The sequence below is a fragment of the Triticum aestivum genome, chromosome 6D (genome assembly GCF_018294505.1).
Source record: "Triticum aestivum cultivar Chinese Spring chromosome 6D, IWGSC CS RefSeq v2.1, whole genome shotgun sequence".
Taxonomy (NCBI): Eukaryota; Viridiplantae; Streptophyta; class Magnoliopsida; order Poales; family Poaceae; genus Triticum; species Triticum aestivum.
The window spans coordinates 442,234,775-442,306,863 of NC_057811.1; the positions used below are offsets into that span (position 1 = coordinate 442,234,775).

Below are 72,089 nucleotides of genomic sequence, written 5' to 3' on the forward strand. Positions count from 1 at the left end.
CACTTACTCAGGATGGTGTTGACAATTTACATTCACGGTAAATTATGTTGTCTTATACTAGCATTTTTGAATGACATACCAGCGGTTTTGGCCAATATGAATATGAGCCATCATTGCCTTCATGGTTACAGGTGGGGGTAGCTTGGGCTTCGAGCCTAGGATCAAGCATGCAAACCTGTCGATGATATTCTAGGGGAATGAAGCAAGAGCTGCAGCTGCATATGCTTATTCTCTTATGCCCCCTTTTTTTTTGCCAAATAGCATAAGTAACCACTCGCTCAGTCACTACAATATTCATTGGCATTTAACATCGATCCTTCTTTCACTCCCTTTAAATTTTTGGCATAATATATGTTTTATTTAAGACATTAATACGTGTGTTGTACATGCATAATTACTAGTATAAACAAGAGCAGAACATATGGTTTTACATTCATCAAAAGAGTCCGAACCTGGACAAAACATCGTCTTCCTTGTTTGTGTTACCATCTGTCCGAGATCGTCAGCTCGGGATCCCCTACCCGGAGGTCTGCCGGTTTTTACACCGACACGACACATATGGTATGCTATGTAGGTTTGATGAACATGTTTTTAGCGTGAAGTAGTTTGTTTAAATTTGTGTGCTATGTAGGATCTGTTATTGCAGCGCGCCCGGCGTCCTGCCAGAAACGTTTATGGGATATCGTAAATGATTTTTCCGGGACAGCGGCTTGCTCAGGTTGGACTCGATTAAGTTTGAGATGGGTGGTCTCGCGGAGTGAATTGACCTGCAGAGTATCAAAACGGAAGGAAAAGAGGAAGAAAAATGCTCAGCGCGATTGGTCTCCAGGCGTGTGTCATAGTCATCACGTCGTAAGTGGGTGTGGTCAGACGAGTCCGCATTTGGCATAGCATGGACGTGGTATTGTTTCCTCCGTGCGCTCGGGCCAGTTTTCTTGCACGCCAACCTTCCACATCCACGTAGGAGCGGCGGCAAGTCGTGACCACCTGCGTCCCCGTTTTAACCCACGCATGCCTGATGCTTCCGTGAACACGGCTCTGCATCTGCAGTTCGATCGGGGGCATAAAATAGTTTTTGCGAAAATATGGCAAATTGTGCCGCCGTGGTGACCACGTCCCGGACATAGAATTCTCTGCACGTACGTCGTACTAGTACCCAACCGTTGGCCTCAAACCAAATCAAAGATATAGTTCCTTCATTGTCTTACTCCCTCACTTGCCCAAGTCAAATCATATGAACATTTCAACTCGTCAAAAAACAAATAAATCGTATGAACGTTGTACGCAAGTATCTGTCTCTAATTCGCCTCAACCCCATCAACTATTTATCTATTTATTTTAGTGAAAAAAAAGAGCATCTGTTGGTGAGTTGTGGCGTCCGTGGCTGTGCTTTCACGTTGGCACGTAATTTGTGGATGAGAGGAAAGAGAGGGGCGGCGGCTACAGAAATCGGCTTCCATTGCTCCCTGCGTTCCCGTTGGAACAGCGGAAGATCGACCCGGGCCGGGCGGGCCGACGGAGCAATTGATGCTGATGCGGTCGCAGTCCGTCGTTTGCTTGCACGGCAACGTCAGTAAGCTGGCGGCCGGGCCACCACCCGTCCACACCGCCGCCGTCTTGGACGCTCCTCCCCTTCTCATAACCACGCCATCCGCTTGCCTCCGTTTCGATTGGTATGTGTCCCTTTTTTACGACATTCACTCGCGTACACCGATTCTCCGGCATTCACCCGGGTTTTATCTACGAACACAACAAGAAGTTTCCCATTTACCTTCCTCTCTCAACATCGTTCTTCTTGTTCCTATGGATGCATACAAGTCAAGAGATATTGTTGTTTCTTGCACCAACCACAAATGTTGGTGGAATGGAATAATACGTCCTCGCCACGTCCGGACACCCAATCATGGGCCACTTTGAGCCTTCTGCTTCCACGTCCTCATCTACTCCTTCTACTTGTAGTAGCCTTCATCTCTTCATGAGCTGACCGTTGACGCAGCCAAACTGTTCCACGTACGTACGTCGACCTGTGGAAGTAGAAACCTTCTCCAGCTCGTGCTTGCAAGCATTCGCTTCAAATCCAACGTCATCTCCTGGCCTGGCTTCCCATCCGTGAAGCTCCTCAACCAAGCTAAGACGACGGCGGCACCATGAAGAAGAACCCGCCGAGCATCGAGATCGTCCAGCACCGGGTCGGCGGCGGCCTGGGCAGCGGCGGCGGCGGCTCCATATCCTTCTCCGAGCCGTGGCGGGAGATGACGCCGGGGAGCGGCAGCGGCCACGGCAGCAGCTCGGGCCGGGGCGGCAGCCGGGAGCCTCCCGAGAAGCGCCTCACGCTGTTCGCGCTCCGGCTCGCCGTCCTCGAGAAGGCGGCCAGCGGGCTCGGGAAGCTCGACTTCGCGTGGGCCACCGTGGTGCTCCTCGGCGGCTTCGCCAGCGACCTCAAAACCATCGACTTCTGGTGCATCACCGTCATCCTCGTCAGCGAGGCGGCGCGCGTCTTCAGCCGCAGCCACGAGCTGGAGTGGCAGCACCACGCCACCCTCACCTCCACGGCCGGCAGCGCGCTGCGCTCCAGCTCGCGCTTCTTCCGCCGCCTCGCGCACGCCATCGCCGAGCCGCAGACGGCCGCGGCGCTCGGGGACGGCGGCGACGCGCGCGCCAGGGCGGCGCTGTTCCAGCGGCAGATCGTGGCCCTGATGAAGCAGCGCACCTGGCACGCCCCCGACGTGCCGCTGCTCCCCTACACCGGCTGGGTGTTCGTGTCCAAGAAGATCGGCAGGCTGCTCAACTGGCTGCAGGTGCTGTCGGCGCTGGCCTGCGTCGCGCTCTCGGTGACGCGGCTCTGGAGCAGCGGCGGCGATTTCGACGGGGCCAAGAACATGCGGCCGGCGCTGGTGCTCTTCTACGCGCTGGCGCTGCTGGAGGCGTCGCTCTTCCTGCTGGAGAAGGCGTACTGGACGTGGAAGATGTCCGTCTGCAAGCTGCTGGAGCAGGTGAGCGCCGAGTGCGAGCTGGGCCCCTACGGCCTCGTCTCCCTCAAGCGCTTCTTCTACGACGCCTACTCGCAGTGCATCGAGGGGAGCATCTTCGACGGCATCAAGATGGACCTCGTCACCTTCGCCGAGGACCTCATCCTCTCCGACTTCCTCGACGAGCAGCTCATCGGCGTGCGCATCCTGCAGCAGCTGGCCACCAGCAAGGGCTCCGCGCGCGACACGCTGCGCAAGCTCGGCACCAACCCGCGCTCCATCGAGCGCGCCGTCGAGATGCTCAACTGGAAGCGCCACGAGGAGGAGGAGGTGCGCAAGTGCGCCGCCGAGGTCGTGTCCAAGCTCGCCGGCAAGCGCCAGAACGCGCTCCGCGTGTCGGGCATCCCCGGCGCCATCGAGTCCGTCATGTCCCTGCTCTACACCGGCAGCGGCCCGCCGACGTCCCTGGACCACCCGCTGGGGGCCGTCGCCGCGGCCGCCGTGCCAGACCGGATCTACGACTACCTGCAGTTCAACCTTCTGGGCCTGCACATACTCAAGAAGCTGGCAAGGGACCATGACAACTGCGGCAAGATCGGCAATGCCCGTGGCCTGCTCGCCAAGATTGTGGAGTTCACGCACGTGTCCCCCACTCTGCTCCTCAACCCGAGCGCCTCGGACTCCCAGGTGCGCTCCGTGAAGCGCGCGCTCCAGGTGATCAAGATGCTCGTGTACACGACGGGGGCGACGGGCAAGGCGCTCCGGCGGGACGTCGCCGAGAACGTGTTCACCGTGAGCAACCTCCGTGGGGTCCTGCAGCACGGCCACCAGCGCATGGAGCTGCAGAAGCTGGCCATGGACGTCCTCACCGGGATGGCCATGGACGAGAGGGCCAAGGAGACGATCGTCGGCACCGGGGGCGTGGTCAAGCTGCTGCTCTCGATATTCTTCAACGCCGGCGAGTGCGAGCTCGGGAACGAGGCCGGCGAGGCGCTGGCGATGCTTGCCTTGGAGAGCGAGGCGAGCTGCGCCGCCATCCTGAAGAGGGCCGACGTGCTCGATCAGCTGGCGTCCGCGTTGGACGCCCACGACGCTCGGTGTCTCAACGCCATGAGGGTGCTGCGCAACCTCTGCGCCTACTCGGGAGAGGAGCATCGAACGCGCCTGAGCACGGTGACCAAGGCCATGCCCACGGTACGACATGTCTTACTTGCTTGGTCATGTTATACTAGTATTTCTGCGTGATCCTACCTAACCTAACCATGGCTGGCACAATCTTAAACCGTACTTACTTATTGGAAATGACATGTGGATGACAGACACAATTATCTATCTTTGGCATTCAGGTGCTGGGAGCCACCATGACAGGACGAGACAAGATCCTGGAAGTGTCCGTCGGACTCACGACACAGATCTGCAGGTTCGTCGACATCGAACAGTTCACCGCCGAGCTGCGCCGGGCCGGCTTGAACGAGCGCGCCTACGTGGAGCGGCTGGTCGGCATCCTGCGGCAATACAGGTACCCGGAGATCAGAGTGCCACGGATGCGGCGGTTCGTGGTGCAGCAGATTGCCTGGCTCATGACGAGCTCAACTCGCCGCGATGGCGGTGGCTTTGTGGACTTGCTCCGGGAGCTCGGGATGAGGCAGCTGCTCGAGGCCATCGCCGAGACGACGTCAGAGGTGGAGTGCTACCACGTCTTCTCTGGCAGCGTCCCTATCGGCAAGCACCGCGAGAGCTTCTCTGCCATCGTGGACACCGCGCTCCAGCTGCTCGCCGCCGGCCAAGACGCTGCTGGTGCTGGTGCTGGAGGAGAAAGCGTCTCCTGAATCAAACCAAAGACTGCAGTGACGCTCCGAAGTGGGAGGAGTGAATCATGAAATGCGATTAGTTAATGGAGTTGAGCATTCTTTTCCTGGTATATACTGCAAGACACAAAACTATTTTTTGTATTGTAGAGAGTTGTATAGATCACTGGTCAATGTGATTAGAGAGTTCACTGTGCATAGTTCCAAAAATAGGATGGTGTATATAATACGTATATATAGTTCCAAAACATGACGCAGAAAACTTTCAGACCGAACAGATTAGGAGTACAGGATTACAGCCTGGTTAACAGCAGAAACTTGCAAGATCCTATCCATGTTTTATTTACCGACTTTCCGCAACTTCGGATCGGGGAAATTCATCCACATAACTTCGAGAAAACGGGCTCTGGGACCTAATCATTATTGTTTTCACGGTTTTACGACCTGAGAAGTTCATCCAAATGACTCAAGAACTGGATTCAGGAGGAGGCAGGAGTAAACTTGATGGAAACGCTGTTGACGCAGTGGCGCTCATCGGTAGGCGTCTTGAAGCCTTCTCCCTTGAAGACATGGCCCAAATGCCCGCCGCAAGATGCACATGTGATCTCTACCCTCCTACCATCAGGGTCAGGCTGAACACAAGGGAACATGGTACCATTCAGTATGTTACCCAAACAAACAAAATAAAGGACCTGATGATAGAATCAAGTAAGTGAACGGCTGTTGAAGCATACCGTCCTGTGTATGGCTCCAGGAAGTCCTTCAAAGAAGGCCGGCCAGCCACAGCCAGAGTCAAATTTGGTGGTGGATTTGTACAGGGGCGTTCCGCAGCCAGCGCACTTGTACGCCCCATCACCGTAGAACTTGTTGTACTCGCCTGTTCCCGGCAACCTGGAATGCAATGTGAGATTAGTTTGAAGGCATCATTTTCAGAAATTATTTTTCACGTCAGGTACAAACAAAGGTTGTCATGATGAAACTTCAGAGTTTAGCTCCCTTTGGGCTAACTTAGTTCAGTATCTATGCAAATATGTGCAAATCCAATTCCTGATGCATAAACATGGTGCTGCTAGGTACATAGGCCAAATTTCCTCATATGGTTTCATCTGTAAGAGTTATCCCAATTAACAATGGCAGATTGATGTGAGTGTTAACTGGTTCACATCACACCAGAACTAATGTCCTTGTATGGTTTCAGCACCGATTTGTAACACGGGAATTTCACATGAATCAGTTCGTTCCCCCAAGGAAGAAGAAAGGAAAAGTAGTTTGCAAATGTAGTTAACTTCCTATCCTACCCCAACTAATGTTCATTGAAAAGGCAGCCATCTTTTTTAGTGTCACATGCTTGGCATGGTAATTATAATCAACTATACCAGTGAAGAGTATATTCCGCCTCAATAGAGGGGAAGCGAAAAAACTATGGCCTAAACTCTAGTGCCACAGTCGATATATTTCTGGGATAAAAACATAACATTTACCTTCTTTTAGACTTCACTCTCCAATTTTAAATCTTTCAGTCCATAGTCCATACAACTAGTTCTTGAAGAATTTTCCTTTTTTAATTTTTTTTCTAACTCTAAAGCAAAGTAGGAGTAGTAACTAAATCGTAACTCAGTTTCAATTATGAAGTTGCTAAACAGACATACCGTGTGGTGGTTTTTGAACAACTTGACACTACAGGGAACTGTCTACAAGAGTAGAGGGCATCAGGGCATGTCTGCAGATTTATTTATTTTTGCAAATTTAGATGCATATCCTGAATAGGATTATTATACTACATCTTTTTTTACTCTAATAATTCTATATTCCTTCTTACATAAGAAGTCAACTTAGACAGTGCTGAGTGGGGATAGTGCTGAGTGGGGATCCAATTGTTCAATTAGGGTTGGCATGATCCACCAATAAAAACATAGGAACGGTGAGCAGCAAGCAGAGTCAACATCCAGGCAGAATCGACAGGACGAGGGGTTCGAAACTACAAGAATCCTCCTACCAATCGATGGCCATGGCGCCAGCATCAAAATCGGCCAGAGGAGCACCCGCACGGCTCCAAGAAATAGAAAGGAGACAACTAAAGAACATCACGCGCAGGCAGTGCACAGCGGCACAGCAGGAACGGATTAACTCACAAGACTCTGCTCCTAAACATCGTGATCGCAAACACGCATGGCATACACTTCATGAAGAACTGGCGGATCGAGAGATGGCAGAAAGTGTATACTGACTCGGTGCCCTTGAGGCGGAGGATGCGGAACTGCTCGGGGTTGAGGACGGCGCGCCACTCCTCCTCGCTCCTCGGCTTGCTGTCGCCGGACGCCATCGGTCGCGCTAGCGCGCGCGGCGAACGCGGGGGAGCAAGAAGCCGGCGGAGCGCCGAGGAGGGAGACAGGGAGGGGAAGATCGAGAGAGAGCAGAGGAGGGGAAGAGGATAGCGGAGACTTTTTGTTGCGCGGTGGGGGCGACTGGCCACCTTTTTGAAGCCGAAGCACGGCGTCCATTTGGCACCCAATTCAATTCATGCATTATCCGGATCCGGTGCAGGTGCGTTGAACTTGGACGGGCTCTCGGCTCACCCACGCATCCTCCTCGATCGTGCACCCCTCCCTTCTTAAATATTTGTCTTTTTTAAAGATTTTAAATAGACTACCCCATACATATAGACATATTTTAAAGTGTAGATTTACTCATTTTGCTTCGTATGTAGTCACTTGTTGAAATCTCTAAAAACACAAATGTTTAAGAACGGAGGAAGTACTTTGTTACTCTGAGCAACTCTAGCAGACCCCGCAAAATCCCAACCCGCAAAACGCATTTGCAGTTTGACGAAGATCTCGTTTGCGGGTCAAGAACGAGCGCGGCCGATCAGAAACCGTAGATGAAACTGCATAATTTGAAAAAACAGTTTCGCGGGAGAAATTGCACCATAGTAGTTCATCACATACTACATATATTAAATGATCCGACAATACAAACACTAGTTCATACTACATATTACTCCCTCCGTCCGGAAATACTTGTCATTGAAATGGACGTATCTAGATGTATTTTAGTTCTAGATACATCCATTTTCATCCATTTTGATGACAAGTAATTCCGGACGGAGGGAGTACATCAGTACTAGTACTAGAGGGGGTGGGGATCTCACGGCGGCGAGCTCGCGGCCATGGACGACGCCGTGGAGGAGCTCAATCCTCCTCGCCGGAGCTGCCGAGGTCGATGTACTTCTTCCTCTGCTCCTCGCGGATGCGCCGCCACTCGTCGTCCTTCTCATTGGAGGCGAAGTTGGCCGCGACCGCCTGCTGGAACACGAGGTCTTCGAGCTCCTAGTCGTGGCGCCGGCGCTCCGCCTCCTCGCGCAAGCTCCGCTCGGCAATGGCGGCCGCGACCGCGTCGACATCAGCGACGAAGTCCTCCGGCCCGATGACTCCGTGGCTCCTGAGCTCCTCGGGCTCCTACTTGACGGGGACAAACTCGATCTCCTCCGGCTCCCCCGACCACTCCCTCTTCACGGGGAGAAGGCCCGCGCCGGAAGAGGAGGAGCTCGCGGAGGACGAGCCCGCGGCCGAGGACGGCGTACGGCCGTGCCGACGTGAAGGAAATATGCCCTAGAGGCAATAATAAAGTTGTTATTTATATTTTCTTATATCATGATAAATGTTTATTATTCATGCTAGAATTGTATTAACCGGAAACTTAGTACATGTGTGAATACATAGACAAACAGAGTGTCCCTAGTATGCCTCTACTTGACTAGCTCGTTAATCAAAGATGGTTAAGTTTCCTAACCATAGACATGTGTTGTCATTTGATGAACGAGATCACATCATTAGAGAATGATGTGATAGACAAGACCCATCCGTTAGCTTAGCATAATGATCATTTAGTTTATTGCTATTGCTTTCTTCATGACTTATACATGTTCCTCTAACTATGAGATTATGCAACTCCCGAATACCAGAGGAACACTTAGTGTGCTATCAAATGCCACAACGTAACTGGGTGATTGTAAAGATGCTCTACAGGTGTCTCCAAAGGTGTTTGTTGGGTTGGCATAGATCGAGATTAGGATTTGTCACTCCAAGTATCGGAGAGGTATCTCTGGGCCCTCTCGGTAATGCACATCACTATAAGCCTTGCAATCAATGTGACTAATGAGTTAGTTGCGGGATGATGCATTACAGAACGAGTAAAGAGACTTGCTGGTAACAAGATTAAACTAGGTATGATGATACCGACAAACAATCTCGGGCAAGTAACACACCGATGACAAAGGGAACAACGTATGTTGTTATGCGGTTTGACCGATAAAGATCTTTGTAGAATATGTAGGAGCTAATATGAGCATCCAGGTTCCTCTATTGGTTATTGACCGGAGATGTGTCTCGTTCAGGTCTACATAGTTCTCGAACCCGTAGGGTCCGCACGCTTAATGTTCGATGACGATTTGTATTATAAGTTATGTGATTTGATGACCGAAGTTTGTTCGGAGTCCCGGATGAGATCACGGACATGACGAGGACTCTCGAAATGGTCGAGACATAAAGATCGATATATTGGAAGGCTATATTCGGACATCGGAAAGGTTCTGTGTGGTTCGGGTATTTTTCGGAGTACCAGAGAGTTACGGGAATTCGCCGGTGGAAGTATTGGGCCTTCATGGGCCTTAGTGGAAAGGAGAGAAGGGCCACAAGGGGAGGCCGCGCGCCCCCCATGGGCTGGTCCGAATTGGACTAGGGAGGGGGCGGCGCCCCCCTCTTTCCTTCTCCCTCTCATACTCCTTCCCTCGCTCCCCTCTTGGAAAAGGAAGGGGACTCCAACTAGGATTGGGAATCCTAGTTGGACTCCCCCTATAGGCGCGCCCCTCCTAGGCCGGCCTCCTCTTCCCCCTCCTTTATATATGTGGGCAGGGGGCACCCAAAGACACAAAAGTTGATCTTTTAGCCGTGCGCAGTGCCCCCCTCCACAGTTACACACCTCGGTCATATCGTCGTAGTGCTTAGGCGAAGCCCTGCGCCGGTAACTTCATCATCACCGTCACCACGCCGTCGTGCTGATGGAACTCTCCCTCGGCCTCAACTGGATCAAGAGTTCGAGGGACGTCACCGAGCTGAACGTGTGCAGATCGCGGAGGTGCCGTGCATTCGGTACTTGGATCGGTTGGATCGCGCATACGTTCGACTACATCAACCGTGTTACTAAACGCTTCCGCTTTCGGTCTACGAGGGTACGTGGACACACTCTCTCCGCTCGTTGCTATGCTTCTCCTAGATAGATCTTGCGTGATCGTAGGCAATTTTTTTGAAATACTACGTTCCCCAACAGTGGCATCCGAGCCAGGTCTATGCGTAGATGTTATATGCACGAGTAGAACACAAAGAGTTGTGGGTGATAATAGTCATACTGCTTACCAGCATGTCATACTTTGATTCGACGGTATTGTTGAATGAAGCGGCCCAGACCGACATTACATGACCGCGTTCATGAGACTGGTTCTACCGACGTGCTTCGCCCACAGGTGGCTAGTGGGTGTCTGTTTCTCCAACTTTAGTTGAATCGAGTTTGACTACGCCTGGTCCTTGTTGAAGGTTAAAACAACACACTTGACAAAAAATCGTTGTGGTTTTGATGCGTAGGTAAGAACGGTTCTTGCTAGAAGCCCGTAGCAGCCACGTAAAACTTGCAACAACAAAGTAGAGGACGTCTAAATTGTTTTTGCAGGGCTTGCTGTGATGTGATATGGTCAAGACGTGATGATATTTAAATTGTTGTATGAGATGATCATGTTTTATAACAGTTATCGGCAACTGGCTGGAGCCATATGGTTGTCGCTTTATTGTATGAAATGTAATCGCCATGTAATTGCTTTACTTTATCACTAAGCGGTAGCGATAGTCGTAGAAGCAATAGTTGGCGAGACGACAACGGTGCTTCGATGGAGATCAAGGTGTCAAGCCGGTGACGATGGTGATCATGACGGTGCTTTGGAGATGGAGATCAAAGGCACAAGATGATGATGGCCATATCATATCACTTATTTGATTGCATGTGATGTTTATCTTTTATGCATCTTATTTTGCTTAGTACGGCGGTAGCATTATAAGATGATCTCTCATTAAATTTCAAGGTATAAGTGTTCTCCCTGAGTATGCACCGTTGTGACAGTTCGTCGTGCCAAGACACCATGTGATGATCAGGTGTGATAAGCTCTACGTTCACATACAACGGGTGCAAGCCAGTTTTGCACATGCAGAATACTCGGGGTAAACTTGACGAGCCTAGCATATGCAGATATGGCCTCGGAACGCTGAGACCGAAAGGTCCAGAGTGAATCATATAGTAGATATGATCAATATAGTGATGTTCACCATTGAAAACTTCTCCATCTCACGTGATGATCGGACATGGTTTAGTTGATATGGATCACGTGATCATTTAGATGACTAGAGGGATGTCTATCTAAGTGGGAGTTCTTAAGTAATATGATTAATTGAACTTTAATTTATCATGAACTTAGTCCTGATAGTATTTGCATAACTATGTTGTAGATCAATAGCTCGCGATGTAGCTCCCCGTTTATTTTTGATATGTTCCTAGAGAAAAATTATGTTGAAAGTTGTTAGTAGCAATGATGCAGACTAGGTCCGTGATCTAAAGATTATCCTCATTGCTGCACAAAAGAATTATATCCTTGATGCACCGCTAGGTGACGGACCTATTGCGGGAGCAAATGCAGACGTTATGAACGTTTAGCAAGCTCGGTATGATAACTACTTGATAGTTTAGTGCACCACGCTTTACGGCTTAGAACCGGGACTTCAAAAATGTTTTGAACGCCACAGAGCATATAAGATGTTCCAAGAGCTGAAATTGGTATTTCAGACTCATGCCCGAGTCGAGAGGTATGAGACCTCTGACAAGTACTTTGCCTACAAGATGGAGGAGAATAGCTCAACCAGTGAGCATGTGCTCAGATTGTCTGAGTACTACAATCGCTTGAATCAAGTGGGAGTTAATCTTGCAGATAAAATAGTGATTGACAGAGTTCTCTAGTCACTATCACCAAGTTACTAGAACTTCGTGATGAACTATAATATGCAAGGGATGACGAAAACGATTCCCGAGCTCTTTGTGATGCTGAAATCGTCGAAGGTATAAATCAAGAAAAGCATCAAATGTTGATGGTTGACAAGACCACTAGTTTCAAGTAAAAGGGCAAGGGAAAGAAAGGGAACTTCAAGAAGAATGGCAAGCAAGTTGCCACTCCCATGAAAAAGCCCAAAGCTAGACCCAAGCCTGAAACTGATCGAGTGCTTCTACTGCGAAGGAAATGGTCACTGGAAGCGGAACTGCCCCAAATACTTGGCGGATAAGAAGGATGGTGTCATGGAATTGTCACGGCAGATGTCCTAGCAGAAGGACTTAGTCATGGAGCCATTGCGATGAGGTTAGCTTAAAGGGGTTAAACGGGACAAAGGGCACAGGGAGTTTATACTGGTTCGGCCCCTTGCGGTGAAGTTAAAGGCCTAATCCAATTTGAGGTGGTATTGCTTATGTCTCGATTACAGGGAGCGAATACGCTTGACCTAGCTTTCGATCTGTTGTTTCTTGCCCTAAGCCGCCGTCGGGTCGTCCCTTTATATACACAGGTTGACGCCCCGCGGCTCACGGAGTCCCGGCCGGCTCATACACAACGTGTCTGGCTCGGTGACTAACTACACTTTCCTTACAATACAAGTCATACACATATGGCGGTTTACACCTATGGGCCTTAAGCCGCCTTTGGGCTTTGGGCCCTTAGTAAGTTTGCCTCATGAACCGCCATCTTCAACATCTTCATGGGCTTTGTTTTGATGAAACGCCATTGGTATAACCCGGCCCCTCCTGGGCGGGTCATGCCTAATAGTCATATCCCCAACATTAGGCCCCGGGTTGATTTGAACTTGTTCATGTCAATCTTCAACACTTAGAAAAAATCCTTCTTCATTTATTCTTGCGAGATCTTGTAACCCGCTATGACGTCATCTCCTGGGATTGCGGTAACCCGCCGTGACGTCACCTGTCATTAATATTACACAAGGCCCAAATCTTAATAAATCATTTCTTTTAATGAACCTCCAAAAATCGAGGCATTTCTGCCGTCACATATCCATTTTTTGGTCTCCTCGATTCCCGCGCATGCCACTTATCCTTCCAGCCTTATAAATAGGGACAGGGGTCCCTTTTCACTCTCCCCCCTTTGCCTTCTCGTCTTCAACCTTTCTCTCTCTCTCACGACGCATCTGCGCATCTGAACACCGCCGCCGGCGACCTCGTCAACTTCCTCGAACCCGTCCGCTGCATCGACCTGAACGAGACCAGAGAACTGCGGCGCCTCTCCGTTGCTCAATGGATCCAGTAAGCACCTCTCCTTTCTCCACTATAGATCTCCATTAGGTTTTTCTGAAGTTCTTGGGAGTTCGTCGTCGTTCTTCATCATACCTCTGTTTGATCCTTCCTTCGATCCAAAAATAGCTTTTAAGATATGCGAAAACTGTTTCTATATCTTCTCTTAATCACTGAATATGCTTCCCAGATGCAGAAATCTTGCCAATATACTAGTTCCTCCGCTGCTTGCGATATTAGGTTTTGATTTTACTTTCTTTTCCGAACAGCGGCAGATCCAAAATTAACTGCATCAATCTGTAAAACCTGTTTATCCAACACTTAGCAGAATTCGCTCTTTCATAGATCTTAAATACCATTGCTGTCATGGCGGCTTACATCACCAGTTATAATTAGTCATATGCCATTAGGCCCCGTTTAAGCCGCCAATGTGAATATATGCTGCAGCGTTCATCTCCGGTTTAACAAATCAACTTAAACCAGCAAATTTTCTTTCTTTTAGGCTTCTTTCCTTACGATGCCGAAGACAGTTACCTCGTGTAATTGGGTTCCTTCCACTGTCATTGAAAACACGCCGGAGGACTTTGTCAAAGTCGGCTTTTTACCAGCAAAAAACATCCTGCACTGGCGCACTCCCACACCAGGTGAAGAAAGACCTCAACCACGAGATGGTGAGGTCATTGTTTTTACTGATCACATGAATCGGGGCTTCTCACCGCCTGGATCCAAATTTTTCCGAGACGTTCTGCACTTCTTTCAACTTCACCCTCAAGACATCGGACCCAATTCCGTGTCAAACATCTGCAATTTTCAAGTTTTCTGTGAAGTGTACCTTCAAGAAGAACCCAATGTTGAACTCTTCAGGGAATATTTTTATTTGAACCGGCAGAATGAGTTTACTAATGGACCCAGCTTAGAACTTGGCGGGGTCTCAATTCAACAGAGAAGATATGCTATCTTCACCTATGCTCGCCCGCCGAGTCACCCCAAAGATTGGAACCAAACATGGTTCTATTGTAAAGATACTTCTCCAGCTGATGACAATCCACTGCCGGGTTATCGTGCCGAGCGGCTCAACCCCAAACATCATCTTCCCGAGCGGCTTACTACTGCTGAGCGGTCAAAGCTTGCACCTAACCTTTCAAAGGTCAAGGCCCTGCTGGGAAATGGGCTAACCGGTATTGATTTGGTTCGGTGCTGGGTTTCTTGGAGAATCATACCTTTGAGATGTCGTTCCGGCTTAATGTGTACTTATACGGGTGATGCAAAAGATGCACCGCGCTACAGCTCCACACGTTTAACTGATAACACGATCAATGAGATGACAAAGACCCTTCTTAATGAGAGCCTGGAAAGCTGCAGCAAAGTGGGACTGAACCCTTTCTGCACACTTAACCCGCCACCAGCCATGAGTCTCCAACTTATTTATTTTACCTTATCATTCAAATGTTCTATTAACTCAACCTTGATGACTTTCATAGGCTAAATCTTCTTTCTGGAAGAAGGAGTATGACCATGAAGCTGCCAAGAAAGCCAGGGCCAAGGCAAAAGCCGTCAAGAAAGCCACCAAGAAGAATAAGAAGAAATTAAGTGCTTCTAAGATGTTTGAACTGGACGACAGTTCTGAGTTGGAGGTAGCCCTTGACTCCCTTGGCTCCTTTTTCAATTATCTTATTGACACTGATTATCATTAGGATGACACGGGGGCCAGTCAAGCGGTCGAAGAAGAGGTAACTATTATTCCCTCCGACTCAGCGCCTTTGCCAAGACAGAAAATTCGACGAGTAACCCGGAAAGTAAGCTTTTCACACCCCTTAGCTCATTTGGATCCTCACTTTCTTTTGAAGCAACAACATCACGAGAACCGGCGACAAACCCGGACCAGCGGAGGTGGAGAGCTATCCTCCGGCTTACCAAACACACCAGCACCGCGGAAACGTCGAAATGAGGTCCCTCCAAATTTAAACTCTTTTTATCCCCTGGCCGGTCTTATTCATCAACCACTTAATTCTTCCGATTCAAACTATCAGGGGACTTCTCGTTCCTCTTCTGGCGACTCATCGCAGACCAACCTTCCGGCTTTCAAGACTGCACCCGGGTAACTACTTTATTTCCTACTATTTGTACTTTTATATTTGTACTAACCTCCCCCGATCCTTGCAGTGGAAAGGCAAAGCCTAGTAAGAAACCCAAGGTGGCTAAACCGGCTGAAGATCCCAAAGTTTCTGAACCGGAGTAGCAGAATCCATTGTCTGAGGCTTCTGTGTAGCACCTAGATGAACCTGTTAATGATATGCCACTAGAAATTCCTGACCTCTCAACTGATCATATAACTGTTGACCCTGTGAACACTGAGCCGACAAGTCAATTTAAACTGGCAGAAACACATGCTGATGATGTTGTGATTACTGGCACCGACTTCTAAGAGCCGGGAAAACCTACTGTCTTGGCTAAGCACTCTGCCAAAGAGGAACTTATTGAAAGGCAAAAAGTGAGATTCGACATCGCCAACTATTCTCAACTGAGCATAAGCGAAGTACTGTCTGGTTATCTTAACCAAGTGCATACCAGCCGCGATCTTGAGGTTGACATGGTCAAACAGATGCATCAAATATATGAGGTATGAACTCCTGCTTAATAAATTATGCATATTTGTCAGCCCCCAGGTCTACCATATATAACAGAGTTGAATATGCCGTAGACTTTAAAATAGTTAGAAATATAATGATCATCCTTGGTAGATTTCCTCAACGGCCGGCTTTCATTGTCAGAGTTAAGCCGAGTCTTTCAAATCATTAGTAATCAAACATTGCAGTCGTAGCCCCCAAGTGCCGGTTTAATCATCATGAATAAACCGGAACTATTTCATTGCTATTCGGAAAATAGAATTAACTTGTGTAGCCCCCATGAGCCGGCTGTGGTCATCTTTGACATAACCGGGTCATCATAGAGTTTGTAGTGAAAAACGAGCAATATGCATTAGCCCCCAAGTGTCAAGTGCTATTTCTTGCAAAGGACTTGGGACTTATTTATATGCACCATTGTATAAAGAATTTTGTCTGCATCCATTAGCCCCCAAGTGCCAGGCGTTATTGCTTGCAAAAGGCTTGGGACTTTGTTCTTGTGACCTGAATTTGAATATGTACTCAAATCTGTTCTTATATAGGACACCACTTCTCAACTTCAATCGCAATTGGCCGATGTGAAAACCCAACTGGAGCAGCAAGAATCTGAGACCCGGAAAGCCGACTCAAAATTCAAATTTAGTTTGGCTGGAACAGAAAAACTAAAGACCGGTTTTGATGCTAAAAGAACCGCCTGGGCTGAAGAGAGAACGGCTCTGACACAGCGGGCTGAAAAAGCTAAAGCTTCTATGGAAGAGATAACCACTGAGCTTACCTGTTTAAAACACCGTATATCCCAGATGATTTCTGCTATCTTTGGTAAGTAGCATTGCTATCATCATAACCGAGTCTTATCTTTCATGTTACAAACCATCTCTGATCAATCCACAATTATTACACAGGTCCTAGGAGCAGCAACCTTGGTCAAGAAATTCTTGTGAAGCTCAAGGCCGTATACACGCTTGTTGAACAGCTATATACTGGAACTCAGCGCACACTGGCCACTATTTCTCCAACTAACCAAGCACCCACTCTGCTAAGTGACGTCTTGAAAAAACTTTCTGTTCTGCCTGCTAGGATTGAAGAGATAAAGCGGTCTTCTGCAAGAGCCAGTGTCGTGACGGCCTTAAGCCGGGCCAAAGCATGGTAGGCAGAGCTAGACCCGGACGAGCTAGCTACTAGGTACCCAAGATTGAAAGAAGATGGCACTCCCTTTGACAAGAAAGACTTTGCTGCCTGTGTGAAGGAGATACGTCCCCTGGCCAGTCTGATTGCTGATGAAACGGATCTTTCGAAATATCAGGCGGCTTATGATATGGAGAATCAGAAGATGCCCACGCCGGCTTATAAAGTGATGGATCTTATCCCCCCAATCCGTAAGCATACTTTCGCCCCTGAAGTTAATCCGTTCGAACTTATAGATGATGAAGTTGAATTCCAAGCCTTGTGTGGCATTGATTGGTCATCACCAAACTTCCAGATGACGGAGGAGGACGAAGAACCGGTGAAGGATGATCCAGAAGCTTCAAGCCGTCAAGGCCAAGAAGATTGATCCACTGGGAGGTTCATATATTTGATCTTCTGAAAAACACTTAAATATTTGGGCTCGCTGAGTCATGTAATAGTTTAGTCGAACTCTGATCTGCCGTGCCATCATGCACGTTTTGTGTTATAGAACACTGTTGATCCGCTAGTTGAAGATATGCCTCTTATGCGTATAATCATCATGTAGAGCAGATTGTATTTCTTTGTTCTGCATAAAAATAGATCACAAAATTGCCCTGGCGGTTTACCACCGGGCGGGTCACAATGTCCAGCATAAACCTGCTGGTGCCTATAAAAGTCCATAACCAGGGCCGGTTTAATTATAACTTGTATAAAAAACAAAGTACCGTACCTGTGATATTTGCCCACACTGTCGGTTTAATCAAACTTATGTAATAAGGGTTATAACCCATAAATTGAGAGCTCCACATCCTGCTTCCGTTGATTCATACTGTCGGCTTGTAACACCCAACACCGCAGGGGGGGTATGCTACCTCTTGAGCACTACGTTGGTTTTCCCTTAAAGAGGAAAGGGTGATGCAGCAAAGTAGCGTAAGTATTTCCCTCAGTTTTTGAGAACCAAGGTATCAATCCAGTAGGAGACTTCACGCAAGTCGCCTCGTACCTACACAAACAAATAAGAACCTTGCAACCAACGCGATAAAGGGGTTGTCAATCCCTTCACGACCACTTGCAAAAGTGAGATCTGATAGAGATAAAAAGATAAATATTTTTGGTATTTTTTATGATATAGATTGAAAGTAAAGATTGCAAGGTAAAATAGATTGGAAACTTATATGATGGAAAATAGACCAGCCATAGGTTTCACTACTGGCTTCTCTCAAGATAGCATAAGTATTACGGTGGGTGAACAAATCACCGTCGAGCAATTGATAGAAAAGTGCATAGTTATGAGAATATCTAGGCATGATCATGTATATAGGCATGACGTCCGCGTAGACCGAAACGATTCTGCATCTACTACTATTACTCCACACATCAACTGCTATCCAGCATGCATCTAGAGTATTAAGTTCATAAGAACAGAGTAACGCATTAGGCAAGATGACATGATGTAGAGGGATAAACTCAAGCAATATGATATAAACCCCATCTTTTTATCCTCGATGGCAACAATACAATACGTGCCTTGCTGCCCCTGCTGTCACTTGGAAAGGACACCGCAAGATTGAACCCAAAGCTAAGCACTTCTCCCATTGCAAGAAAGATCAATCTAGTAGGCCAAACCAAACGGATAATTCGAAGAGACTTGCAAAGATATCAAATCATACATATAAGAATTCAGAGAAGAACCAAATATTGTTCATAGATAATCTTGATCATAAACCCACAATTCATCGGATCTCGACAAACACACCGCAAAAGGAGTTACATCGAATAGATCTCCAAGAAGATCGAGGAGAACTTTGTATTGAGATCCAAAGAGAGAGAAGAAGCCATCTAGCTAATAACTATGGACCCGAAGGTCTGTGGTAAACTACTCACACATCATCGGAGAGGCTATGTTGTTGATGTAGAAGCCCTCCGTGATCGATTCCCCCTCCGGCGGAGCGCCGGAAAAGGCCCCAAGATGGGATCTCATGTACAGAAGGTTGCGGCGGTGGAAATAGGGTTTCGTGGTGCTCTCGGATGTTTTCGGGGTATATGAGTATATATAGGCGAAAGAAGTCGGTCAGGGGAGCCACGAGGGGCCCACGAGGGTGGGGGGCGCGCCTACCCCCTGGGCACGCCTCCCTGCCTCGTGGCCTCCTCGTTGCTTCCTTGACGTCCACTCCAAGTCTCCTGGATCACGTTTGTTCCAAAAATCACTCTCCCGAAGGTATCATTCCGTTTGGATTCCGTTTGATATTCCTTTTCTGCGAAACACTGAAATAGGCAAAAAAAACAGCAATTTGCACTGGGCCTTTGGTTAGTAGGTTAGTCCCAAAAATAATATAAAAGTGTATGATAAAGCCCATTAAACATCCAAAACAGATAATATAATAGCATGGAACAATAAAAAATTATAGATACGTTGGAGACATATCAAGCATCCCCAAGGTTAATTCCTGCTCGTCCTCGAGTAGGTAAATGATAAAAACAGAATTTTTGATGTGGAATGCTACCTAGCATAATTCTCAATGTAATTTTCTTTATTGTGGCATGAATGTTCAGATCCGAAAGATTCAAGATAAAAGTATAATGTTGACATAAAAATAATAATACTTCAAGCATACTAACTAAGCAATTATGTCTTCTCAAAATAACATGGCCAAAGAAAGTTCATCCCTACAAAATCATATAGTTTGGTCATGCTCCATTTTCGTCACACAAGAATGCTCTCATCATGCACAACCCCGATGACAAGCCAAGCAATTGTTTCATACTTTAGTAATCTCAAACTTTTTCAACCTTCACGCAATACATGAGTGTGAGCCATGAATATAGCACTATGGGTGGAATAGAGTATAATGATGGGGGTTATGTGGAGAAGACAAAAAAGGAGAAAGTCTCACATTGACGCGGCGAATCAACGGGCTAGGGAGATGCCCATCAATTGATGTCAATGCAAGCAGTAGGGATTGCCATGCAACGGATGCACTAGAGCTATAAATGTATGAAAGCTCAACAAAAGAAACTAAGTGGGTGTGCATCCAACTTGCTTGCTCACGAAGACCTAGGGCATTTGAGGAAGCCCATTGTTGGAATATACAAGCCAAGTTCTATAATGAAAAATTCCAACTAGTATATGAAAGTGACAAAATAAGAGACTCTCTATCATAAAGATCATGGTGCTACTTTGAAGCACAAGTGTGGAAAAAGGATAGTAGCATTGTCCCTTTTTATTTCTTTTCTCCTTTTTTTGGGCCTTTCTTTTTTTATTTGGCCTTTCTTCTTCTTCTTCTCTTTTTTTGGGACAATGCTCTATTAATGATGATCATCACACTTCTATTTATTTACAACTCAATGATTACAACTTGATACTAGAACAAAATATGACTCTATATGAATGCCTCCGACGGTGTACCGGGATGGGCAATGAATCAAGAGTGACATGTATGATAAATTATGCATGGGGCTTTGCCACAAATACGATGTCAACTACATGATCATGCAAGGCAATACGACAATGATGAAGTGTGTCATAATAAATGAAACGGTGGAAAGTTGCATGGCAATATATCTCGGAAGGCTATGGAAATGCCATAATAGGTAGGTATGGTGGCTGTTTTGAGGAAGATATAAGGAGGTTTATGTGTGTCGGAGTAAATGACCACGGGTAGCCTAACCGACTCCCCCTGGCTCTTCAAAAATTATCAGGCCGATCGAGCCTTCAAGCACCCAGAGCACGGGGCCACCTTCCCCCGGCCGGCTATCTCACAGGCCGACTACGGGAAGGCTGCCTGACCTTGAAACCCTCCAAGTAGCCGGCCACAGGAAGGCCGACTCCAAGAAGCCGGCCACAAGAAGACCGACTCCCAGCAAGCGGCCACGATTGCACCCTCAAGGACTGAACCCACATAACGGTGACAAGACGGGGTGTGGCTACAGTAAAGTCTGCCACCCCCGAATCCCGGAGCACGCCTGGCCACAGTGCACCGTACGGGTCAGCCATCCCCCGTCCGGCGCGGCACTTTAGCCATGTTGACCATGACACCACCCACGATAGGTTGTCAGTACGGCCCGTGGGCGGCGGGCCCCTTCAGCCAGAGAGACGCTCGAAGGCGGCCAAGCCCTCCCAGTCGGCCTGGGGTGTAGCCGGCTCCCAACAGCCGGCTACCGCACTCCCTCGAAGTACGTGCATCATTAAGGAGACAAGACAAGGTAAGGCTACAGTGAGAGTCTGCCGGACGGCGGCACTGTAGCCATGCTTACCTCAACAAAGCCCTCGTTATCAGGGGCGAGGCTACAATAACCAGCAGCCGGCGGGACCCACCAGTCGGCGGGCCCCAGCAGCCGGCGGGTACAGACACTGACAGCCTGGACCCGCATCCAGCCGAATTACCATTGTACCCCTGGGGGGTAGGCCTATATAAACCCCCCAGGGCACCCATGCAAAGGGTGGATCCCTTAGAGTTGTAGACACCACGTAGAGAGAAGAGGAGAGCTAGCCTTGCCCTTCTTCCTCCTCTAGCCAAACAGCTCAAGGAGCAACTTGTAGCCACTTGTGTTGATCTAGTGATCATGCGGAGACCCCGCAGAGCAGGACTAGGGGTGTTATCTCCACGGAGAGCCCCGAACCTGGGTAAGATTCGCCGGCGTGCATGTCTTCGCCTTATCCCGTTTCCAGGCACCGGCGATGTCTTACTGGCTCCCACAATGATAAGCCACCCGTTGGCATATGTCGCACCTACCACCCGACATTTCGCGCCTACCGTGGGGCCACGTGCACCATCGTCCGGAGACCTGTTCTGGACGGGAACCCATTTCCTTCCCAGCGAGCATAGCCAGCCCGGCACGCCCGATGGCGCTTGCCCCAATGCGCTGCAAGGTGTCGGCGACGCCTGCGCGGCGAGCTGCCTCGCCGATCTTCTTGGCTAGGCTCACATCTCCGACGAGCCTGCATCCGACGGGGGCACAGATTGCCCCGAGAGCCGCCTCGTAAGCCTCCTCAACTAGCTTCACGTCTCCAGCGATCCTGCTGCGGATTTGGAGTCGGTCGGCTCCACCGACCCGATGCTTGTCGACTCCGACACGGCATCGCTTGACGCCTTCCCCACCAACGTGGTGATCATCGACGACCCTCTTCCTCGAGCCGACAGTGGCGGCAACACTGTCACTGAGGTGCTGGTCATCAGCCATGGCGCCGCCTCGGGCGAGAACGCTCACGACGCCCTACAAGCGGCACTACACGACCTGTCCGCCCCCATCCCGGCCGACGCCGACGCTGAGACACTGGAGGCACGCCGCCTCGCCCTCATCGCGGAGGGCCAGAAGATAGCATCCATGAGATGCCTCACTGAGGCTCACCAGCGAGAAGTCGGCCGCGCCGCCTTTGGTACGCCGCCTCCTGGCGGGCCGAGCCGAGCCGGCATCGTCAAGAAGCGCGACGCGGCCATCGCCAGCATGCTGGGAGCAGACCGCCCAGTCTACGCCATGCCACTCGAGAACCTGCGTGCTGCTCAGGCGGCCATAGACAAGCTGAACGGGCTGGGGGCCGACGAGCTCCCCTACATGACTAGACGCATCCAGCAGCTGATCGACGCGGCCGCAGAACGGCATGAAGCCAGCGCCCGCGCTGAAAGTCCTCCCCCACGCCGAGAGCACGGCGCGACATCTCGGACGCCGACTGCAAGTGGCGCCCGCGCGAAAAAAGACAAGGAGCCGGCTGCTAGCCGCAGTCGGACTCGGCTCACCATCGAGCGCGACTCAGAAGGCCGCCCCCGAGCTGTGGAACGACAAGGCAATCCGCCTTCTCCCCCGCCTCGTGGGGAGAGATATCCCACCCCGCCGCCTGTCACGCATCCGACTCTCGGAGACCGACTAGGCCATCGCTAAGGAGTCGGCGAGAATGACGCCCGCCACCGGATCGACCGCCTAGCGCGATCCCTGGCGCTAGAAGAAGAAGATGATGTCGGCCCGCCTTGCTTTGGCCCCCGCATCCACGACGAGCCCTTCCCCAAAGGGTTCTCACTCCCAAGAGACACGCCAAAATACAACGGCTCCGTGAAGCCGGAAGACTGGTTGATCGACTACTCCACCGCAGTCAGCATAGCCAATGGCAACAGGCGCGTTGCCGTGAAGTACATCCCGCTCATGCTTCAAGGCACGGCACGCACCTGGTTGAACAGCCTCAAGCCCTACAGCGTCAACAGCTGGCTAGACTTCACGGAAGTCTTCATTTGCAACTTCACCAGCACATACAAGCGGCCTCCCAAGCCCGCCAGCTTTCCTTGTGCGTCCAAGGGCCTAGCGAATAAACTCGCGACTACCTCACGCGTTGGGCCGAGCTCCGCAACTCATGCGAAGGGGTGCACGAGGTTCAAGCCATAGAGGGCACCCTCCTCAAGCACCAACTCCTCTGCGACGAGCCGACTACCCTCGACGAGCTGCTGATCATAGCAGACAAGTACGCCACGGCCAACTCTTCAATGAAGACTGAGCTTCGAGTGGATGCCTCTGGAAAGGTGCTCATTCCGGCTCCCAAGACACCGGCCGGTGACTCCAGTCGACGACTGCACCCAAACGACCACAAGCGCAAGGCCCCTATGCCGCCTTCCACCAGTCGGCAAGTAGCCGCAGTCGAAGACGAACAACCCGAAGAGCGGCCCGTGCCCAAGAAGCAGAAGGGCGGCAGGCTGGCTTGGCAGTCGGCTTTCTCCTACGAGCAAACCCTTGATGCCCCCTGCAAGTTCCACAGCGGCGCGAAGCCGTCCAACCATACGACTCGGAAGTGTCATTGGCTCACGCGAATCTCCAAAGGCGAGCGACTGGAGCCGCCTCCACCTGCTGGCCAGCCGCCTCCAGCCCCTCAGTAGTCGGCTGCTCGACCAGCAGTCGGAGCCATTCAAGACGAGTTCCCGAACGAGCATGCCGCCTACGTCGTCTTTACAAGCCAAGCTGAAGACAGACGCAGTCGGCGCCGACAACAGCAAGAAGTCAACGCGGTCGCCTCCAACAGCCTAGAGTTTATGCATTGGTCTGAGAAGCCTATTAGCTGGAGCCGGGCCGATCTCCCAGAGGTGATGCCGTCTCCCGGCTCTTATGCGTTGTATTGGACGCCACCCTCGCGACAGAAAGGCGAGCTGCCCGTTTCTCCCGAGTACTGATTGACGGAGGGAGCAACATCAACATACTGTACCGTGACACCATGGAGAAGTTGAACATCAAGACGAAGCAACTCATGCCAAGCCGGACTGTGTTCCATGGCATCGTACCCGGCCTGTCCTGCTCACCAATCGGCAAGATCAAGATAGATGTTCTCTTCAGAGACAAGGATCACTTCCGCCGAGAAGCAGTCTGGTTTGAAGTGGTGGATCTAGAGAGCCCTTACCACGCGTTGCTTGCCCGACCTGCCTTGGCCAAGTTCATGGCTATGCCCCACTACGCCTACCTCAAGATGAAGATGCCTAGTTTGAAGGGAATCATCACCATAGTCGGAGACTACAAGAAATCCTCCGAGTGTGCTGCAGCCAGCAGCCGGCTGGCCGAGTCCCTCGTGATTGCCGAAGAAAAGAAGATGCTGGACCGAGTCGTGGCCATGGCTGGCAAGCAGCCGACCCTGTCCCCTGACCCCAAGGAATATGATGCTCAAGGCTCCTTCCAGCCGACCAAAGAAACAAAGAAGATACCTCTGGACCCAGAGAACCCGGAGAGATTTGCCGTCATAGGTGCGAACCTTGATAGCAAACAGGAAGGCGAGCTCGTCGATTTCCTCTGTGAGAATCGGGACATCTTTGCATGGTCCCCAAAGGACATGCCGGGTGTTCCGAAGGATTTCGTTGAGCACAAGCTACACGTCCGAGCAGAGGCAAAACCAGTCAAACAACCCCTCCGCCGACTGTCGGAGGAGAAGAGAAGGATTGTAGGAGAAGAGATAGCTCGGCTTCTGGCAGCCGGCTTCATTATGGAGGTGTTTTTTCCAGAGTGGCTTGCCAACCCGGTCCTCGTATTGAAGAAAAACAATAAGTGGCGCATGTGTATAGATTACACCAGCCTCAACAAAGCCTGCCCCAAAGATCCGTTTTCCTTACCTCGAATCGATCAAGTGATCGACTCCACAGCCGGATGCGAGCTATTGAGTTTCTTGGATGCTTACTCAGGCTACCATCAGATCAAGTTGGATCCAGCCGACCGCCTGAAGACCGCCTTCGTCACACCATTCGGAGCTTTCTGCTACCTGACTATGACATTCGGCTTGAGAAATGCCGGTGCCACTTTTCAGCGTTGCATGCAGAAATGCCTCCTCAAGCAACTCGGCAGAAATGCCCACGTCTATGTAGACGATATTGTGGTGAAGACGGAGAAGCGCGGCACCCTGCTGGAAGACCTTAGAGAAACATTCGACAACCTGCGCCTGTTTCAGATCAAGCTCAACCTTGAGAAATGCGTGTTCGGAGTACTAGCCGGCCAACTTTTAGGCTTCTTGGTCTCCGAACGCGGCATTGAGTGCAACCCAGTGAAGATCAAGGCCATAGAGAGGATGCAGATTCCTACCAAGCTGCGAGACGTCCAAAAGTTTACATGGTGCCTGGCCTCCCTGAACCGCTTCATCAGCCGGCTGGGAGAAAAGGCTCTCCCCCTGTACCGACTCATGAAAAAGTCCACCCACTTCGAGTGGAATGACCAAGCAGACCAAGCTTTTCACGAGTTGAAGAAGATGCTGACCACGCCACCTGTCTTGGCGGCGCCGACTGGGAAAGAGCCCATGCTCCTTTACATTGCCACGACTAGCCGAGTGGTCAGCACAGTTATTGTGGTCCAACACCCAGAAGAAGGCCGAGCTCAGTTAGTCCAAAGGCCGGTGTATTATTTGAGCGAAGTACTGTCCACCTCGAAGCAAAACTACCCGCACTACCAGAAGATGTGCTATGGAGTGTACTTCGCCGCCAAGAAGCTGAAGCCCTACTTTCAAGAGCACCCCATCACGGTCGTATGTACTGCCCCGCTTGCCGAGATCATAGGCAGCCGGGATGCATCCGGCCGGGTGGCCAAGTGGGCCATTGCGCTGGCTCCTTACACGATCTTCTACCAGCCTCGCACCGCCATCAAGTCACAAGCATTGGCCGACTTCCTTGTCGACTGGGCCGAGACCCAGTACCTACCGCCGGCTCCCGACTCCACTCATTGGCGGATGCACTTCGATGGATCCAAGATGCGCACCGGCTTGGGAGCGGGCATCGTCCTCACCTCTCCCAAGGGCGACAAACTCAGATACACATTGCAAATTCATTTTGCCGCCTCCAACAACGTGGCCGAGTACGAGGCGCTCATACATGGGCTCCGGCTAGCCAAAGAACTCGGCATCCGCCGGATCCTGTGCTATGGCGACTCGGATTTGGTAGTCCAACAATCATCTGGTGACTGGGACGCCAAGGACGCAAACATGGCGAGCTACCGATTCCTCGTTCAGCAAATCAGCGGATACTTTGAAGGATGCAAGTTCCTTCACGTGCCACGGGCCGACAACGAGCAAGCAGATGCCCTGGCACGAATCGGTTCCACCCGACAAGCTATCCCAACCGGCGTCTCTCTCCAACGCCTCCTCAAGCCGTCTGTCAAGCCGTCTCCAGAATCAGACTCCATCTTCGTACCGCCTGACCCTGATGTAGTCGGATCCGACTTGGGGAACCCAGCAGGCGGCTCGGGGACTTCGACAGGCGGCCCGGGGACCGCCGTAGTCGCACCCGGCCCGGGGACTTCAGAACCCGGCACGGGGACTGCAACGACACAACAGGCGGTGGCCGACTCCAACTCTTCACCACCCAACCCACCCACCCTGGCCGCAGTAGCCGTATTGGCAATAGAAGAAGTCACAACTCCATCATGGGCCCAACCCATCCTCAACTTCCTAGTAAACAAAGAGCTGCCGACTGACGAGATCTCGGCAAGACAAGTTCAACGCCGAGCCGGAGCATACACAATAGTAAACAGAGAACTCGTTAGGTGCAGCGTCACTGGAGTTTTCCAGCGCTGCGTCGAGCCAGAGAAGGGCATAGCAATCCTGAAGGACATCCACCAAGGCGAATGCGGCCACCACACGGCCTCAAGATCACTCGTCGCCAACGCTTTCCGCCATGGGTTCTTCTGGCCGACTGCCTTGGACGACGCCAAGGAATTAGTCAAATACTGCAAAGGGTGCCATGTCTTCAGCTCCAAGCAACACCTGCCGGCTTCTGCACTCAAGACCATCCCCCTCACATGGCCCTTTGCCGTCTGGGGGCAGGATATGGTGGGCCCATTCAAGACGGCGCGCGTCGGCATGACACATCTGCTTGTCGCCGTGGACAAATTCACCAAGTGGATTGAAGCGAAGCCAATCAAGAAACTGAACGGGCCGACTGCCGTGACATGCATCGCAGATATCACAACCCGGTATGGCATACCACACAGCATCATCACCGACAATGGCATGAATTTTTCCAAAGGAGCACTGGCACGTTTCTGTGCGACACAGGGCATCCGACTGGACTTAGCGTCCGTAGCCCACCCGCAGTCAAACGGCCAAGTCGAGCGAGCAAACGGCCTCATCCTCTCCGGCATCAAGCCCCGACTGGTCGTACCACTGGAGTGTTCGGCCGGCTGCTGGCTCGACGAGCTGCCCGCCGTCCTCTGGAGTCTGCGTACTACCCCGAACAAGTCAACCGGCTTCACCCCTTTCTTCCTTGTATATGGTGCCGAGGCTGTCATCCCAACTGCATTGAGTTCGACTCACCTCGGGTCACCATGTACACGTAGGCGGAGGCCAAGGAAGCGCGAGAAGATGGCGTTGACCTGTTGGAAGAGGGCCGGCTGTTAGCACTCAGCCGGTCCGCCATCTACCAGCAGGGTTTGTGCCGTTACCACAACCGGAAGGTCAAGCCAAGATCCTTCCAAGAAGGCGATCTTGTGCTCCGGCTGATCCAGCGAACAGCCGGCCAGCACAAGCTCTCGGCCCCTTGGGAAGGCCCCTTCATCATCAGCAAGGCCCTAGGCAATGACTCCTACTACCTGATCGACGCACAGAAGCCGAAGGCACGCAAGAGAGATGATTCCGGCAAGGAGTCGGAACGACCATGGAACGCCAATCTCCTCCGAAGATTTTACAGCTAAATGCAGTATGTACCACGCTACCTTTTGTATTAAGTACAAGACAACGGGCCCCCCGAGGAGCACTTGGGGACTACCCTCTTTTATCTATGTATGATGAGTGTCATACCTATGAATGTATTACTACATTTGTTTTCCTGTCCGGCACCGGGTTCGATCAGTCGGCCCGGGGACTTGCCGCCTTGAGTTATATTAAAGTTCTACCTGCAGTCAAACAAGTAGTGTGCCGGCACCCAAGCCCTCTCTTGTTGAAAGTCGCAGCTTGAAGAATTGACTGTCCGACTAGCAAGAGTCAAAGGCAGGAAAGGATGCCCACACGAAAAACGGCTAAGGACTAACGAACTTATATAACACAAGCCGGCCTCCCACCCCGCCAACCGGCTGTCAGAACAGCCGGCTGGCCGGCTTCCGATTCACCTTGCTACAATCTAAAAAAGCTAGAGTACTTGCTCTCCCAAACGGCCAAGCCCTTCCCCAGCCACAGACTGCAGAGCAACTGTCCGGCTGGGAAGGCGGCGACCAAGGAGGGCGGCAAAGGAAACAACCAAAGGATGAAAAGCAAATACAATCGGAAGCCAAGCACATGCATGATTATATTTACACAAAAGGCCTTCGAAAGGCCGGCGTTCAACATAGTTTGAATACACCCCCAGTGGGTGGAACTGCGCAAATTTAACAAAAATTGTTCAAAGAGCAATAAACAGGAAAGCAAAGACGGCGGATCAGGCCAAAGGTGCAACAGGCGAGCCGGGCAGGTCAGTGGAGACGACAGTGCTGGCTGGAGGAGTGGCCGGCTGGCGAGTCTCGGCTTGATCATCACCAGCTGCAGGCGGCGTGCTCGCGCACGCCTCGTTGCTGGAGGCACGATCAAGCTGAGGCTGGCCGGTCGCTCCATCATCTGGCACGGCGTCTTCACCATCCTCTCCCTCCTCCTCTTCGCCCTCGTCACTGGAGTCGATCTCCTCCGCCGAGTCTTCACCATCTGCTGGGTTCAACCCAAACCACTCCTCCGGCTGAGCAACGCCGTCATCATTCACCTCAGGGGCAAAGGCACTGGTGTCGGTGTAGTCGGCGATCGCCGAAGCACGCTGGATGATAGCCGGCCGCACCGCCTCCAGCTCTTCGTTGGCCTCCTGCCGCCAGGTGGTCAGCTGGGCCAAATCCAGCCCAGGATACCAAGCTCGGACGAACTCCAGCGCCCGCACAGCGCCTGACCGAGCTGCAGAAGCCTTCCAGGCCTCGAAGCGACCAACCGCTACCTCCAGCCAGTCGGCAGTCCGACTGGGGGTACGGGGAATCACCTCGCCAGGCCAGAGGGCGGCCAGCACTTGCGCCCAACGCGCTGAAGACGGCGGAGCATGCGGTGAGCTGGCTGGAGGCGGGCTTGGATCGCCAGAAGCTGCTCCTCAAGCGACCGGCAAGCATCCAACGCAATCTCAGCTCCAGCCTGCCTTTGCGCGTCGTGGTGGGCCTCGATGACTTGGTTGGCGGCAACGGAGTAACCAGGACAGTACTCTGCGCAAGAGAAGAAAGGAAGAAAACACAAGGTCAGAAAATGGACCAAAATGGCAGGCGGCAAGCAAAGGGACGAAGAAGAAGGCGGCCTACCGTCAACCAAATCTTCGATCCGGCCGTAGCCGTTGCTTAGCGCTTGCTTTGCCTCAGCCCAGCTCGCCGCCTCGGTCTCGTATTCGGCTTGAAGGGCGGCCTCGCTGTCCTGTGCCGCCTTATGGCTCTCCTCCTGGTCGGCCAGCTTCTTGACCAAGCGGTCACGCTCCTGAGCCAAGGCGTTGCACTCGGCTTCCTTGGCGCGAAGGGCGGTCTGGGCCCCACCCAACTGCTCCCTCAGGTCAGCATTGGCCTCTGCAGATATGGTAAAGAAAGGAAAAAAGGCAATAAGAAAGAAGTCGCCGGGGAAGATCCGGCCCGACTGCTCAGCAGTCGGCCCGAATCTCGGGGACTACACCTAGTGGGTGCGCTGACGCGCCCCCATGTGAGATAAAAGACGAAGCACTTACTCCGGCTCTCGGTCAGATCAATGGTCTTCTGATTCAGCTCCCGGACCTGGGAGTTGAAGGTAGCCGCGCGGAGGTTGTGATAGTCCTGCAAATAGGACAGAAGAGCAAATAAGAGCAAGATAGCAATCAAAGTCTACTAAGAAGTTCCAAGCCGCCTGCTCAGCAGCCGACTCGGAACTCGGGGACTACACCCAGTGGGTGCGCTGACGCGCCCCCACGGAAGAAATCAAGAACAAGAAACAAAAAAGCAGGAAGACTCACCCGAATGGCCGTCCGTGTCGCGAGGAACTCTTGATTATACTATTTCAGCACGGTGGCTTGGGATTGAAGCCGGTTCCGGACTTCTTGCGCCGCCACGTTCAACATGGCCGTTCCGCCACCCGGCGTCCATCCCGGCGAGCTGGCGCTGGCCGCCTCCAGATCCTGGGCCAACGAGCCAGAGCTCGCGGCCTTCTACGGGCCCGGCGCCGAAGTCGCCTTCCCGGCGCGCTGGCGCGATGGCGACCAAACCACAAGGCCTGTCCTCGCAGCCGGCTCGCCTCCAGCCGGTTGCACGGGCGGCTCGCTAGGCCGGCTGCCTTGGTCCGCTCCAGTCGGCGATGGCGGTGCCGCCTCCCTCTCCGGGACGACAACGTCGCCCTCCTCCCTCTCCACCGCCAGCCGGTCACCACCGGCTCCCTCCGGCGGGGGCACCGGGATCTCGGGCGCCACAGCGTGAAGGGGGATGACAAGCAGCGGAGGCTGGTTACACAGGGCCTCCGCTGCCTTCTCTGCGGCTGCAGCCTCCGCCTGAGCCTTGGCCGCTGCGTCGTCTTGTGCCTCCGCCGACCTCTCCGTCGTCTCCTGTGCCGCCAGGGCAGCGGCCGCCCTCAGCTCCTCCGCCTCCCGCTCCTCCCGCGCCTCCCGCGCATTCCGCTCCGTCACCGCTTGAAGCTCGGCACGGGGGTCCACGCGGCAGGCGCTTCCAGATCCTCCCGCCGCCCCAACCACGGAGGCGGCAGCGGTCCGCTCAAGAGAAAGCAGAGCCCTATATTTTTTAAGTCAAGACAAGGACTCAGAAGAATATCAACGAAAAAGAAGAAGGAATACGTGAGAGAATTGACACTTACGCCGAAACCATTTGCGGCTGCTTCACCACCTTGCGGAAGCGGGTAGCCTTCGCGGCCGCCTCGTCCGCCTGGTCGCCGCCGCCGCGCTCTTGGGCTTCTTCGGCCGACTGCCGAATAGGCTCGGCGCGGCCCGGCGCTTCTGCGCGCCGCCTCTGCCAGCCGGCGCGCCAGATGAGCCCGAGCCATGCTGATCGGACGCCGGCTGGCGGCGCGGGATGACCTCCGCCTCGTCATCATCCGGCCAGGCGTCGAAGCTGGCTCCAAGCCCGGAGCCGCCTGCCTCGCCGCCTCCCCCCTCGATGTCGTCGTCCAGAGCGGCCGCCCCTAAGTCGGGGTCGTCCGAGTCATGCGCCGTCCGGTCAGGGAGATATTGGCGCTCCACCCCCGCTGCCCCGGCTGCCGGTTGAAGAAGGGGGCTCTGTCAAGACAAACCGACTGGTCAGAGTCGGCCAAGAGAAGCTTGATGACAAAAGTAAAGAAGAGAAGAAAAAAGAAAGTTTACCATAGGCGGCGGATTGGCACAGGAGTACGGCTCCTTGCCAAATCGCCACTCGTTGGCGAGCTTGCAGTTCGCAAGGTAGTTCACCATGAGAGCTACCTCCGCATGAGGCATCTCCTTGGTGCACATCCGACTCGGATCGAGTTGGCCGCTCATTTGTCAAATCATATGAGGGCGGCCTTGGAGCGGGAGCACCCGGCACGCCACGAAGGCGGCCAGCAGGTCGGGCCCGGTCAGGCCCTCCGACTGGATCATTACCTAGAGTCGCGCGACAGCGGCGGCTCCAGCAGGCGATAGTGTTCTGGCCCGATAGGACCATTGGGGCCGCCTCCCAGCCGGCGGGCCGGCTGCATAAGCCAGCAAGTTGATGAAGTCGCCTTGCGGAGCGACGTTCTTCACATAGAAGTAGGATTTCTGCCAGAGCTTCACCGACTGGATCAGAGTGATGGGAGGAAAAGGGTTGTCGGCTACCGGCCTCCGCATCGCGATGAAAGCGCCGCTCTGAGCCGGCACGCCCCTCATGGCGGTACCGAGCTTGGACTGGAAGAATTCCCTGCAGAGCTCGAGGGTGGGAAGGACGCCGAGGAAGCCCTCACACAAGGTGACGAAGGCGGACAACAGCACCACCGTGTTTGGAGTGAGGTGGTGCGGCTGGAGTTGGTAGAATTCGAGGAAGGAGCGGAAGAAGCCGCTCGCAGGAAGGCCAAGGCCACGCAAGAAGTGCGAGCGGAAGATCACCCGCTCGCCCTCCTCCGGCGCTGGCGAGATCTCCCGTACCGGTGCAAGACGGACCCGGACATGCTCCTTGCCGGGCAACTGCTGCGTCTTGCGGAGGAAGTCGATGTGGTCCTCGTGGACGTTGGAGCCGTCCCAGTCTCCGCCGCGCGACATGAGGGCAAGAAGCCGATAAAAAAAGGCGCGGCGACGGCGAAAGCACGGCCCCACGGCGGCGAAGCTGCGGGGTAGTGCGAAGACTGGAGGGATGGCACGGCAGCGAGGGGCTACGGTGATGAAGAAGAAGAAGAAGAAGGAGATGGCGGAGCGAGGGCGAGCGTGCGAGCGTCTGCCACTCCACCTCCTCCCCCTATTTATAGCCTCGTGCGGCGAAGCCGAGGAGGCGAGGCGTGGGGGGGGGGGGGCGTGGGATTAACTGCGCCCACTCCCCCACGTCCCGCGATTATTGCGCCCTCACGGCGTGCGGAAACTGCCGTTGGAAGGCGAATGGCCCGTTTTGGGCCACAGAAGATCCACACCCGGGCCGAGGCGTGGAAGTGGCGGGCCCCGGCCTGCGGCGGCGTCCCGTCACGCGCGTGGGCTGGCAGGCTCTCCCAGCCGGAGGGCGCCATGTGGTGCGCGGGCGGCAAGCAGTCGGCCCGCAACCAGGCGCGCGCGCGAGCTGATTCCCACCTTCAGATTTCAAGGCCTCACCAAGACGGCGCACCTGATCAAAGCCAGCTCCTAGCTGCTGGCTCCTCAAGATAGGAAGCTGATTAAGCTTCTCGTCCTCCTTTCAGCCGCGAAGCCCAACCAGCTTCGGGGACTACTGTCGGAGTAAATAACCACGGGTAGCCTAACCGACTCCCCCTGGCTCTTCAAAAATTATCAGGCCGATCGAGCCTTCAAGCACCCAGAGCACGGGGCCGCCTTCCCCCGGCCGGCTATCTCACAGGCCGACTACAGGAAGGCGGCCCGACCTTGAAACCCTCCAAGAAGGCCGACTCCCGGCAAGCGGCCACGATTGCACCCTCAAGGACCGAACCCACATAACGGTGACAAGACGGGACGTGGCTACAGTAAAGTCTGCCACCCCCGAATCCCGGAGCACGCCTGGCCACAGTGCGCCGTACGGGTCAGCCATCCCCCGTACGGCGTAGCACTGTAGCCATGTTGACCATGACACCACCCACGACAGGTTGTCAGTACGGCCCGCGGGCGGCGGGCCCCTTCAGCCAGAGAGACGCTCGAAGGCGGCCAAGCCCTCCCAGTCGGCCTGGGGTGTAGCCGGCTCCCAACAGCCGGCTACCGCACTCCCTCGAAGTACGTGCATCATTAAGGAGACAAGACGAGGTAAGGCTATAGTGAGAGTCCGCCGGACGGCGGCACTGTAGCCATGCTTACCTCAGCAAAGCCCTCGTCATCAGGGGCGAGGCTACAGTAACCAGCAGCCGGCGGGACCCACCAGTCGGCGGGCCCAACCAGCCGGCGGAGAAGCCGGCGGGTACAGACACTGACAGCCTGGACCCGCATCTAGCCGAATTACCATTGTACCCCTAGGGGGTAGGCCTATATAAACCCCCCAGGGCACCATGCAAAGGGTGGATCCCTTAGAGTTTTAGACACCACGTAGAGAGAAGAGGAGAGCTAGCCTTGCCCTTCTTCCTCCTCTAGCCAAACAGCTCAAGGAGCCACTTGTGTTGATCTAGTGATCATGCGGAGACCCCGCATAGCAGGACTAGGGGTGTTATCTCCACGGAAAGCCCCGAACCTGGGTAAGATACGCCGGCGTGCATGTCTTCGCCTTATCCCGTTTCCAGGCACCGGCGTTGTCTTACTGGCTCCCACAATGATAAGCCACCCGTTGGCATATGTCGCACCTACCACCCGACAATGTGTGATAGAGCGTATCATATCACGGGGTTTGGATGCACCGGCAAAGTTTGCACCAACTCTAAAGGTGAGAAAGGGCAATGTGCGGTACCGAAGAGGCTAGCAATGATGGAAAGGTGAGAGTGCGTATAATACATGGACTCAACATTAGTCATAAAGAACTCACATACTTATTGCAAAAATCTACAAGTCATCAAAAACCAAGCATTATGTGCATGCTCCTAGGGGGATAGATTGGTAGGAAAAGACCATCGATCATCCCCGACCGCCACTCATAAGGATGACAATCAAAGAACACCTCATGCTTCAAATTTGTTACACAACGTTTACCATACGTGCATGCTACGGGACTTGCAAACTTCAACACAAGTACTTCTCAAATTCACAACTACTCAATTAGCACGACTCTAATATTACCATCTTCATATCTCAAAACAATCATCAAGTATCAAACTTCTCATAGTATTCAATGCACTTTTTATGAAAGTTTTTATTATACCAATCTTGAATGCCTATCATATTAGGACTAATTTTATAGCCAAAGCAAATTACCATGCTGTTCTAAAGGACTCTCAAAATAATATAAGTGAAGCATGAGAGATCAACAATTTGTATAAAATAAAACCACCACCGTGCTCTAAAAGATATAAGTGAAGCACTAGAGCAAAATTATCTAGCTCAAAAGATATAAGTGAAGCACACAGAGTATTATAATAAATTCCGATTCATGTGTGTCTCTCCCAAAAGGTGTGTAAAGCAAGTATGATTGTGGTAAACTAAAAAGCAAAGACTCAAATCATAAAAGACTCTCCAAGCAAAACACATATCATGTGGTGAATAAAAATATAGCATCAAGTGAAGTTACCGATGGACGAAGACGAAAGAGGGGATGCCTTCCAGGGCATCCCCAAGCTTAGGATTTTGATTGTCCTTGAATTTTACCTTGGGGTGCCTTGGGCATCCCCAAGCTTAGGCTCTTGCCACTCCTTATTCCATAATCCATCAAATCTTTACCCAAAACTTGAAAACTTCACAACACAAAACTCAACAAAAAATCTCATGAGCTCCGTTAGCGAAAGAAAACAAACCACCACTTCAAGGTACTGTAATGAACTCATTATTTATTTATATTGGTGTTAAACCTACTGTATTCCAACTTCTCTATGGTTCATAGCCCCCCGATACTAGCCATAGATTCATCAAAATAAGCAAACAACACACGAAAAACAGAATCTGTCAAAAACAGAATACTCTGTAGTATTCTGTATCAAACGTAAACTTATGGAACTCAGAAAAATCTACCAAAATAGGAAGACCTAGATAATTTGTTTATTGATCTACAGCAATTGGAATCAGTATTTTATCACGTTCTGGTGATTTTTAACAATTGTTTTCGTGAGCAGAAAGTTTCTGACTTTTTCAGCAAGATCAAATAACTATCATCCAAGAAGATCCTATAGGTTTTACTTGGCACAAACACTAATTGAAACATAAAACCACATCTAACCAGAGGCTAGATGAAATATTTATTACTAAACAGAAACAAAAAGAAAGAAACAAAAAATAAAATTGGGTTGGCTCCCAACAAGCGCTATCGTTTAACGCCCCTAGCTCGGCATTGATAATTTTAATGATGCTCACATCAAAGACAAGAATTAAAGCACAAAGAGAGCATCATAGAACACGTGATAAACACATCTAAGTCTAACATACTTCCTATGCATAGGCATTTTATAAGCAAACAAATTATCATATCAAGCAAAAATTAGCATATGCAAGGAAGAAGAAAGAGACGATAGCAATCTCAACATGACGAGAGGTAATTTTGTAAGATAAAAATTTCTACAACCATATTTTCCTCTCTCATAGTAATTACATGTAGGATCATAAGCAAATTCAACAATATAGCTATCACGTAACATATTCTCAACATGATCCACATGCATGTAAAGTTGACACTCTTCCAAAATAGTGGGATCTAAAGTTGACACTCTTCCAAACCCACTTTCAATATTATTGCAAACACTATTATCAATCTCATATTCATCATGGGGCTTAAAATTTTTTCAAGATCATAAGAAGAATCACCCCAATCATGATCATTGCAACAAGTAGTAGACATAGCAAAAGTAGCATCCCCAAGCTTAGGGTTTTGCATATTATTCACACAATTGGCATTAAGAGAATTTATAATAACATCATTGCAATCATGCTTTTCATCGAAGGAACTACCAAGTATGGGTGCAATAGCAACGATCTCATGTTTAACATAAGGAACTATAGCAAATTCATCATCATAAATATTGGCATCATGGCCACAAAAATAGTAAGCATCATGTTCATCAAGGGATTTTTCAATCAAATCATCGGAATCATAATTATCTATAGATTCATGCATATCATTATTTTCTTTAGAAGCAACGGTCATTCTTTCAATAAATTCTTTGACATAAACATTATGAGCATAGTTTTCATAGCAATACTTAAGTATGTCAAAATTTTCAGATTCGTAGAGAGGAATATCATACTTTTCAATCAAAGAAGCAACTTCATCAGCACCCTCAAAAGCAACAAATTCTTCAGTTTGTTCGATACGTAGTAACTATAAACACCCTTTGCATAAGAAGATAAGATTTCATTATCATTAAGCTCACGTAGGTAGGGGAGGTGTTTTTTAGGGTTCTTAGAGCAACAAGTAAAATCATAAATTTCACAAAGATTCCAAGCATAACACAGCAATCTGTTTATTTGATCCCATAAGAGTCTCCCTTTTTCAAACAAACGGTGACGCACAAAATGAGCATGCTCATCTAAAGATTTCCCATCAACTAGGCTAGTTGGGGTTTCAGCACGAGCGCATAAGGATCGAAGATGATCCAAGTAGAACACTTTAAGTGGATCCATATCAATAGATTTTTAGCAAGCAAAGATGCAAGCAAATAGAAGGGCATGAAAACACAAACAAAGATACATACAGGAAGAAGGCGAAGAAAAGGCAAAGCTGAAGTGGGGGAGAGGAAAATGAGAGGCAAATGGCGAATAATGTAATGCGAGGGATAAGAGTTTGTGATGGGTACTTGGTATGTCTTGACTTGGCGTAGATCTCCCCGGCAACGGCGCCAGAAATTGGCTAGTTGCTGGGAGATCAACTCTTGACTTGACTTGGTGCAAATCTCCCCGGCAATGGCGCCAGAAATCCTTCTTGCTACCTCTTGAGCACTGCGTTGGTTTTCCCTTGAAGAGGAAAGGGTGATGCAGCAAAGTAGCGTAAGTATTTCCCTCAGTTTTTGAGAACCAAGGTATCAATCCAGTAGGAGACTTCACGCAAGTCGCCTCGTACCTACACAAACAAATAAGAACCTTGCAACCAACGCGATAAAGGGGTTGTCAATCCCTTCACGGCCACTTGCAAAACTGAGATCTGATAGAGATAAAAAGATAAATATTTTTGGTATTTTTTACGATATAGATTGAAAGTAAAGATTGCAAAGTAAAATAGATTGGAAACTTATATGATGGCAAATAGACCCGGGGGCCATAGGTTTCACTAGTGGCTTCTCTCAAGATAGCATAAGTATTACGGTGGGTGAACAAATTACTGTCGAGCAATTGATAGAAAAGTGCATAGTTATGAGAATATCTAGGCATGATCATGTATATAGGCATCACGTCCGCGACAAGTAGACCGACTCCTGCCTGCATCTACTACTATTACTCCACACATCGACCGCTATTCAGCATGCATCTAGAGTATTAAGTTCATAAGAACGGAGTAACAAATTAGGCAAGATGACATGATGTAGAGGGATAAACTCAAGCAATATGATATAAACCCCATCTTTTTATCCTTGATGGCAACAATACAATACGTGCCTTGCTGCCCCTGCTGTCACTGGGAAAGGACACCGCAAGATTGAATCCAAAGCTAAGCACTTCTCCCATTGCAAGAAAGATCAATCTAGTAGGCCAAACCAAACTGATAATTCGAAGAGACTTGCAAAGATATCAAATCATACATATAAAAATTCAGAGAAGAACCAAATATTGTTCATAGATAATCTTGATCATAAACCCACAATTCATCGGATCTCGACAAACACACCGCAAAAAGAATTACATCGAATAGATCTCCAAGAAGATCGAGGAGAACTTTGTATTGAGATCCAAAGAGAGAGAAGAAGCCATCCAGCTAATAACTATGGACCCGAAGGCCTGTGGTAAACTACTCACACATCATCAAAGAGGCTATGGTGTTGATGTAGAAGCCCTCCGTGATCGATTCCCCCTCCGGCGGAGCGGCGAAAAAGGCCCCAAGATGGGATCTCACGGGCACAGAAGGTTGCGGCGGTGGAAATAGGATTTCGTGGTGCTCTCAGATGTTTTCGGGGTATATGAGTATATATAGGCGAAAGAAGTCGGTCAGGGGAGCCACGAGGGGTCCATGAGGGTGGGGGCGCGCGTACCCCCTGGGCGCGCCTCCCTGCATCGTGGCCGCCTCGTTGCTTCCTTGACGTGCACTCCAAGTGTCCTGGATCACGTTTGTTCCAAAAATCACTCTCCCGAAGGTTTCATTCCGTTTGGATTCCGTTTGATATTCCTTTTCTGCGAAACACTAAAATAGGCAAAAAAATAGCAATTTCAACTGGGCCTTTGGTTAGTAGGTTAGTCCCAAAAATAATATAAAAGTGTATGATAAAGCCCATTAAACATCCAAAACAGATAATATAATAGCATGGAACAATGAAAAATTATAGATACGTTGGCGACGTATCAGGGTAGCATCCCAGGCGTAGAGTACTGTACTCCGAATATATTATTATTATTCTCTGGCGACTTAGAGTCTGCTGTCAGGGCGGGTTATAAAAAACCCAAAAATTGCTCAAATATGAGACATAATCAGGGCTGTGTGGCCTGACTTGTAAAAATTATATGGTAAAAAAGGGGTGATATAAATCCAAGAAAAAATAAAAAAATAAAAAAAATCTAAAAACACGAGGCTTTTATAGGCCGCCAAGCCAAAATATCTTCTTCAATGAAACTAGCATGATAGCCTTTGGAATATCCGCGCTTTCTGTGAGCCGGCTCTCACATGACCCAATCGACATAAGTTCAGGGTCTTATTGAAAGATTGACTTATCGAGAGTATGCGGGGTTGGAGTTGCATTGTGCTAAACAGGCCGGTTTAACCAAGTTTCAAGGAAGGCGGCTGAATAGCCTGAGTTTATTCTTGCTTTCCGTAAGCCGACTCTCTTATGACTCAGTCAATGTTGTTAACCTTAACAAGTTCAGGATCTTAGTTAAAAGATTGACTGTTAAGAACATAGCAGGTCATTTAGGATTACCTGATGGAGAAGCATCTGACACACAGGCAGAATAACCCGGATTTTTGATGAATACACCTGGCGTCCAAGCCAATCAAAAGGGTGAATATAGATGTGTTCATTGAATAGGAAGCCCCCAAGTGATATATTTAAGAGATGTGCTCAATGGGTACCTATGTTTGAGCTGTGCTGTGCATCCAACTCTCTTTGGTCCCTGTAATTTGGGCATCAAGCCTCTTAAGTAATCATGTGAAATGACAATAAAGACTCAGTTTCAAAGAAGTGAAAACGACAGAGGTCCTGAATTATCAGGGATGCCGACTTTATTATACTTGTTATAATATATACATCGTCAAACTATGTACATCACAAGAGCCGGTGGCTCAAGTATAGTAAGGCTGAAGATGAGCAATATTCCACGGCCGACGGGTCTCCTCCTCTGATTTGCGTGAGTCCTTGTGGCCTCGAACGTCAATAAGATAGTATAACCCATTATTCAGATTCTTGCTGACCATAAAAGGCCCTTCCCAAGGTGGGGATAGTGTATGCATATCAGTCTGATCCTCGATAAGCCGGAGCACCAAGTCGCCTTCTTGAAAGGTTCTGGTTTTAACCCAGCGGCTGTGATAATGGCGCAGATCTTGCTGGTAAATCGCTGAACGAGCCGCCGCAAGGTCACGCTCCTCATCCAACAGGTCAAGTGCATCCTGACATGATTTTTCATTATCAGCTTCAACATAAGCCGCCACATGGGGCGAATCGTGACGGATGTCACTAGGAAGAACCGCCTCCGCTCCATAAACCATGAAGAAAGGTGTGTAACCCGTAGATCTGTTGGGGGTAGTATTGATACTCCATAACATTGAGGGTAACTCCTCCACCCAACAACCCGGCGTCCTTTGTAAAGGGACCATAAGTCGGGGCTTGATGCCTCGTAGAATCTCTTGATTAGCTCGCTCAACTTGACCATTAGACTGGGGGTGAGCCATTGAGGAGACATCAAGTCGAATATGCTCTCGTTGACAAAATTCTTTCATAGCACCCTTGGACAGATTAGTGCCATTAGCAGTTATAATGTTGTGGGGAAAGCCAAAACGGCAAATCACCTTTTTGATGAATTAAACCGCCGTTGCTGCATCACACTTACTAACCGGCTCTGCTTCAACCCACTTTGTAAACTTGTCAACTGCCACCAAAAGGTGGGTCTTCTTATTCTTGGACCTTTTGAAGGGCCCAACCATATCAAGCCTCCAGGTCGCAAATGGCCAAGCAATTGGAATCATCCTCAATTCCTGAGCCGGTACATGAGCTCGTCGTGAGAACTTCTAACAACCATCACATTTACTGACTAAATCCTCAGCATCAGCATGAGCCGCCAGCCAATAAAACCCATGACAGAAAGCCTTGGCTATGAGAGACTTAGAACCGGCATGATGACCACAATCTCCTTCATGAATCTCTCGCAAAATCTCACAGCCTTCTTCAGGAGAAACGTTGAAACGCCCCTGTGACACTGCGATGATGCAACTCTCCATTGACAATAGTCATTGACTTAGACCACCGAGTTATCTGCCTAGCCAAAGTTTCATCCTCAGGTAACTCGCCCCGGGTCATATAAGCCGAATATGGAACTGTCCAATCAGGAATAGCATGAAGAGCCGCCACCAATTGTGCTTCTGGGTCAGGAATAGCAAGATCCTGCTCTGTAGGCAATTTGACAGAAGGGTTATGCAGAATATCCAGGAAAGTGTTAGGTGGCACTGGCTTACGCTGAGACCCTAACCAACTTAAAGCATCAGCCGCCTCATTTTTCCTGCGATCAACATGTTCCACTTGATAACCCTTGAAGTGACCCGCAATAGCATCAACCTCTCAATGATAAGCCGCCATGAGTGGATCCTTAGAATCCCAAGTGCCAGAAACTTGCTGAGCTACCAGATCTGAGTCGCCAAAACACCTCACCCGGCTTAAGTTCATCTCCTTAGCCATCCGAAGACCATGGAGCAAGGCCTCATACTCAGCTGCATTGTTGGTACAAGGGAACATCAACCGGAGAACATAAGAAAATTTATCACCTCGTGGGGAAGTCAAGAGAACTCCAGCCCCCGAGCCTTCCAACTGCCTGGATCCATCAAAGTGAATAGTCCAATATGTGTTATCCGGCTTTTCCTCAGGCATCTGCAATTCGGTCCAATCATTGATAAAATCTACAAGTGCTTGAGATTTGATGGTTGTGCGAGGCACATACTTCAAACCATGAGGTCCAAGCTCAATGGCCCATTTGGCTATCCGACCTGTGGCTTCTCTGTTTTGAATGATATCCCCAAAGGGGCAGAACTGACCACAGTGATGGGATGACCCAGAAAGTACTGCTTGAGCTTCCGGCTAGCCATGAAAACCCCATATACAAGCTTCTGCCAATGTGGATACCTCTGCTTGGACTCAATAAGCATCTCACTGATGTAGTAAACCGGCTGTTGAACAGGATGCTCTTTCCCCGATTCCTTCCTTTCTACCACAATGGCTACACTGACAGCTCGGCTATTGGCAGCCACATATAACAATAAAGGCTCCTTATCAATAGGAGCAGCAAGAACCAGTGGCTCAGCCAATTGTTTCTTCAAGGCCTCAAATGCCTGATCAGCAGCATCACCCCAGACAAAGTGATCTGTCTTCTTCATCATCTGGTACAGAGGGATAGCCTTCTCTCCCAACCGGCTTATGAACCGGCTTAAGGCCGCAATACGACCCGCCAAGCGCTGAACATCATTGATACATGCCAGCTTAGCCAGAGAGGTGATAGCCTTTATCTTCTCCGGGTTAGCTTCGATACCCCGTTCCGAAACCAAGAAACCGAAAAGCTTGCCGGCTGGCACACCAAAAACACATTTGGCCGGGTTAAGCATCATCTTATAAACCCGAAGATTGTCAAAGGTCTCCTTCAAATCATCAATCAGGGTCTCCTTCTTCCTAGACTTCACCACAATATCATCCACATAAGCATGAACATTACGCCCAATTTGATTATGAAGGCAATTTTGCACACACCGCTTGTCGTGATTTTGTCACGGCAGATGTCCTAGAGAAAGGACTTAGTCGTGGAGCCATCGCTACGGGTTAGCTCGAAGGGGTTAAAGCGGAAAAGGGACGCAAGAGAGTTTTATGCTAGTTCGGCCCCTTCGATGAAGGTAAAAGCCTACGTCTAGTTGTGATGGAATTGATGGGGTTTCGATGACCAGGGAGCGAATACGCTTTGCCTGGGTCTCGAGTTGTTGTCTGTTGTCCCTGAACCGCCGCCGGGTCGTCCCCTTCTATACATGGGTTGACGCCCGGCGGTTTACAGACTCCGAGGCCAGCTCATAATCATGTCCGGCTCGGTCTCTGCTACACATATCTTACAACACAAGTTTACATCTCAATGCCGGTTTGTGTCTACATGCCTTAAACCGGCTTTGGGCCCTGGGCCTCCATGAAGCGTCACCGTCTGTCTTCATGGGCTTCAGATGAATTACTTATGAAGTTAACCCGGCCTCTCCTAGCCGGTTTACGCCTAGTGGTAATATCCCCAACATTAGGCCCCAGATTGATTTGAACTGGTTCATGTCAATCCTCAATACTTGAGAAAATTTCTTCTTCAACATCTTCACACAGTCTTGTAAACCGCCATGACATCATCTTCTAGGATCTTGGTGAACCGCCGTGACGTCACCTGTCATTAACGAGCCTCCGACAATCGAGGCAACAGCATCACATTATATCCAAAAATCCGGCTCCTCGATTTTCGCATCTGTCGTTTTATCTCCTTATAAATAGGGCCAGGGGGTCTTTCCAGTTTCCCCCTCGTGCCTCTTCGCTTCATCTTCATCCTCGCGACGCCCAAACCCTCGACCTCAGCCGCCGCCGTCAACCTTCGACCGCTGCACCAACTTTGGCCGCTGCATCGACCTGAACATACCAGAGCTCCTCCGCGCGCCGCTGCTGCTCAACAGCATCCGTAAGTCTCCCCTTTCTCTTACCATAGATCTGCACTTAGGGTTTCCGTCGTTCATCGGTGTTCATCGCCGCCCTTCTTTTCCCTTGTTTATATCCGTGGGTTAGATCCATAAACCACATAGGTCTCGTGCGGTAGTAGTTTAAACCACATAGGTCTCGTGGTTTAGCAGTTTCAGCACCTGTTTGATATCCAACTCATCTCATCTTGGTGAACCTTCAGTACACTGGAATTTAGGTCAGAATATATTTTGTTTTTCCCATGCGCGGTAGATCTGAAATTACCATAGCAAGATGTGAAACTTGTTTGTTCCTTCTCTTACACCCTTTGAATACCAGATTGGCCGGTTTAACCTCATAGAAACAATGATGACCCGGTAGATACCATTAGTCCCCTGTTGAACCGCCAATGCATTACATTGTTCCATTGCCAGACTCCGGTTTACCAATATGCTAGTATCCTCATACGCTGTATAGTTGTCCACTGTATAGACCGGTAATACTCATGTTTCAGATTTTCCTTGTCATGGATAAACAAGTTTATGAGTGCAATTGGGTTCCCTCTCGAGTAACTGAGGAGCAATTAAACAACCTTGTTAAGACGGGCGCCCTAGCCAAGAAAGATGTCTTCCACTGGAGGGTCCCTGGCCCGGAAAATCCTCCTACACCCAAGGATGGAGAAGTAATCGTGTTTGCTGATCATCTCGGACGAGGCTTTAGCCGTCCTGGTTCAAAAATTTGCAGAGATGTGCTAGCCAATTTTCAGCTGCGCCCTCAAGACATCGGTCCCAACTCTGTTACCAATATCTGCCACTTCCAAGTATTCTGTGAAGCTTATCTGCAAGAGGAACCTACAGTCAAACTGTTTAGGGATTTCTTTCATTTAAACCGTCGCACCGAATTCTCAGATGGACCCAATACGGAACTGGGCGGAATGGCGGTTCAGAAGAGAAAAGAAGTCACCTTCCCCCATCCCAAACTCCACAGTCACCCCAAAGAGTGGAACCAAACTTGGTTTTACTACATGGATACCTCTCCATCTGATGAAAACCCCCTGCCGGGTTACCGCCCTGAACGCCTGAGCAATACACACTCCTTTCCTCAGAGGCTGACAGCAAGAGAACGGGCCAACTATGCTCCCCAACTTTCGAAGCTTAGAGCCTTCATGGCGAACGGTTTGACAGGAGTCGATCTTGCTCGTTGCTGGATAAGCTGGAGCATTGTGCCCTTAAGCCAGCGCCCCAGTTTGATGTGTGAGTACACGGGAAGTTTGAAGGATGCTCAGCGGCACATTGGCATTCAGCTTACAGATGACGAAGTCACTGAGGCTGTAAAGAAAATACTAAACGAACCGGAGGCCATCTGTGCCCAAACCGGGCTACTCCCTTTCTGCATCTTCAATAAACCACCAGCTGTAAGAATCATATAATCCTTTGTATCTGAATTTGCTTATGTCCAAATACTCTCTGAAAGTATGATTATTTTTCTGACAGGGTGATGATCCGTTCTGGAACAAAAAACCATCACAAGATAAACCGGCAAAACCGCAAGACAAACCGGTCAAGCCAGTTCGTCCAAAGACCAAGGTTGTCAAGAAACCTGCCAAGAGAAGGACCACTGCATCCTCCGATCTACCAACTGATGACAATGTGCGTAATCCGGAATCAGAGGTAGAACTTGACTCTCTTGGTTTATTTTTCGTACATCTCATTGACAATGATTATTATCAGGACGACGCTGAAGGCAGTCACGCTGAGGACGTAGAGGTAACTATTCTTTCCTCCGATTCAGATCCTCTGCCAACATCAAAAATCCGTCAAGCAAACCGGAAAGTAAAATTTTCTCACCCTCTTGCTTATTTGGATCCAAACTTTCTTTTGAAGACGCAGCAGCACGAAGCTTGCCGTACAAACCGGCACAGCGGCCAGGTAGTTACCTCCGCCGGTTTACCGAACAGTCCGGTTCGGAAACGCCGATCAGAGGTCTCTTATCCCATTGATACTTCATGCCCAAAAGCAGGTTGTTTTCGCCAGCCTCTTAACCCGTCTGATTCAAATTATCAGGGTACTTCTCACTCATCCTCTGGCGAGTCTTCGGCCACACAGCTTCCACCTGTCAAAACAGCTCCTGGGTGAGTTATGCACATGTCTTTATTCTTGATATGTTATATTTTCATACTGTACTGATCCTTATGTCTTATCTTTTCGCAGCGCCAAGCCAAGACCCAGCAAGAAAGCTCGGTTGAACAAACCGGCTGATGATAATATAGCTGCTGAACCGGAAATAACTCCAGAAGCAGAAGAAACCGATGTTGACGCCATGCTTCACGATCCGCCGCCTCAGGACCATGACTTCGTTGCTGAACAAGTGCAAGTTGATACTACCAGCCATGCAAACCGGCCAGCCAGCCCTGTCCGAACTGATGATAAACCGGCCAGTCCAGTTAAGGACACTGATAAACCGCCAACTCCGGTGAGGGCTGCTGATGAAGAAGATGATGATATTATGATTACTGCACTGGCCACACCACTCCTGGCAATCCTGTAGCTTTGTCAAAGCATTCTGCCAAGGATGATCTCTCTGCTATCGGCAAAGGCAAATGGAATGCCGATTTATCAAGCTACGCCCATCTCAATGCTCAAGACATTCACTCTGGCTTCTTGAACCGTCTGTATACCAGCCGCGATTATGAAGCTAGTTTGGTAAACTTGATGAAGGAGCAATATGAGGTAACTACCATTTTTCTCTTTTGTCCAATTGTAGTTTATCAATTCCTAGTAGCCCCAAGTGACGGTTTATGATACCGATCTAAACCGGGACTTTGTCATAATTTATCTTTGCATATTTAGCCTCCAAGGACCGGATTACCTCCCTTAAGATGAACCGGTTTCTTTAAAATTTGCCATACTGCCCTTTCACCGGTATAGTCCCCAAGGGCCAGTTTAACTTTATAATGATGAACCGGGACTGTAGAAGAACTCCCATACCAACCGCTTTTTGAGCAAATACACATTAGCCCCCAAGTGCCAAGATTAAAACTTGTATTGTGCTTGGGACTTGTAGAAATTTCTGATCAAGAGCAAACATGCATTAGCCCCCAAGTATCAAGGGCATAACTTGTTATGGGCTTGGTACTTCAAATATGTAATGTCAACTCATGATACATCTGTCCCTTTCCAGGCGGAGCTGAGCAAGAAGGAACGCCAAACCGCTGATCTGCAGGAGAACATCAAAACCCAGCAAGCTGAAGCCTCCAAAGCGAAGGAAGAGTTGACCCGCGCTCTAGGCGCTATGGAGAAACTGAAAGAGGGCTTCAACAAAGAGCGGGCGGATTGGGAGACTGAAAAAGCCGCTTTGATAAAAAGGGCTAAAACGCAGAAGCCGCTCTTAAACCGGTGGTTGACGAGCTGACTGGTGTAAAGCGGCAAGTGCATGCTATGACCTCTGCTGTGTTTGGTAAGCATCCTTCCTTCATGCTTTCAACATATCCTCTCATGCGTTGCCAGTTTACTGATGTTTGTAATGATACAGGAACCCGCATTAGCCATCTGGGCTCAGATGTGCAGAAGAAGTTGAAAGCTGCCTACACGCTGATAGAGCAACTTTATACCGGCGAACAACGGATTATCTGCACCGCTTTGCACAATAAGCCACCCCCAACGTTGATCAAGGATACCTTAGACAGGCTATCTATGCTGCCTGCCCGGATAGAAGAGCTGAAGAGGTCTGCTACAAGGGCGGGCGCTCTGACCGCGCTAACCCGGGCAAAAGCATGGGTGCCTGATCTTGATCCGACGGACGTGGCTAAAGGCTACCCAAGCCTGAAAGAGGACGGATCAAAATTTTGCACTGAAGATCTCCGCGCCATAAACCGGGAAGTACGTCCACTGGCTTGTCAACTTGCTGAAGAAGCCGATCTTTCTCATTATCAGGCGAGTTACGATATCAATAACAAGCGGGTTGCTACACCAGCTCTTGAAACTCAAAGCCTGATCCCTCAGATCCGTAAGCACACTTATGCCCCTGATATTGAACCGTCCACCCTTATAAGTGACGAAGCTGTGTTCCAAGCTTTAACTGGGATTGACTGGACAATTGTTGACTTCCAGCCGCTGGATAGGGACGAAGAAGAAGAACCGGTGCAAGATGACCCGCAGCCGTCAGGTCAAGCTGCTCAGTGATCATAACCCCGGGGCCGGTTTAACCTTCCATACTGCAATGTTCTTTTCTTTTTGAGAAACAATTATTCCTTTGGGTACTGAAACGCCTTGTAATAGGCTAGTTAAAACACTTGGTCTGTTATGCCTTCGTGCATATTTATCTGCAACTGATGCATGTTAATCCGCCATGCTTTGAGATATGATGTTCATAATCCATAGCTATTTATTCCAATTGATCCTGCAGATAAAAAGCTTAAAGCGCCCTGGCGGTTTACCACCGGGCGGGTCATGATACACAACTATACATATGACCAAGGTTTATAACCAAGGTTGTAAAAGATAACCAAGTATGGAAATATATGATACCTGCGACCTTTAGGCATAGTGTTGGCTGACCAACCTTGTAATGAAGGTAAGAACCTTAATCCGGAGTAAAAGTATCTCCTGTTATATAATGCCGGTTTACAACAAAACCATTCCGGGTTGTGATAAACACCGACTTATTCCATACTGGTGACTATGAGTCAAAACCAGACCGGGCTGATAGTCTCCGGATTATAACTTGGTCATGTACTGACAACTTGTAGTTGACAGCCCAACCGGGTTGATAAACACTGGTTTGAAAACATCACAAATCTTAGCAAAGAAAAAGAAACTTAGCAAAAAGCAAATAAAACCGTTGTAGTCGAGGCTTTTCACGGGCTGCCAGGCCCTAAATTTGATCAAGAGGTGTTGCTATGGTTCGGGTTCGACCAAGCCCCCAAGTGATGCTGTGGCATTACGCTGATCAAATGGCATTGCTATGGTTCGGGTTTGACCAAGCCCCCAAGTGATTCTGTGGCTTTACGCCGATCAAGAGGCATAGTCATGGTTCGGGTTCGACCATGCTCCCAAGTGATGCTGTGGCATTACGCCGATCAAGAGGCGTGGCTATGGTTCGGATACGACCAAGCCCCCAAGTGATTCTGTCGCTTTACGCCGATCAAAAGGCATAGTCATGGTTCGGGTTCGACCATGCTCCCAAATGATGCTGTGGCATTGCGCCGATCAAGAGGTGTAGCTATGGTTCGGATACGACCAAGCCCCCAAGTGATCTGATATCAAGCTTTAAGAAGCTAAATCAAGGGGTAAACCGGACGCCGCTTTGTAAGCTCCATGTAACCACACGTGATGTAAGAAAACAACAGATACCCTGCTTTAGCTGAGGTTCCGGTTTATTATATTGATCATAATATATACAATGTCATAATATGTACATAAGCAGAGCCTGTAGCTCAAGTATAGTAGGGCCGAAGATGAGCAATATTCCACGGCCGGTTGGTCTCCTCCTCCGATTTACGTGAGTCTTTGCGCTCTCGAACATCGATTAGGTAGTACGACCCATTATGCAAATCCTTGCTGACCACAAAAGGCCCTTCCCAAGGGGGGGATAGCTTGTGCATATCCGTCTGATCCTGGATGAGTCGAAGCACCAAATCTCCTTCTTGAAAGGTTCTAGTTCTAACCCGGCGGCTATGATAACGACGCAGATCTTGCTGGTAAATCGCCGAACGGGCTGCCGCCATGTCACGCTCCTCATCTAACAGGTCAAGGGCTTCCTGCCGTGCCTTCTCGTTGTCCGCTTCAACATATGCCGCTACACGAGGCGAGTCATGACGGATGTCATTAGGAAGAACCGCTTCCGCTCCATAAACCATGAAGAACGGCATGTAGCCTGTCGATCTGTTGGGTGTGGTATTGATGCTCCATAACACTGAAGGTAACTCCTCAACCCAACAACCCGGCATCCGTTGCAAAGGAACCATAAGCCGTGGTTTGATGCCTCTCAAGATCTCTTGATTGGCCCTCTCCGCTTGACCATTGGACTGGGGGTGAGCCACTGATGACACATCAAGCCGGATGTGCTCACGTTGACAGAACTCCTTCATGGCACCCTTTGACAGATTGGTACCATTGTCTATTATAATGCTGTGTGGAAAGCCAAACCGGAAAATCACATTTTTGATGAATTGAACTGCCGTGGCTGCATCACACTTACTAACTGGCTTTGCCTCCACCCACTTCGTGAACTTATCAACCACCGCCAAAAGGTGGGTCTTCTTATCCTTGGACCTCTTGAAAGGCCCAACCATATCCAGCCCCCAAGTTGCAAACGGCCAGGTGATTGGAATCATCCTCAATTCTTGAGCTGGTACATGAGCACGCCGTGAGAATTTCTGACAGCCATCACATCTTTTTACCAAGTCCTCGACATCAGCATGAGCTGTCAACCAATAGAAACCGTGACGAAATGCCTTGGCCACCAAAGATTTTGAACCGGCGTGGTGTCCACAATCTCCTTCATGGATCTCACGCAAAATTTCACGGCCTTCATCAGGAGATACACAGCGTTGAAACGCCCCTGTCACACTGTAATGATGCAACTCTCCATTGATAATGGTCATGGACTTGGATCGCCGGGTTATCTGCCTGGCCAAAGTTTCATCCTCTGGTAACTCGCCCCGGTTTATATACGCCAGATACGGAACCGTCCAATCCGGGATAACATGTAAAGCCACCACCAACTGAGCCTCCGGATCAGGAACAACCAAATCCTCTTCACCAGGGAGCTTGACGGACGGATTATGCAAAACATCCAGGAATACATTAGGTGGAACTGGTTTACGTTGGGAACCCAGGCGGCTTAAAGCGTCTGCCGCTTCATTCTTCCGCCGGTCCACATGATCCACCTGATAACCTTTGAAGTGACCTGCAACAATATCCACCTCACGACGATATGCTGCCATTAGTGGGTCTTTGGAATCCCAAGTGCCAGACACTTGTTGAGCCACCAGATCCGAGTCACCGAAGCATTTGACTCGGCTGAGATTCATCTCCTTAGCCATCCGAAGACCATGGAGTAAGGCCTCATATTTATCTGCATTATTAGTGCAAGGGAACATTAAACGGAGAACATAACAAAACTTATCACCTCGTGGGGAAGTTAACACGACTCCAGCCCCCGAGCCCTCCAATTGCCTGGACCCATCAAAATGAATAGTCCAATAAGTGTGATCCGGCTTCTCTTCTGGTGCTTGTAATTCTGTCCAATCATAGATGAAATCCACAAGTGCCTGAGATTTGATCGCCGTTCGGGGTATGTATTTCAACCCGTGAGGCCCGAGCTCGATAGCCCACTTAGCAATCCGACCAGTTGCCTCCCTATTCTGGATTATATCTCCCAAAGGAGCAGAGCTGACCACCGTGATGGGATGACCTTGGAAATACTGCTTAAGCTTCCGGCTTGCCATGAAAACCCCATACACCAATTTTTGCCAATGCGGGTACCTCTGCTTGGATTCAATGAGTACCTCACTAATATAGTAAACCGGCCGCTGAACCGGATATTCCTTTCCTGCCTCCTTGCGCTCCACCACAATAGCCACAGTAACAGCCCGAGCATTAGCTGCCACATATAGCAACAATGGCTCCTTGTCAACCAGAGCAGCGAGAACCGGCGGATTAGATAGCTGCCACTTTAAGTCCTCAAATGCTTCATTAGCGGCGTCACTCCAGACGAAGTTATCCGTTTTCTTCAGCATCTGATACAAAGGGATGGCCTTCTCACCAAGACGACTGATAAACCGGCTCAACGCGGCAATCCGGCCTGCCAGGTGTTGAACATCATTGATACACTTCGGTTTAGCCAAGGAGGTGATGGCTTTGATTTTTTTTCTGGATTAGCTTCAATGCCCCTGTTAGACACCAAAAAACCCAAGAGCTTGCCTGCAGGTACACCAAAGACGCACTTGGCCGGATTAAGCATCATTTTATAAACCCGCAGGTTATCAAAGGTTTCCTTCAAGTCATCAATCAATGTCTCCTTTTTCCTTGATTTCACCACAATATCATCCACATAGGCGTGAACATTGCGGCCGATCTGTTTATGAAGACAATTCTGCACACACCGTTGATAAGTTGCCTGTGCACTCTTGAGCCCAAAGGGCATGGACACATAGCAGAAGGCTCCAAAGGGAGTTATGAAGGCCGTCTTCTCCTGGTCCTTAACTGCCATCTTGATCTGATGATAACCAGAATATGCATCCAAAAAACTTAACCGCTCACAACCCGCCGTAGCATCAATAATCTGATCAATACGGGGGAGGGCAAAAGGATCTGCTGGACAAGCTTTGTTGAGATCTGTGTAGTCCACACACATACGCCAAGTGCCATTCTTCTTGAGGACCAGCACCGGATTAGCCAACCACTCAGGATGGAATACTTCAACGATAAACCCAGCCGCCAAGAGCCTGGCTACTTCTTCTCCAATAGCTTCGCGTCTTTCTTCATTGAACTGGCGGAGAAACTGCTTGACCGGTTTATACTTAGGATCAACATTGAGGGTGTGCTCAGCGAGTTCTCTCGGTACACCAGGCATGTCAGAAGGCTTCCATGCAAAGATGTCCCGATTCTCATGGATGAACTCGATGAGCGCGCTTTCCTATTTCGGATCCAAGTTAGAGCTGATGCTAAACTGCTTGGACGAATCACCAGGCACGAAGTCAACAAGTTTAGTCTCATCAACCGATTTAAACTTCAGGGTCGGATCATGCTCCGTAGTTGGTTTCTTCAATGAAGTCATATCTGCCGGATCAACATTGTCTTTGTAAAACTTCAACTCCTCTGTTGCACAAACCGACTCCGCATAAGCCGCATCACCTTCCTCACACTCTAGAGCAATCTTGCGGCTTCCATGCACGGTTATAGTTCCCTTGTGACCCGGCATCTTGAGCTGTAGATAGATATAACAAGGCCGTGCCATAAACTTGGCATAAGCTGGCCGTCCAAATAGGGCATGATACGGGCTTCTGATTTTCACCACTTCAAAGGTCAAGGTTTCTGATCTCGAGTCATGCTCATCTCCAAAAGCCACCTCCAGAGCTAGCTTACCAACAGGATATGCCGACTTACCAGGCACACCATGGAACATCGTATTGGACGGTTTAAGTTTTTTATCTGTTAGCCCCATGCGACGGGAAGTTTCATAATAAAGGATATTGATACTACTCCCTCCATCCATGAGTACCTTAGTGAACTTATAACCTCCCACCTGAGGTGCCACCACCAGAGCCAGATGACCCGGATTGTCAACCCGGGGTGGATGATCGTCTCTACTCCACACAATGGGCTGCTCGGACCAGCGCAAATAACGGGGCACTGCCGGTTCAACGACATTCACCATCCTTTTATGAAGCTTCTGATCGCGCTTGTCCAAGCTAGTGGTGAAGACATGATACTATCCGCTATTCAACTGCTTCGGGTTGCTCTGGTAACCCGACTGCTGCTGCTGCTAGTTGCCCTGATGATTATAGCCACCATGGTTACCTTGATTACTTTGATTGTTATGTCCACCCTGATTGCCGTGGAATCCTGAACCGGAATTTCCTCCACCTGAACCGCCTCCTGATCCATGATCATACCAGAAAGAGTCAGAATTTTTGAACTCTTGCATGATGTAACAATATTTCCAGAGGTGTGTGGATGGTTCCTCCTTCGTCCCATGCTTTGGACAGGGCTGGTTCAACAGATACGACAAACGGTCCAGATTAGGATTCGGCATTCCATTTCGCCGGGGCGGTTTACCCTTACGCCGCTGGCCCTTGTCGTGCGTATTAGTGTTAGCCACAAAGTCTAAACCGTGGTTCGCTTCACGGTTGCCGCCATTTCCATGACCCGCCGGGTTGTGGTGCTGCCCCTTGGCGTTGCCACTCTTCTTTCCCTTCCCTGTCTTGTCATCGTCAGACTCGGGATCCTTGGTACTATCAGAGTCGGCATACTTCACCAGTGCAGCCATGAGGGTTCCCATGTCATTACAATGACGTTTGAGCTGTCCCAACTTCAACTTCAAGGGCTGAAACCGGCAATTGCCTTCCAATGTTAAAACTGCGGTGTCAGCGTTGATGCGGTCTGATGAATGCAAAATCTCCGAAACCCAGCGCACCCAATGGGTTGTTGACTCTCCTTCCTCCTGGACACATGCAGCTAAGTCCACAATTGACATGGGCTGCTTGCATGTATCCTTGAAATTCTGAACAAACCGGGCTCTCAATTCAGCCCATGACCTGATAGAATTAGCCGGTAAACTCTTTAGCCAAGTATGGGCCGTTCCCTCTAGCATCATGGTAAAGTACTTCGCACATGCCGCATCATCCACATCCAGCATCTCCATGGCCATTTCTTAGCTTTCAACCCATGTTTCAGGGGACAAATCGGCGGTGTAATTCGGCACCTTGCGCGGGCCCTTGAAATCCTTGGGCAGGCGCACATTACGCAACGCTGGGACAAGACATGGCACTCCCAAGAAACTAGAGGTAACTCCTGGTTCCACCGATGTGGTTGGACGAACCGGAGTAAGCTTTCGGGCTTCATACTGCGCCGCTAACTCGGCCTCTCTGTGTGCCCGAGCCCGGTCTACCACATCCTGAGCCTCACCGGCACCACCCGCCGGGTTATGGCCACGTGGTGGATCATGGTTCCGCGCATTGCTTGATACTGCCGGTTCATCCACACGTCTGCTGTAACTCCGGCTTGGACGGGGAGTGGAATGAACCCGATCGTGACTGTATGAATAAGCCTCCTGTTGAATCAAGGCTGTCTGAAGAAGCTCCTTAACCCGACGCGTGTCGACCGCTGCTGGAGAATCGCCTTCGATCGGGATGGCCGCCAGCTGTGAAGCGGTTGCGACAATGTTGTCCATTGGGTTAGAGTAATGACCCGGTGGTGTGGGGACATGAGGTACCACAATGTTGTTCTCACGAGGCGGATCCACCAAACGTGGCTGAACCAGCGCCCCTGCTCTGGGTGCCTCTGCCCGGTTTACCACCGGCGGATTGCTAGTTCCTGCTCCTGGGGTGTTAAAGAGATTTCTAGCTTCATAAACCGGCGACAGGCGAGATCGGTGCCTCCTCTTCAGGACTTCGTTCGACGCACTCTAATCCAGCATAATCTGGTAAGCTTGTGCATCCAAAGCAGCCCGCTCCACGGCTATCCTGGTATCCTCAGCTGCTAAGTCGGCTTTTGCGTGGGTGATCTGATCTTTCACTTTCGCGACTTCCGCATTGTGTGCGTCCTGGTCCGCCGGGTTAACCTCTGCCATCAGCGTAGCCAACACATCAAACAAATCAGATAGAACCTGATCCGGCGGTCGCACAGGGCCTCCTGCCCCAGCTGCTGCCGCCGCTGCTGATCCGGAAATCATCGCCGCTGCGGTCGAAGAGTGGAGTGCCGGTTGCGTGCCGGCCATGAAAATCGCCACCCGGTTTGGCAGATCAAAGGGGTCAGGAATACTGTCGCCATCGGAACAGCCCCCAATCCGGCCATCTTGTAACTGATATAACGACTCGGTCTCTCCAGTCGATGACTCGTCGCCGGAACAAACGACGGTCTCACCACCAGATTCTGATCTATCCTCAGATTCACCTCCATGGATAACTCCCACGAAGGCACGCTTCATGACAGGCTTGACCCGGGCAGATCTCGCACGCTGAGCCATTTCGACGAGGTCGGCGCAGGTGTCCGGCTCAGGGCCCGGTTCACCGATCTTGCCAATGAAAACGTGTATGCCACCAAAGGGGACCCGGTACCCGTACTCTATTGAGCCGGCCTCGGGGCCCCAACCTGCATCGTCGATGTAGAGCTTGCCGCGACGACTCTTGGTCATCCGGCCCATAGCGTAACCCTTGAGTCCTTCGAAGCTGCCCTCCAAGAACTTGAAACCATCGCGCGATAGCCCCGCGGTGGGCGCCAACTGTCGTGGTTTTGTCACGGCAGATGTCCTAGAGAAAGGACTTAGTCGTGGAGCCATCGCTACGGGTTAGCTCGAAGGGGTTAAAGCAGACAAGGGACGCAAGAGAGTTTTATACTAGTTCGGCCCCTTCGATGAAGGTAAAAGCCTACGTCTAGTTGTGATGGAATTGATGGGGTTTCGATGACCAGGGAGCGAATACGCTTTGCCTGGGTCTCGAGTTGTTGTCTGTTGTCCCTGAATCGCCGCCGGGTCGTCCCCTTATATACATGGGTTAACGCCTGGCGGTTTACAGACTCCGAGGCCGTCTCATAATCATGTCCGGCTCGGTCTCTGCTACGCATATCTTACAACACAAGTTTACATCTCAATGCCGGTTTGTGTCTACATGCCTTAAACCGGCTTTGGGCCCTGGGCCTCCATGAAGCGTCACCGTCTGTCTTCATGGGCTTCAGATGAACTACTTATGAAGTTAACCCGGCCTCTCCTGGCCAGTTTTAACCCCCGCTACTACTAAGCGGTCTCTACCGTGCCCCCGGGACATGCCATAGTAGTAGCAAGGGTTATAAACCCGCGCTACTACTAAGTTGATAGTAGTAGCGCGGGTTTTTACCCCTCGCTACTACTAAGCGGTCTCTACCATGCCCCCCGTGGAACATGCCATAGTAGTAGCGATGGGTAAAAACCCGCGCTACTACTAAGTACTGGATTTTTTAACAGCCATGAAATCCCCATCTCCTCGTCCAAATCACTCCTCTCCCCCGTCCCTCTCCTCCTCTCTCTCTCTCGATAGGCTCTCCCATGGCGCTCCTGCCCATGCGCATCTCCTCCTCCATGGCGCCCAACGAGGCCGTCGCCTCGCGCCGCTGGCATCCAGGAGCTCGCCGGTCTTCCCCCTCGCCTCCCTCCACCACACCGGAGCACCTCACCACCAACGACTAGCCCTGGTGCTCCCTCCGTCTCCTTCCTCTTTCCCTTCTTTTTATTTTTCCTCACTGCCCTCTTGTTTCACTCACCCTCCCATGTCCTTGCCCGTGCAGGTCATCGCCATGGATGACCAGGAGCTCACTGCCTTGGCTGCGAAGAGGAGCCCCATGCCGCTGCCTTGTTTAGCCATGGATCCGGGCCCTCTACAGCAGCCGGCGCTAGATCTTGTCTGCCTCTGCCCTTCCGTAGCTCCAGCGACCCCTAGCGTCGCTGGATCGAAGCATTGCTGCCATTGACAGCATGCATGAGATCGAGATTTTTTTTGTTTTTGAAATTAATAGTAGTAGCGCGGGTGGCACCCATGCTACTACTAACAGACGTAGTAGTAGCTGTAGCGCCGTAGTAGTAGCGCGGGTGCCCGCGCTACTACTAGCTATTTAACCCGCACTACTACTAGGCTTTTCCGCTTACGCTTACCATTGCCGCCCTGACTGGCCGGGTTGTCCTGCTGTCTCATGCCACTACTCTTCTTTCCCTTTCCTGACTTTTCATCATTAGAATCGGGGTCCTTGGTACTATCAGAGTCGACATATTTGACAAGGGCCGCCATGAGCTCCCCCATGTCACTGCAATGGCGCTTAAGCCGCCCAAGCTTCTGGTTGGGAGGGAGGAAACGACAATTTTTCTCCAACATTAAAACTGCTGAGCCGACGTTGATATTATCTAATGAGTGTATGATAGTCGAGACCCGACGCACCTAGCTGGTTGTTAACTCACCTTTGCCTTGAACACAAGAAACCAAATCCACGATTGACATAGGCTGCTTGCATGTATCTTTGAAATTTTGGATAAAGCGGGCCTTCAGTTCCGCCCATGAAATTGAGTTGGCGGGCAGCCCCTTCAACCAAGTACGAGCCGACCCTTCCAGCATCATGGTGAAATACTTAGCACACGCTGCTTCACTAACATCCAGCATCTCCATGGCCATCTCATAACTCTCAACCCAAGCTTCAGGGGGCTGATCTGCTGTGTAATTAGGCACCTTACGAGGACCCTTGAAATCCTTGGGCAAACGCTCGTTACGCAGAGCCGGCGCTAAACATGGTACACCCAAGGTTCTAGAGGTCATGCCTGCCTCCACCGAAGTCGTCGGGTAAGCCGGCGCATGTTGATGAGCTGCTAGCTGAGACGCCAGCTCGGCCTCCCGACGTGCTCTGCCCTAATCCACCAGAGTCTGAGCATTAGCACCTCCACGCGCTGGGTCATGTCCACGGGGCTGGTTACGGCGTTGTTCAGTACTTGAAACCGCTGGTGAGTCAATGTGCCTGCTGTAGCTCCGGCTTGGACAAGGGGTTGAATGAATCCACTCACGACTATAAGAATAAGCCGCTTGTTGTTCCAATGCCGTCTGAAGAAGTTCTCTGGCCCTCCGCGTTTCAACCGCCGTCGGAGACTCACCTTCAACTGGCAGATCCGCCAATCGTGTCGCCGCAGAAATCATGTTGTCCAAAGGGTTATTATTCACACGCGGAGAACCTATCACTCGTGGCTGAACCGGTGCTCCACCCCCCGGCACTTCAGCCGTCCGGTTTACCACCGACGGGTCACTGGTCCCTGCTCTAGGCGTGTTGAAGAGGTTCCTCGGCTCATAAACCGGGGGTAGATGACTCCGGTGTCTCCTCCTAATGATCTCATTCGAAGCATTCTGATCCAACGTGAGCCGGAAGGACTCTGCCTGAATTCGTTGCGCCTAAACATCCAGAGCAGCCCGTTCTACAGTCATCCTAGCGTTCTCAGCCGCTAGATCTCATCTCGCAGCTTTGCAACTTCCGCGTTATGCTGAGCTTGATTTGCCGGGTTAACCTCTGCCGTTAACAATTTTGTCAGAGTGCCCAACAAGTCGGACAAGACCTGAGTCGGCGGGCGCACAGGGCCTCCTGCTCCGTCCGCCGTTGCCGTTGCTAACCCGAAAATCATTGCTGCTGCAGTCGTGGAATTCTGCCCTGGCTGTGTACCGGCCATGAAAATTGCGACCCTATTCGGCGGCTCATAGGGGTCCGGAATACTATCACCATCGGAACAGCCCCCAAGCTGGCCGTTTGCAGCTGATACATTGAGTTAGTCTCGCCTGTGGATGATTCACCATCGGAGTAGACGACTGTCTCACCGCCAGACACAGATCCTTCAAATTCTGCCCCATGGATAAATCCAACAAAGGTGTTCTTCACGGCGGGTTGAACCCGGGCGGGTCGTGCACGCTGAGCCGTCTCGATGATGTCGGTGTAGATGTCCGGCTCAGGGCCCGGTTCGCTGATCTTGCCGATGAAGACATGGATTCCGCCGAAGGGGACCCGGTACCCGTACTCGATTGAGCCGGCCTCAGGGCCCCAGCCTGCGTCGTCGATGTAGAGCTTGCCGCGACGACTCTTGGTCATCCGGCCCAGAACGTATCCCTTGATCCCTTCGAAGCCGCCCTGTAAGAACTCGAAACCACCGTGCGCTGGCCCCACGGTGGGCGCCAACTGTCGTGGAATTGTCACGGCAGATGTCCTAGCAGAAGGACTTAGTCGTGGAGCCACCGCGACGAGGTTAGCTTAAATGGGTTAAACGGGACAAAGGACACATGTAGTTTATACTGGTTCGGCCCCTTGCAGTGAAGGTAAAGGCCTAATCCAGTTTGAGGTGGTATTGCTTATGTCTCGATTACTAGGGAGCGAATACGCTTGACCTAGCTTTCGATCTGTTGTTTCTTGCCCTAAGCCGCCGCCGGGTCATCCCTTTATATACACAGGTTGACGCCCCGCGGCTCACGGAGTCCCGGCTGACTCATACACAACGTGTCCGGCGCGGTGACTAACTACACTTTCCTTACAATACAAGTCATACACATATGGCGGTTTACACCTATGGGCCTTAAGCCTCCTTTGGGCTTTGGGCCCTTAGTAAGTTTGCTTCATGAACCGCCATCTTCAACATCTTCATGGGCTTTGTTTTGATGAAATGCCATTGGTATAACCCGGCCCCTCCTGGGCGGGTCATACCTAATAGTCATATCCCCAACAGATGGCAAAGTAAACAAAATTATATATGATATACATGTTATTAATGTGTACTTTAATAGTGTTCATAGTAGCCCCTGGGTATTTGATACTGGTTCAGTTACTATGATTAGTAACTCGAAACAGGAGTTACAAAATGAACAGAGACTAGTTGAGGGCAAGGTGACGATGTGTGTTGGAAGTGATTCCAAGGTTGATAAGATCACCATCGCACACTCCCTTTACCTTCGGGATTAGTGTTGAACCTAAAATAAATGTTATTTGGTGTTTGCGTTGAGCATAATATGATTGGATCATGTTTATTGCAATACGGTTATTCATTTAAGTCAAAGAATAATTGTTATTCTGTTTACATGAATAAAACCTTCTGTGGTCATACACCCAAGGTGAATGGTTTATTGAATCTCGATCGTAGTGATACACATATTCATAATATTGATGCCAAAAGATGCAAAGTTGATAATGATAGTGCAACATATTTGTGGCACTGCCGTTTAGGTCATATTGGTGTAGAGCGCATGAAGAAACTCCATGCTGATGGGCTTTTGGAATCACTTGATGGTTGCGAACCATGCCTCATGGGCAAGATGACTAAGACTCCGTTCTCCGGAACAATGGAGCGAGCAACTGACTTATTGGAAATAATACATACTGATGTATGCGATCCGATGAGTGTTGAGGCTTGCGGCGGGTATCGTTATTTTCTGACCTTCACAAATGATTTGAGTAGATATGGGTATATCTACTTGATGAAACATAAGTCTGAAACATTTGAAAAGTTCAAAGAATTTCAGAGTAAAGTGGAAAATCATCATAACAAAAAAATAAAGTTTCTACGATCTGATCGCGGAGACGAATATTTGAGTTACGAGTTTGGTCTTCATTTGAAATGATGTGGAATAGTTTCGCAACTCACGCCACCTGGAACACCATAGTGTAATGGTGTGTCCGAACGTCATAACCGTACTTTATTAGATATGGTGCGATCTATGATGTCTCTTACCGATTTATCACTATGGTTTTGGGGTTATGCATTACAGACAGCTGCATTCACGTTAAATAGGGCACCATCTAAATCCGTTGAGACGACACCATATGAACTGTGGTTTGGCAACAAACCTAAGCTGTCATTTCTTAAAGTTTGGATCTGCGATGCTTATGTGAAAAAACTTCAACTTGATAAGCTCGAACCCAAATCGGAGAAATGTGTCTTCATAGGATACCCAAAGGAGACTGTTGGGTACACCTTCTATCATAGATCCGAAGGCAAGATATTCGTTGCTAAGAATGGATCCTTTCTTGAGAAGGAGTTTATCTCGAAAGAAGTGAGTGGGAGGAAAGTAGAACTTGATAAGGTAATTGTACCTTCTCTCGAGTTGGAAAGTAGTTTATCACAGAAATCAGTTCCGGTGATGCCTATGCTACCTCTTGAGCATGCGTTGGTTTTCCCTTGAAGAGGAAAGGGTGATGCAGCAAAGTAGCGTAAGTATTTCCCTCGGTTTTTGAGAACCAAGGTATCAATCCAGTAGGAGGCTACACGCAAGTCCCTCGTACCTACACAAACAAATAAGAACCTTGCAACCAACGCGATAAAGGGCTTGTCAATCCCTTCACGGCCACTTGCAAAAGTGAGATCTGATAGAGATGATAAGATAATATTTTTGGTATTTTTATGATAAAGATTGAAAGTAAAGATTGCAAAGTAAAAATAGATTGCAAACGCATATGATGGAAAATAGACCCGGGGCCATAGGTTTCACTAGTGGCTTCTCTCAAGATAGCATAAGTATTACGGTGGGTCAACAAATTACTGTCGAGCAATTGATAGAAAAGTGCATAGTTATGAGAATATCTAGGCATGATCATGTATATAGGCATCACGTCCGCGACAACTAGACCGACTTCTGCCTGCATCTACTACTATTACTCCACACATCGACCGCTATCCAGCATGCATCTAGAGTATTAAGTTCATAAGAACGGAGTAATGCATTAAGCAAGATGACATGATGTAGAGGGATAAACTCAAGCAATATGATATAAACCCCATCTTTTTATCCTCGATGGCAACAATACAATACGTGTCGTTTCCTCTTTTGTCACTGGGATCGAGCACTGCATGATTGAACCCAAAGCTAAGCACTTCTCCCATTGCAAGAAAGATCAATCTAGTAGGCCAAACCAAACTGATAATTCGAAGAGACTTGCAAAGATAACCAATCATACATAAAAGAATTCAGAGGAGATTCAAATATTGTTCATAGATAATCTTGATCATAAACCCACAATTCATCGGATCTCGACAAACACACCGCAAAAAGAGTTACATCGAATAGATCTCCAAGAAGATCGAGGAGAACTTTGTATTGCGATCCAAAGATAGAGAAGAAGCCATCTAGCTAATAACTATGGACTCGAAGGTCTGAGGTAAACTACTCACACATCATCGGAGAGGCTATGGTGTTGATGTAGAAGCCCTCAGTGATCGATTCCCCCTCCGTTGGAGCACCGGAAAAGGCCCCAAGATGGGATCTCACGGGTACAGAAGGTTGCGGTGGTGGAAATACGGTTTCGTGGTGCTCCCGCATGTTTTCGGGGTATATGGATATATATAGGAGGAAGAAGTAGGTCGGTGGAGCTACGAGGTGCCCACGAGGGTGGGCGCGCGCCCAAGGGGGCAGGCACGCCTCCCTGCCTCATGGCCTCCTTGTTCGTTTCTTGACGTCCACTCCAAGTCCACTGGATCACGTTTGTTCCAAAAATAACTCTCCCGAAGGTTTCATTCCGTTTGGACTCCGTTTGATATTCCTTTTCTGCGAAACACTGAAATAGGCACAAAAAAACAGCAATTTGCACTTTGCCTTGGGTTAGTAGGTTAGTCCCAAAAATAATATAAAAGTGTATAAGAAAGCCCATTAAACATCCAAAAAAGAATATATAATAGCATGGAACAATAAAAAATTATAGATACGTTGGAGACGTATCAAGCATCCCCAAGCTTAATTCCTGCTCGTCCTCGAGTAGGTAAATGATTTGATGTGGAATGCTACCTAGCATATTTCTCAATGTATTTTTCTTTATTGTGGCATGAATGTTCAGATCCGAAAGATTCAAGATAAAAGTTTAATATTGACATAAAAATAATAATACTTCAAGCATACTAACAAAGCAATCATGTCTTCTCAAAATAACATGGCCAAAGAAAGTTATCCCTACAAAATCATATAGTCTGGCTATGCTCTATCTTCATCACACAAAGTATTTAATCATGCACAACCCCGATGACAAGCCAGGCAATTGTTTCATACTTTTGATGTTCTCAGACTTTTTCAATCTTCACGCAATACAGGAGCGTGAGCCATGGATATAGCACTATATGTGGAATAGAATGGTGGTTGTGGAGAAGACAAAAAAAAGGAGAAGATAGTCTCACATCAACTAGGCGTATCAATGGGCTATGGAGATGCCCATCAATAGATATCAATGCGTGTGAGTAGGGATTGCCATGCAACAGATGCACTAGAGCTATATGTGTATGAAAGCTCAACAAAAGAAACTGAGTGGGTGTGCATCCAACTCACTTGCTCACGAAGACCTAGGGCATTTTGAGGAAGCCCATCATTGGAATATACAAGCCAAGTTCTATAATGTAAAATTCCCACTAGTACATGAAAGTGACAATATAGGAGACTCTCTATCATGAAGATCATGGTGCTACTTTGAAGCACAAGTGTGGTAAAAGGATAGTAACATTGTCCCTTCTCTCTTTTTCTCTCATTTTTTTGTTTGGGCCTTCTTCTCTTTTTTATGGCCTCTTTTTTTTCGTCCAGAGTCTCATCCCGACTTGTGGGGGAATCATAGTCTCCATCATCCTTTCCTCACTTGGGACAATGCTCTAATAATGATGATCATCACACTTTTATTTACTTACAACTCAAAAATTACAAATCAATACTTAGAACAAAATATGACTCTATGTGAATGCCTCCGGCGGGGTACCGGGATATGCAATCAATCAAGAGTGACATGTATGAAAGAATTATGAATGGTGGCTTTGCCACGAATACGATGTCAACTACATGATCATGCAAAGCAATATGACAATGATGAAGCGTGTCATAATAAATGGAACGGTGGTGAGTTGCATGGCAATATATCTCGGAATGGCTATGGAAATGCCATAATAGGTAGGTATGGTGGCTGTTTTGAGGAATGTATATGGTGTGTGTATGATACCAGCGAAAGGTGTGCGGTATTAGAGAGGCTAGCAATGGTGGAAGGATGAGAGTGCGTATAATCCATGGACTCAACATTAGTCATAAAGAACTCACATACTTATTGCAAAAATCTATTAGTTATCGAAACGAAGTACTACGCGCATGCTCCTAGGGGGATAGATTGGTAGGAAAAGACCATCGCTCGTCCCCGACCGCCACTCATAAGGAAGACAATCAATAAATAAATCATGCTCCGACTTCATCACATAATGGTTCACCATACGTGCATGCTACGGGAATCACAAACTTTAGAACAAGTATTTCTCAAATCCACATCTACTCAACTAGCATGACTCTAATATCACCATCTTCATATCTCAAAACAATCATAAAGAATCAAACTTCTCTTAGTATTCAATGCACTTATATGAAAGTTTTTATTATATCCATCTTGGATGCCTATGACTTTAGGACTAAAATTTTAACCAAAGCAAACTACCATGCTGTTCTAAAGGACTCTCAAAATAATATAAGTGAAGCATGAGAGATCAATAATTTCTATAAAATATAACCACCACCGTGCTCTAAAAGATATAAGTGAAGCACTAGAGCAAAATTTTCTAGCTCAAAAGATATAAGTGAAGCACAAAGAGTACTCTAATAAATTCTGATTAATGTGTATCTCTCCAAAAAGGTGTGTACAGCAAGGATGATTGTGGTGAACTAAAAAGCAAAGACTCAAATCATACAAGACGCTCCAAGCAAAACACATATCATGTGGTGAATAAAAATATAGCTCCAAGTAAAGTTACCGATGGGCGAAGACGAAAGAGGGGATGCCTTCCGGGGCATCCCCAAGATTAGGCTTTTGGTTGTCCTTAGATTTTACCTTGGGGTGCCTTGGGCATCCCCAAGCTTAGGCTCTTTCCACTCCTTGTTCCATAATCCATCAAATCTTTACCCAAAAACTTGAAAACTTCACAACACAAAACTCAACAGAAAATCTCATGAGCTCCGTTAGCGAAAGAAAACAAAACACCACTTCAAGGTACTGTAATGAACTCATTCTTTATTTATATTGGTGTTAAACCTACTGTATCCCAACTTCTCTATGGTTCATAACCTCCGATACTAGCCATAGATTCATCAAAATAAGCAAACAACACACGTAAAACAGAATCTGTCAAAAACAGAACAGTCTGTAGTAATCTGGATCTAACGCAAACTTCTGGAACTCAGAAAAATATACCAAAATAAGACGACCGAGATAATTTGTTTATTGAACTACTTCAATTGGAATCCGTATTTTATCACGTTCTGGTTATTTTTGTTGGCTTTGACCTATTGGCCCACATTTCAGCCTCCAAAAATGTGGCACGTATTCAACCCATTTTTCAGAATTTACAGTCTTTTTTTTGCGCGGTAGAATTTACAGTCAATTTGATCTTTTTTTTGAATTACAGCCATTAGCTGGGCTGGGTGAACAAATAATGTAGCGTCCATGCGGCCCATTTATTTTATTTCCTAAAAAATTACAGGCCATTTGCACTTTCTCGAAATACACGATTTTGCTGGGCTGATTCTAATTATAATGTTGGGTTGGGCCAGCAATGTTATCAAAAAATAAAAAGGGGCTGAGCATTTTGTTATAAATATATTTAAATAATAAGTGATATTATTACATTCGTCCTTAAATCTTACCAAGCTTTTGTACACAATCACTAGGATTTTCGTGCCAAAACAATCCAGGATTTTATTTGTTAAGAAATTATTTTTATAAGTTAATAAGATGTGGGATATTGTTTTCTTACATATGTAAGTATCTGTTAAATATATGATGACAATAAAAATAATATATAATAACATATAAAATAATTTAAATATATATAATATAGTTAGAAGGGAAACATAAGTTGGACCTGGCGTTCCTATTCTTATATAGAAAAATAGAACAGACCTCTGCGTTTTCTTCAAAAAAAATACATAAATTGGGCTGCCAAAAATAAAACCTCGGATCGGAGGTCCATAGGCCGGTCGATACATGACGGCCCTAAGAAAATACAAACAGGCCTATGGACGTCCCATCCGAGGTCGTGGGCTGCGCATGTTAAAAATGAAAGCCTAGACGGGGCAGCCCAAAACCACGTCCAACACTTGCCAAAACTTCGTCCCTCGTTTTCTCTGTGTTTCGCACACTCGACATTGTGTGGGCATTTTCACTGTGCATCATATTAAGATGTGCTATGCATGAATGTTGATCAGCATGATGTTAACTGGCTGGTAGTTCCATTTTCGACCATGAATAAAACTTCCAACATGATGTTAACCCTGTTTGAAAAGGCCGTGTTAATATAAATGCTCTGCCTCTGAAAGTTGCAGTTTCTTATCTGAAACTGAACTTGCAGTTTCTTATCTGAAACTGAAACTTGCAGTTTCTTCTCTGAGAATCACATTGTCTGCACTTTTATACTCCTATGAAACTATATTTTTAAGTGCTAAAAATAGATCTCTAGAATTCATAAAATAATTCATATGCTCAATACTGCAAATCTGAAATTCAAAAGACATTCATATCTGAAAGTACTCTCAAAATACACAACACAAAACACAATTCACAACCTGCAAATACTGACAACCCTAAGCTCCTCCTGACAATTCACAACCTGCCCGACTATTGGGCTGGGGGGCAGCCCCCTCCTATTCCTCGGCGGCAGACAGCTGCCCCGTGAGACGATGTGAACGGCGAGGGAGACGATGGCGGGGAAGCGTCGTCGGGCCAAGTGCTTTTCTCCTCTTGCTGTTGGGTTCGGTCGACGAAGACTCCACTGGCTCGCTCTGGCAGGACACCCTCACAAACGGCACCCTGTAGATGCTCGATCCTTCAATCTCTGGTGGATGCTCCATCTGGGATCGATACTCCCACCACCGCTCCCTCGCGATCGGATTCGGTGAATCTGTTTGCTCCATGGCCCAGAGGAGCAGCTCTATGTACTCCAGCGCGACTCCCTCCGCGAGTATCACCGCCTTTTCGCTCTATTGCAGATATTTGGCCATGGATGTCGCCGTCGCCGCTAGTTGGTCCTTGTTGTCAAACCAAGACTGTATCTCCAACATCCTAGCTAACTTCACAGGGTCGCCGTCTGTGATCCTCATGTATCGGTTGTACTCCTCCATCGATCTACTTCTCCACAACACCTTCACTCGCCGGCGGTGGTTTTTGAATGGAAGAGGAGAGGAGCAGCGCTGGTTTTGGATTAGAACGGGAGAGGAGCGACGCTGGTTTTGGACTGGAACAGGAGAGGAGGGGCGGTGGTTTTGAAATGGAAGAGGAGAGGAGTGGCGCTGCATTTAGATTGGAACAGGAGAGGAGTGGCGGTGGTTTAAGAGGAGAAGAGCGGAAGAGCGGCGCTGGTCTTGGAAGTATTTTTTTTGTTGTTTTGCGTATTTTGGGTCAAAGTTTGACCACGTACTGTATTTGACAAGCAAAATGTGAATGCATGTCACCAAAAATTGTATCGTTTGGTTCGTATCTGAATGTACTTTCAAATTATATTATTTTTGCAACGTATAACATATATTTTATGTGCGAAAATCATGGTCAACTATGACCCAGAATAAAAGGGAGACTAGTTAATGTGGGGTCGCTTTCTTAATTGAAGGGTAAATTGATTTTGGTTTTGATCCAGTCACAGCGCGCCGGCCCTCTCGTCCAATCCTAAATCGCTGCCGCACGCTCTTCTCCCTCTTCTCCATTGCAAAACCACCTCCTCTCCTCTCCATCATCTCCATTCCAAAACCACTGTCTCGCCTCTCCCTCTTCTGATCTTCTCCATTGCAAAACCACCTCCTCTCCTCTCCATCATCTCCATTCCAAAATCACCGTCTCGGCTCTCTCTCTTCTGATCTTCTCCATTGCAAAACCACCTCCTCTCCTCTCCATCATCTCCATTCCAAAACCACCGTCTCGCCTCTCCCTCTTCTCTATTGAAAGACCATCGTCTCTCCTCCCATCTTCCAAAGCTAGCAGCGGACCACTCAGAAGGACATCTATGGAGAGGATGCAGCAGCGAATCAGGCAGATCGCCGGTGGCGACCAGGCAAAGTTAGCCAGGTTGAAGGAGATCCTTAGTTGGTTTGACAATGAGTGGGAGATTTCGAGGACGGTGCGGGCCATGTGGCAATGTATGCAAAAGAGCGAGACGGCGGCGATGAGGGCGGCGATGTACATGTACTCCTCGGCGGCAGTCACGCCGCAGTCCTCCGAGTTCATCGAGTATCTCCTCTGGGCGATGGAGCAGACAGATTTGCCCGAGGTGACAGTCAGGCGGAGGTGGTGGGCGTACAGGTCGAAGGTCGAGCACCCAGAGGATAACAAATCGATCGAGTATGGTGTGCCGTTCGTGAGGGTGCAGAGCCAGCCGGAGCCACAGGAGTATTCGTTCTCCCACCGCAAGAGGAGGTCGGATGGGGCGACGTCGCTTCCCCGCCGTTCTCCACGGTTCCCTCGATGCTCGCCTTGTTTCAACGGCGGCGGTAGGGTTTAAGGTAAGCTTCGCACTAACCTAATCTTCCACTTGCTCATGCTTACAATCAGTGTGACAGCTAATGAAATCATGCTTACAATCAGTCTCCGAGTACTACGCCAATCACCCTAAAATAGCTCTGGACCTTTGGGTCAAAGTTGTGACACAGTGTACAAATAAAGAAAAATAGATTGGTGCTTCTTTCAGAAAAGAGTACTCCCTAGAAAACTGCCAATATAAGCTACTGGTATTTGGTTAGATGATTTGTTGCCGAGAAAGATCCGTCCACAGAGAGCGCCACACATCCCACTGGTGGTGGTGGATGCCAATGCGTGCATGCAGCATGGTTGGTGTCGGTAATTTTTACTTGGCACACCTCGCACTCTGCATATATGCCGGTTCCATACGTACATTTGTGCAGTTCCACCAAAATGCAGCTGAATAACCCTGTTTGCACAGATAATGAAAAAGCGTGATTACATTATAGTGGCACTAGTTGATGAAACACACAAAATAAATAGAAGAAAATATTGCGATAGTATCATAGTATGCCATGCTGCGAGGGCGAGATGGGCCCTGCGACGCCTCATACGGTACGCCTCATACTGGACATCGTCCCAAGTCTCCCAGATACACCTTCTGCCAGTGATGAACATCGGTGTACAGCGGTAGTACAAGGAGGCGCCTTGAGACATTCAAATCTCTATTTTTGTACATATCAACTAAAATTAAGCACCCCAGTTTGCAGAAACGCTTAAACATTAACAATGGGACTAGTTGATGAAACATACATTAACAAAGAGAATCACTTTCTTTATCTACATTGGAAATGAAATGATAGAGATGACACTCGCTCTATTTTAACTGTATTATTACTTCATTTTATCAGTGACACTAGGGTCAAGCAGGTGGCAAACGAGGTGTACCGTGCGTCGCAAGGATGGAGGCCGGGGGTGCTTAGATTGGGATGCTGAAGCTGGCTCTTTCAGTCACCAACATGGATGATTCAATTCATGGGACCTTTTGGTGCAGTTCACCTAAAATGAAGCAATGTTACGTGAGCTAGCAGCTTCTTCTTCATTTTTTTTAAGAAAAGGGCTCCAGCCCCGGTTCCATTTCCATCAGAAAACGAAACCCACAGAGCTTCTTCGTCATTAGTTGCAATAAAATCAAGCAACATCAAGGTTGGTTGTGAAGCTCCTGGAATGCTCAACTATAATTTGGATATCATTTGTGCAGTTCAACTAGGATCGAGCGTGAAATGTATATCTCTGTTTGCACAAAAAAGGTGGAAAGGAGGGTGACTAACAAGTGATGAAACATGCGTCAAATGAAAAGAAGCATGTTCCTTATCTGAATGGCAATCCTACAAGGACAGTAGCAATTTCTAAAGCACTGGCATTTCTAGATATTAGTGTGGGCATTAGGATTAACTATGACAACCGTTAAATACGACATTACTTTGGGCATGGGAGAGTAGGCGGACCAGGACAGTTGCATTTCTAGCGAAAAGAACCAACTTATCTTAATGGGAAATTTTAGCAGGACATGTAAAGAAGTGCCATTGATTCATATTACTGGAGGCATTACATTGAAAACAACATTGGTTTAACGTGTCCTTACTTTTAACAGTGCGACTGCTACATTTTACCAATGGCATTACATAAGAGTGGCTCGGGGCAACAAACATCAGAATAGGATATCTGGGTTGGTCCCATCTTTGTTCGGTATAGCCACCTTATACTGTGTGAGGCTAGCAAATCTAGTGCTGGACTTACTCTGTTGACTTGTCCCCCAGTCCCCACTTTCTTTCCTTTTTCAACCAATAGATCGGGTTTATATTGAGTTTGTACTGCGTTTCCCTTTATTTCCCTATTAGACCTAGAGACCAGTTGGATAGCCAGTCTCTGCTACTTCTCGCCCCCATTATTTCCTCTTTCGACCAAGTCCCAGATTCAGGTAACAAATCCTCCCCCACCCCCACCCCCTTTCTTCCTTGTTTGAACCAAGTAGTACTAGATTCGAGTGCATGAACTAGTTTTACCTCTTAAACGTAAAAAAAATAGGTGGTTTTCGAATAGCCGATCAATCCTATCTACGAGGGGGCCTGAGAAATAGTAAAAGATACAAATGCAGCGACGTCAGGAGCTCGGGAAGTAGAGCAAGGCCGGTTTCGAAGGAAGTTATACCTGATGGTCACCGGGATGTCGCTAGGTGGGCGGCGGGAGGCCGGATCTGCCCACACTATGGCAGCGAGGAAGAAGGGGTCGGAGGCCCTCCCTCGCCAGCGGTGCTTGGGAGAGAACGGCAAGGCAGGCTGATCGGGACGCGCCCAGCAGTGGGTAAGAGCCGTCGCGAAGGACGACCGCGTGAACGTTGCACCTTCTCACCTTCCCCGGCGGAGAGGATCCGGCTGGATCTGTGACCAGCGATGAGCAGAGAGAGAGAGAGAGTGTGGCCACCGCTGTCGTGTTTAGATCTGGAAAGGCCGAGACAGTGTGAAGAGAGCAACACTAGCAAGCAAGCGCGGAGGCTCCTACCTATATAGTGGAGTAGTACTAGTTTTCTTTTGTCTACCGGAGCCGGCTTGACCTCGTCAATGACTATTGAGAAGTCTTCATGCACGTGGCCCGGAGGCGCAGTTGTCGTCATTTTGATCTGAAAAGCCGGATTATAACATATAACACGAAAAAATGCCACATGACAAGAAATCATAACCTCACTGCCCAAAGGAGACAACGTGAATCCCGACGGACAAACTAGACGAGGAACAAAGCTCAAATTAAAGATAAACTCGTAGAAAAGGGGTCCGTCGATAGATGTCCTAATTAACATAGCCGACTTGACCTAGATGGCAGCCGAGTAGTCACTGTTCGTGCATGTGCCCCCAATGACTAGCCCATCTCAGTTGTCGCTGTTTAAACCTCGCAGTGATCCGAAGCACATGACACCTAATTTTGTGAGATGACAAGAAACCTTTTTTTAGATTTCTCACCACAACTACAACCATGTACAACACAGCCTGCACGATATGTACACGATAGCCAATCCAGGCGTGTCTGCTGGAGTCTGGTCACATGCATGGACGAACTGATCTTTCGTGTCTTGCAGGGATCGTCCAGGCACCAACGTAGTACAACACTTCTCTAGTACTATCGCTCGTCTCCCTCTTCTATTAAGTCACCCGACTTGCGGGGGCGGGGAGTGTGCCTATGGTCGGTTCTCAATTACCGTCCCACATGTGTGTGCAAACGCAATATGACGCGCGTTCCATTCGGAGAGCAGCGTGCCAGACCGACCGACCGTCTGGGGTGCGACGCGAACGCGACGGGCGTGCTGTATACTCCGTACATGTGTACCGCCGTTTTCTAGACGCTTTGCTCCATGGCGCGGGCGCAATCCATGGATACAAAATTAGTATATTGTATACTATTTAAAAGTCGAGGGTGGGGCTTTTCCTGCGTGGTAGGCGGCGGGGCAGTTCCGCCTAGTCAGTTCGACAGAGACGCGAGAAGGCGATGGAGTAGGCTGCTGCAAACGTAGGGTTGTGTGATTTGACAACGAGTTACTGTTGGACAGGTGGGGCCCCGTGATTTGACTTGCCATTATCATTTTAACTGCGGCGCTACGACCGGCGTGAGTCTCCCGATTCCTGACCACCTCCATACAGGTGCCTCTCCCAATGCTCCACCATGTAGTAGAGAATGGCTCTTGCATGAGAGCCCACTTCTCCACTTTTTCCTTGCCTCTCTTTCCTCCACATATGCAAAAATGCCATGTAAAGCGCACTATTGTA

At 49.1% G+C, this 72,089-nt stretch overlaps 2 protein-coding genes across 2 annotated transcripts; one reads left to right on the plus strand and one right to left on the minus strand.

The window, feature by feature from the left end:
• Positions 1-1,997: 1,997 nt before the first annotated feature.
• On the plus strand, positions 1,998-4,856 carry LOC123145694 (uncharacterized). Its single transcript, XM_044565166.1, has 2 exons — positions 1,998-4,163; positions 4,316-4,856. The coding sequence occupies exons 1-2, from the start codon at positions 2,148-2,150 to the stop codon at positions 4,796-4,798; spliced, it is 2,499 nt and encodes an 832-aa protein (XP_044421101.1). The 5' UTR covers positions 1,998-2,147; the 3' UTR covers positions 4,799-4,856.
• Positions 4,857-4,975: 119 nt separating this feature from the next.
• LOC123145695 (peptide methionine sulfoxide reductase B5) lies at positions 4,976-7,270 on the minus strand. The gene is made up of 3 exons (XM_044565167.1): positions 7,006-7,270; positions 5,512-5,668; positions 4,976-5,409 (listed from the first exon to the last, which is right to left on the minus strand). The coding sequence occupies exons 1-3, from the start codon at positions 7,098-7,100 to the stop codon at positions 5,257-5,259; spliced, it is 405 nt and encodes a 134-aa protein (XP_044421102.1). The 5' UTR covers positions 7,101-7,270; the 3' UTR covers positions 4,976-5,256.
• Between the last annotated feature and the right edge of the window lie 64,819 nt (positions 7,271-72,089).

Excerpts from the sequence above, each read along its gene's own strand:
- LOC123145694 (XM_044565166.1), top strand. The coding sequence starts at position 2,148 with ATGAAGAAGAACCCGCCGAGCATCGAGATCGTCCAGCACCGGGTCGGC. Across the intron at positions 4,164-4,315 it reads TGACCAAGGCCATGCCCACG|GTGCTGGGAGCCACCATGAC; the intron begins GTACGACATGTC and ends TTTGGCATTCAG.
- LOC123145695 (XM_044565167.1), bottom strand. The coding sequence starts at position 7,100 with ATGGCGTCCGGCGACAGCAAGCCGAGGAGCGAGGAGGAGTGGCGCGCC. Across the intron at positions 5,669-7,005 it reads CTCCGCCTCAAGGGCACCGA|GTTGCCGGGAACAGGCGAGT; the intron begins GTCAGTATACAC and ends ATTGCATTCCAG. Across the intron at positions 5,410-5,511 it reads CTGGAGCCATACACAGGACG|CCTGACCCTGATGGTAGGAG; the intron begins GTATGCTTCAAC and ends CCTTGTGTTCAG.